The sequence below is a fragment of the Meriones unguiculatus genome, chromosome 3 (genome assembly GCF_030254825.1).
Source record: "Meriones unguiculatus strain TT.TT164.6M chromosome 3, Bangor_MerUng_6.1, whole genome shotgun sequence".
NCBI classification, from domain to species: domain Eukaryota; kingdom Metazoa; phylum Chordata; class Mammalia; order Rodentia; family Muridae; genus Meriones; species Meriones unguiculatus.
The window spans coordinates 21,524,878-21,585,825 of NC_083351.1; the positions used below are offsets into that span (position 1 = coordinate 21,524,878).

General features: G+C 43.9%; 1 protein-coding gene across 2 annotated transcripts; it reads right to left on the reverse strand.

Annotated features, from left to right (window-relative positions):
• Nucleotides 1–11,065: 11,065 nt before the first annotated feature.
• Ptp4a2 (protein tyrosine phosphatase 4A2) lies at nt 11,066–42,497 on the reverse strand. Of its 2 annotated transcripts, none has more exons than XM_021636735.2 (6): nt 42,350–42,497; nt 24,243–24,939; nt 21,742–21,834; nt 16,186–16,316; nt 14,393–14,467; nt 11,066–13,334 (listed from the first exon to the last, which is right to left on the reverse strand). In XM_021636735.2, exons 2-6 carry the CDS (start codon nt 24,336–24,338, stop codon nt 13,226–13,228), a joined length of 504 nt encoding a protein of 167 aa, XP_021492410.1. In that variant the 5' UTR covers nt 24,339–24,939; nt 42,350–42,497; the 3' UTR covers nt 11,066–13,225. The 2 variants fall into 2 exon arrangements, with proteins under 2 accessions (XP_021492410.1, XP_021492421.1); XM_021636746.2 differs by lacking the exon at nt 42,350–42,497 and adding an exon at nt 42,161–42,184.
• Nucleotides 42,498–60,948: the final 18,451 nt, after the last annotated feature.

Sequence of the window (60,948 nt, forward strand, 5' to 3'; positions counted from 1 at the left end):
TGCTGGGTTAGATTGTATTTCGGGTCATTTGAGCCACTATAACAAAATACCATAAACTAGGTTGCCTATAGCCCACAGAAGTTCATCAAACAGCTTTAGAGGCTTCAGAAGTCCATGATCAAGACATTGGCAGGTGCAGTGTCAGTCCAGGAAGGTGCAGTCAGAGCAGACAGGTGCAGTGTCAGTCCAGGCAGGTGCAGTCACACCTGGCAGGCGCAGTGTCAGACCAGGCTCTTTTCCTGTTTCCAGTGCCTTCGTCCTGTGTCCTCGCAGTGTCTGGGGGACTCCTTCATTAGGGAGACTAACCCCAATATCATAGCTCCAAAGACCCCACCTGCTACTGTCCCCTGGAAAGGGCACCGGGATTTCCACACAGGAATGGTGGAAGAGCAGAGACCTTTCAACTCCAGAAGGTGTGACCCCTCAGAATCCCTGCGTTGGAGTCCTAAGCCTCAGCGCACCCAAACACAGCCTTGCTTAGAAACAAGGTTGCTACAGATGTTTACTACAGAAGTCGCACTGCAGGAGTGCGGAGCTTAAGCCAATGTCATTGTTGTCCTTTTCCAACAGGCATGAGAGAACACTTGTTATGACAAACACTGAGACTGGGATTGTGCTCAAGTAGCCAAGAGTTTCACTAAACAACCAGAAGCTAGGTAGAGGTCAGGAGACTCTCTGGGGTTTTGGTGGGAGCACAGCCCTGCTGACAGCCTGATTTCTGGCTTCTAGCCTCCAGAACTGAAGAGATAAATTTTTTCCTCTGATACCACCTCGTTTACAGCCCTTTGCCGTGGCTGCCTTAGGAAAGCAATACACCGCCGTTCACAGAGGAAGCATAAATATCAGTGCAGCAAACACCAACAGCTCATGTTTGATTCTTACTCCGCAGCAGGCTGTTCCCAGTATTTTGACCCATCCCATAATCCTTGAGATTGCCTGAAAGGGAGATTCTGTAATTCCTACTTTCTATTTAGGAAAACTGAAACAGTTGTCGAACCAGTGCCCCACGCTTACAAAGCTGCTTAGATGACAGAGACAAAAAAAAAAAAAAAAATGTGTGGTTTGACTCCAAGCTCTACCGCTCCTACCCAACACGCTGTGCAGTGCAGCTGTTGTAACGGATATTCTGAAAAGTTCAATGGACACGTGGATGGGTGAGGCTGTCAATCTGCATTTGGTGCCAGAGTAGGAAGTGAGGGCAATGAAGCAGAGAGGAGGCGAGGATAACTGTTAGGTGTCTGGTCAGATGACTCAGGGAGAAGAGAAGCCATGAACACATTCTTGTGATGCCGTTTGAATGGACGAGGCAGTGAATTCCTGTACAGCCTGCTAAACAAATGGGTGTGGAACATGAGAGGGATGTGGCTCAGAACTTCAGGTTTGGGAGCCATCCAGACACTTAGCTCCAGGAGGTTAGATGTAATCATGGCGTGCACAGGAAAAGAAAAACAGACTTCTAAAAAGAGCCCCAGGGAACTCTGGGTTCCGGGGATAAGTGAAGGAAAGGGGGCCTTTGCCTTCTTGCACATTCTATCATGGAAAATACAAAAGTCAGGTCATGGTGTTTGAGGAGTGAACAGAAAACTAGCCAAAGGGTATGCATGTCACTTACAGTTGAGGGAAAACAAACAAACAGGGAGCTGAATGGGCTGTGGCCAGATAGTTGCAAAAATGACTCAGCACAGGGGATGATGGAACCAGCTCCCATAACTATTCAATCAATTCCAGAAAATTGTCAAGCTGGTTAGATACAGCCAATATGAAAATTTAACTTGTATGGTCAGGTGTGGTGGTATATAACCTTAATTCCAGCACTCAGAGACATGCAGGTCTCTGAGTTTGAGGCCAGCCTGATTTACAGAATGAGTTCCAGAGTGAGACCCTGCTTTAAAAAAAAAAAAAAAAAAAAAAAAAAAAAAAGGTTAAGTTGTAAAAACTATTAAACTTTACCAAAAAATGAATTTGTAAGTTCTTGAAATTCATGTTTCTAATTATTTTACTATTCTATGTTCTAAACATGTGTTTATTGGGGTGAGGTTGGTGGGCATACTAGGACACATACGCGACAGTCACGGAACAACCTGGGCCTGGGGATTCAGTTTTCTCCTGTGCCTATGTGGTTCCCAGGGATCAAAATCAGGAAGTCTGGTAGCCAGGCTTGGTGGAGAGCACCTCTGTTCACTGAGCCATCTCTCCAGCCCTCACCTATGTTCAGAGCATCAGGTTCCCTCTCCCCCTTTTTTTAAAGATTTTTTTGGTAAGTATATGAGTGCTCTATCTGCATGTACACCTTCATGCCAGAAGAGGACATCAGAACCTACTATAGATGGTTGTGAGCCACCATGTAGCTGCTAGGAATTGAACTCAGGACCTATGGAAGAGCAGACAGTGCTCTTAACCACTGAGCCATCTTTCCAGATGCATCAGATCCTATTATAGATGATTGTGAGCTACTATATGGTTGCTGGAAACTGAACTCAAGATCTGCAGAAGAGCAGGCAATGCTCTTAACCACCGAGCCATCTCTCCAGTCCCAACAAACAGCATTCTGATATTGTCTTCACTGTTTTACTTCTGGGTCTTCAAGAGAAACTCAAAATTTGTGTTGGCTTTGTCCGTTGTAGCCACATACCGGCTGAACATGAGGTTTCTGTGGAGTCAGGTGCTTACTTGGAATACTGTATGTTCTTTTTTTATAAAGTGCTCCATGAGATCAGTAAAACTTATACATCAGTATGTGAGTATGTATGTACACCTGTGGATGTGTGTAAAAATCCACACAACTGTTTCCCTTTTAGACACTGGTAAGCCTCCTGACTCCTCCCCTTTAGATGCTGGTAAGCCTCCTGACTCCATGAGAAGCAGAGCAGTCTCACTGCCATGGGACCCATCTCTGGAGTAAGGCTTTCAGTGCTGAGGGGGCTACAGTGACCCTGAATTCACAGGATAGAGCAAAGGCTTCAGGTGGGTATTTAAGGACCAAGGAACTCTACGTACTGAGTGATGGGGAGTGAAGCAGAAGCCAGAGACAGTGGGGTGGGAACAACAGAACTGTCTCAAACCAGGTTTATTCAAGATGAAAAAAAAAAAAAAAAAAGACTGAACATGGCGTTGGTGAGTTGACCCCCCAGTTCTCACTTCCCTTTTGTGCAGGGGGCATGGTTAAATGAGTAGCCTCCTTTTTTTTTTTTTTTTTTTTTTTTAGATTATAGACGAAGTGTCTTCAAGGGACAAACTGGTTTCCACTCATCATGGTCCCCACTCATTGAATGCAAGGAAAGTGGGTGCATCGGGTCACAGAGCCAGTGTTTCTGTTTTACCTTTTTTCTGTTTGGAAACCAAGTCAGAGTTTCACTACCAAGCCCAGGCTGGCCTGGGCCTCATCATCCTCCTGTCTCAGCTTCCTGGGGCTGAGATTACAGACTTGTGCCACCATGCCCTATCTGATGAGTGTTTTTGAGTCAGACGGGAGAATTATGGTTCTGCCACTTTCTAGACATGTGGCTGCAGGCAAGTCACCACTCAACCCGAGCTTTCACATCCAGATGTGTAACCTGGAAACTGTCACCTCCCACTCAAGAGATGCTGGATTTAAAACTCAGAGCACAGCACAACGCACATGGTTGCCTTACGATAACAGTGTGTACATTACTGTGACCACGTGAAAAACAAGACACGCAATTAAATTATTACAGTTATACATGAAGGGTAAAGGAACCCTTCCTTAGTAATGGCGGCCACTGGATGGCAGAACACTTTTTTGTTTTTAATTGTTTGCTTGTTTTTGAGAGAGGATCTCAGTACTCAGTCCTGGCTGGTCTAGAACTTGCTCTGTAGACCAGGCTGGCCCTTGATCTCATAAAGATCTGCCTGCTTCTGCCTCCCAAGAGCTGGGGCTAAAAGCTGGAGCCACCTACTCTGCTAAGGCAGAGGACTGCCGAGTACAGTGGCTCACACTTATCATCCCAGCATTCGAGAAGGTAAGGCAGGAGGACTGCTGTGAACTTTAAGATCCATCTGGATGGGCTACAGAGTAAGTTTTAGGCCTCTGAGACCTTGTCAGAAAATAAGGAAAAAGAAAAAAAGAAAAAAAAAACCTGAAACAAACAAACAAAAAGACTTTTTAAGATTTACAGGAAGGGAAAAAAAATAATTTAGAAGACATCAACAAAGCCAGGTATGGACTAGAGAGATGGCTCAGCTGTGAAGGGCACTGGCTGTTCCTGTAGAGGACCTGGGTTCAATTCCCAGCACAGGAGCTGGCTCACAATTGCCTGAACTGCAGCTCCAGGGTCTCCAACACCCACCTTTGGCCCCTAGGGCACTATTCATACATGCAGACATGCAGACACATACATAAATAAGAAATTTTTTTACTTTATATTTTAAAAACCCACATGTGATGGCACTTGGGAAGCAGAGGCAAGAGAACAGATTAAAGGTCAGAGAACAGAGGGCAGATGAGTGGCCAGCTGGTCTACACAATGATTTTGAGGGAAGCCAGGCATGAAAAGCTAAGACTCTGACTCAAAAAAAAAGGAAGACAAAAATCCCAACACTAATAATATAATAAAACAAGCGGAGTAATATAAAAAGGATCTAAAGGGTTTATATTCTTAGGACACGAAACAATCAAAAGTCTTGCTACACATGCATCTGATACCCCTAACTTATCTGCAAAGAATGGAGGCAGGAGCAGGTGGACCTCTGTAGTAGGTTCAGGCCATCCTTACCTACATAACAAGTTCTAGGCCAGCCAGGCCAGGGTGACACAGTAAAACCCTGTCTTCCAAGGGGCCGGAGGAGGAGATCCGAATGCTGGAAGCAAGGTCAGGAGCGCCTGCTCTCTCGCACAGCACCAGGGTGAGGTCCCTAGCACCCACACGGTGGCTCACAGCCTTCTGGGAGTCCCGTTCTGGCAGAGCTGGCACTCTCTTCTGGCTTCTCCAACATGGTGCACAGACATACCCCAGGCAAAACATACATCCACATAGAAATAACGCTACCTTAATAACAGCAAAAAGATACGACAAGCTCAAAGCTCGCTCTCTTTTACCTATTTCCTATCTTATCCCGTGAGTTTTAGATGTCAGGACGGCAGCAAGGGACAAAGAGGCTATAAATTAACCTAAACATGACTCAAATATTTAATTTATGCATTCATTAAAATTTTACCTGTTATCAATCTTAAAGTTCCAGGTGCTAATAGCAACTCTAAATGAAAGTCAAATATAAGCATTTGCATAAAAGCATTAGAAGACGATTAATAGGTATTTCCACAAAGCTGCAATCTATTCTATACTTCTAGTGATGAAAAAAAAAAAACTAAAAACATTTACCTATGCTAATCCTCATGAAATTGCAGAGAGAACACCCTCCAGTTTTCCAGGCACTCAACTGCATTAATAGCACTTTCATTACTAAGGTCATATTTCACATTTTCCTGATTTTGAAAAGGATCACAATTGGGCACCCTTGAAAATTAGGCTGATCTCCACATTATTTCTTGAATATTTATATATTGAATTTCGAGTTCCGAAAGGAAGAGAGTGATTAGATCAAGTGATGTTAGCAAATTCCCATTTATGTGTTTTAGTGTTATTTGGGAAATTTTTTCTAGTTGCATGAGATGCCCTAAGAAATAAGTCAGTGGACTTAGAGAGAAAAGGTTTTTTGTTTTTGTTTTTTTCTTTTCCAGAAAAGGGATTTATCTATGCTGACTGAAAGCTGGGCCACTCGCAGCTCACATCCAGTTATGATTCCTAAAACACACCCAGGCTGGTTTTTATCTGATGCCTCTGCAGGAATTGAGGCCACGCATTAATGCACTGGAGATAAAATCAATCTGAAAATTTCTTAAATCAAATACCAATCCTAGAGTAATACTATATGTGCAGGAAAGGCAGCCAACAGTAATAAGAAGCCAATTATAAACTATAAACCACTGGGCTCAGATGTCCTGGTTTGTTACTGGCAAGGCCCATTACACACAGTTTGCACAAGTTAAAGGCACTGACAAGTCCGAACTGCTATGCAGGCACACACACACGAGCAGGACAACCCTTCTCCTGCACCCCCCCCAGTATCAAAATACAACTCAATTAAAAACGACTCCTTTGCAATGTCCTATGCCTAAGAAATCACCAACAAAAATCTTTCCCAGTCTACAAAGCAGTCCAGCTGGGCAGTAAAGGACCAGCTTTGGAGTCAGTTGCAGGATTGCCATACTGACCATGCAGGGCCTGCTCACGGTTTCTTTACTTTGTAAAGGCCTATGAAGACTAAATCCAATCGGGCATGTAAAACCCGGAGCACAGGAGAACTAGACAGATCCTGGTAGTGCCAGCCCCTTGTTCCTCCATCTTTGATTCCCTACCTTCAAAACAACCGAGGAGGCACAGGTGACTTCACCAGTGCCACGGTGTGCTACCATGGCCTCTCGAAGGGCACTTGGCAGAGCTGCAAACGTTGAGTATTCGAATTGCTCTCAGTCTGTGTGCTCTGTAGAGAGGATGAGAGACAGGTGGGCGTGGGAGAGGCTTTGAGGCTTTAACCTTCCCTTTCCACAGTCAAACACCCCATCGGATTCCTTGAACTGAGAATCTACTGGTCACCTCTCATACAGATATGCACAATGGTGCAGAAGGGAAGTCTTCTACCTTAGTCCTCTCTGTCCTAGACCCGAGCAGCCCATCGCTAACCCTTAGAATTCCTCAGCTTCTACCCTCTCCAGCAGTACAAATCAGTCACACTTTACAAATACAGCCTCTAACTCAAGGAAAGTCTTACATAACCTTTTGCACAAAGACCTGACCTTGTAACTGCTGATCGCTGACCTTCGGCAGCTCTGCTCTGCAGAAGGCAGCAATCCGAACTTCTGACTCAGATTTGTGTGTGCTGGATGCAGTTCTGACCCTGTGATCCCAGCACTTTGAAGGCTGAGGCAGGAGGTTTGGGAATTCCAGGCTAACCTTAGTACAATTGTGTCTCAAAATCAAAACCAGTGGCACAGACTTGTCACACCAGCACTCAGGAGGTGGAGGCAGGAAGACCAGAAATTCAAGGTCATCCTCCACTATTCATAGCCAGTTCAAAGCCAGCCTGAACACTGTTCTCTATACTCTCCAAAATTTCTTGCCACTTTGTCATACTCCCCTCTGTCCTCAGTGCCTAGGAAAGTGGGTAAACACGAAGTAGGCACACTGTTCTCACTCTCACAGGGGGTTGGCACGGCACTCAACAAGCTGTTTAATCTCTTGGGTTTTGAGACAGGGACTCATTATGTAGCCTAGGCTAATCTTGAGCTCATGATCCTCCTGCCTCAGCCATCCAAATGCTGGGATTACAGGTGTGTGCCACCATAAGCCCCACAGCTGGTTATTAGCAGCTGGACCATTGGGAGTCCTGGGCCAACCTGGGTTACATGAAAAAAGAAAAAAGAAAAAAGAAAAAAAAAAAAGAGTTCAAGCTGGCAAGATGGCACAGCAGGCTAAGGTGTTTGACATCGGCCTACAACCCAAATTCAGTTTCTAGGACCCACACAATGGAAAGACTAGCTCCTGCAAGCTGTTCTCTAACCTCCACACAAATGCTATGGGGTACACACAAGCACACACACAAATTAGGTGTCATTTTAAAAATAAAGGTTTAAAGCCAGGTGTGGTGGCATGCACCTCTAGTGGACCTGAGAGTTCAAGGCCAGCCTTATCTACCAGTGAGTTCCTGGACAATCAGAGCTACCTGCATTGGACCCCACTGCAGGGGAATTTTTTTTATTAAGTACAGTGTGGCAACATACATCTGTAATCCCAATATTATCACCACATGAGCAGGCATTCCAGGCCAGACTGAGCTAAAGTGAAACCTTTTTACAAAACAGAGCGGAAGTTCCCATACTATATATAGTTCGTTAAATCCATGTGGAAATAGAGCTGAGGTGTTGTAGCACCTGCTTTTTTTTTTGAGGGGGGGCTTGGCGTCTGTGAGTGCTAGGTACTCCCAACAATGCTAGCTTGTGGCCCCTTCATCCACCCTAAGAGCCAGCAACATTAAATCCTGCTGATCATACCCAGGAAAGGCTCTCTGAAGAAGTAACATTTACATCAGGATCTACCAGGTCACTTAAAAGATTCCCATTTCAACACCCCTACGCACATATAAGTGTCCCTCACCACACTGGGCTCACATTCACAAGGCCCAGGTACTTAGGATGTGTACATCTTTGAGGAACCATTATTAAGTCACAACGAAGCTTTCTTCTTCTTCCAAGACAGGGTCTGTATGGCTGTGGCTCTCCTGGAACTCAGAATATCCATCTGCTTCTGCCTCCTGAGTGCTGGGATCAAAGGCATGGGCTACACTGCCCAGCTCAATAAAAATTTTCAAATTTCATCAGTTCCATCATGTAGACATGCCAGAAGCTAGAACCCACCAATGAACTAAGCACAGCAGAGCTTCTGGTGCTCAATCAGGGCAATCCCAGTGAAATAAAAATCCTCACTGGGAACCAGGGAGGTAGCGCAAGCCTGAACTCAGCACTTAAAAGGGGGAGGGGGACAAAACCCCAAGATGAGACCAGTCTGCTCTACTTAAGTTATAGGCAAGCCAGGTGCGGTGGCGCTCGCCTGTAATCCCCGTCTCCCCTCAGACCATAGTTCTGGATATGGCGTGGAGTGCAGTGACACACGCCTGTAAGCCCAGCACTCAGGGAGGCAACAGCAGGTGGTTCTCTGAGTTTCAGGCCGACCTGGTCTACAAAGCGAGTCCAACACAGCCAAGGCCACACAGGGAAACTTTGCTGAGGGGAAGAAGTTATAGACCAACCTAGAGACCCTGTCTCAAAAATAAAAAAACCGACAAAAGAATCTTTGCTGGAATAGGCTCGAAGAATATGTTTGGTTTTACTGTGAAGAGGAGGAAGCTTGGTGGTAGTGTTGTTTCCAGTATGGGGTATGGGAAGGAACTGAAGTAGAGGTGGAATCAAATAGGTTCTATCTTTTGTATGTGTGTGCACTCATGTGCCTGTAACTTGCCAGAGTCATCTTGCCAGCTCCTTAGTAAAATATTTTTCTAACAGGATCTCTACATACCCGTGGTTATACTGGAACTCACTTCACTCACAGACCAGGGTGGTCTTGAACTCAAGAATGCCATCTGCCTCTGCCACCCAAATAACTCTGGGATTAAAGGTATGTGCCACCAAGTCCAGCTCTCAGTCTTAGTATTAAAGGAACAGCCTGTTTATAGGTTGGTGGGAATGATCTAGAGTTAACGAAAAGGGCATTTTCATTACATCTGAACTCTTTAATGAAAATAAGTGATGAAATCAAATACATGGAAACACTTGCCTTAAAAAAAGTGAGGCAAGGTGGGGCGGCAGTGACCTGTAATCCCAGCAGAGGTGGACCTCTGAGGCCAGCCTGGTCTACACAGTGAGTCCAGGACAGCCAGGGCCACGCAGAGAAACACCCCTCAAAAAAAAAAAAAAAAAAAAAAAAAAAAAAAAAACAAAAAAAAAAAACAAATGTTGAGGGGCTCAAGAGACACTTGGTGGTTAAAGTGTTTTTTCAGGTTCTGCGGAAGACGTGGGCTCCTTCAGCACCAGTAAGTACAATTCTCTTTTGGCTTCCATGGACACCTGCACACATGTAGGAGACATGTACTCAAGCAGGCACACATACAGCCACTTTTTTTTTTTTTTTTTTTTACTCCTAGAAATAATGCTTATAGAATGGGACCCTTTAAATGGTTATGTTGGTAGTAACTAAGATAGTGCCACAGGGTGCCCAGCAGAGATGGGCGAGATGTCAGGAACCTGTGAATCTTCTTGAAACTGTCTGGCTCTATCACAAGCTAGCTAACCTGGGAGCTTCCAGACAGTTCTGCCTCTGCTTTCTATCTCTCCCCAGGAGTGCTGGGATTGCAATTATCCATGGCATCCAGCTCTCTCTATAGGCTCCAGGGATGAACTCAACCTTTATACTTGCCTTTTACCTGTTGGGCAGTCTTCCCGGCTCCTTGATTCTAGATTTAAAAACCAACCAGAACTAACGTGAGGGTGGAAAAGGCATTAAAGATGTAAGAACCTCCAAGGGAGAAACAGCGAATGACACTGATGTGACAGTGTTAGACAGCACTAGGGTCCACATAAGGCCATGAAACTTTAGACTCGTTGGCATGTCCAGCTGCACAGTATCAGAGAAAGTCGAGTACTGGCCTTAACCAAAAACAAGTTAGCCAGAAAGAAAAGACAGGGCATGGTAATTTCCTGTAGAGCTGAGTAATTACCTCAACCAACCATAGACTCTAAGAGGGCTGATACAGGGCACAAGGTAAACACTAAGCAGTGGGACCAACAGCTTTTCAGGAGCAGAGCACAATGCCATCCATTGTAACTGTGTGCCAAGACAGGATCTTGCCATAAAGCCTAGGGCAGCCCTCAACCCCCTGACCTTGTCTTCTTAGCCAGAGTGCTTAGATCACAGATACTTAGCATTACACACAGCTTCTGCCGACTGTACTGTTTCCTTTAGACTCGGGTCCTACCTGAGCACTTAAATGTTTACCCAGTGAATAGAGAGACACTCTGTGATACATCAAGCAGCTATTTCTTCACTTTTAAGAGCTTAAAGAGCCCGATGGTGGTTGTAGCCCACCCCTTAACCCCAAGCACTCCGGAGGCAGAGGTAGGCGGATCTCTTGAGTTCAAGCCAGCCTGGTCTACAGATCGAGTTCCAGGACACCCAGGGCCACCCAAGAGAAATCCAGCCTTAAAAGAGCCGAAAGGAAAAAAGTTTAAAGAAAAATTGTAATGCCTTATCCAAACCTATGACAAAAACAAATTCCTTGGAAGGAGATACCAAATGCCTATACCATTCAGCCCAAGAATTGAACCAGAAAATGTATTAGTTTATCTGAACTGCGGTCAGATACATCCTTACTCTTACCTCACATTTCAGTGCCCTGAAGAACACTATCAGGACACACATCAGGCCTTGAGAATACCAGGGAAAGGAGTGCAAACATAAAGCACTCAGTTTTGGTGTGGAGAATAAATGCACAAAGAGCATGTAAAATATGTTTTATTGTTCTTTAAAAGGGTTCAGGGTTTGGTTTTAAATCAAGCTGCACACCTTTCATCAGTCTGACATCTCTCTCACATGTCAAACTGGCTTCAGCTAGCAATACTTCATTAAATCCAAAAGAAAAAAAAGTTTTAATTTTGAGGGGAAAAGTCCAGTTCTGAGAACAATTAACATTAGTCTTGTTTAAGACAAATGAGGGCTGTTTTATGTTGCTTTATACACCCTTCTCCTCACAGAGAACCAGGAATGCAATTGTCTCAGGCAGGCACTGATACTGATGGACACCTGCATGCACATACCCTCACAGGAGATCTTGTGCTCACACGCTCACACGCACGCGCGCACACACGCACCCCCCCCCAAAAAAAATTCTTAGCATGTCAAGTGGAAAAGGTTTTGCTGGTATTGATCAAAACCCTTGGAGTCAACAGCCAATCTAAACTTAAAGGGTAAGATACCTATGTTAAAGCAATCTATTGTCATGTTCTGAAGATAACTTTGGACTGATTCACCATTTTTACTTTAAAATTCTAGACACAATGTCAAAAGCATTATTTTTCATTTTCTGGGAAAAGGCAGGAAGGACTCTACATATTTGCATTTAGTCAAAATCAGAGCAATTCCAGCGACAGTAAAGTGTCATCAGTGAGACATCACCTATCCTCCTGGCCTAGCTGACACTAACAAAATGGGAAGTCTGGCTCTGCACAGTGCATCTCCAGACTGCAGGCCCGCACTCAGGGCTTGGGGCACAGGGTGCTGTCAAGTATGGAACATTTAGGTGAAGAGGGGGTCCCAGAAGATGCCCCTCTACTTTGCTTTGTCATCACAGCCTATTCAACTGCCTTCTGCAAGTAAGGAAAGACAGCTTTTCTGTAGCAACACATTGAGCAGAGCCCACAAAACGCCACTGTATGCCAGGAGCACTGCAGCCCCCTTTGCTACTTGCTCACTGGGCTGCCTGCCATCGCTCTTCCACCCTGTTGCAGCCGGGGACACACACTCACTAGGCAAGGCTGGGTCTGACCATGATTTTTTCTTTCTTTTTTAATCTCAGAAGACTCTAGGAATAACAAGGTGCCAGGTGGTCACACTGGACTGTACAGAGTAATCTGAAAACCACCACCATACGCATTCCTCAAGACTGTGACACTGCGAGTGTTCTGTTGCTCCTCGGACTATTTCTGAAATCAGTCCTAAAATTTTAAGATACTGCTTTTCCATGACATCTTTGGATAGCAAACTCACAGCCTACATACAGTTCTACAGTTGTAGAAACATGCTAACTCTCCTGGACACATCTTTTCAATAGTTTCTGGGATGGCCACTGTTTCACTGTTGGGGGAAAAAAAAAAAAAGGATTCTCTCAGCTCAATTATAGCAAACAGCCTCTTTAGAATGTCATTTCCTCACCATTTACCCAAACGAAAGGCTCCTGGCTACTTCTGACACTCTAATATTAGATCAGGGCTGTGCGGAAAGAAACTAACATGAACACGCATCATCAATAGACTAAAAACCACCTGAATCATATATGTCCCACTGCTTTCTTTCTTTCTTTTTTTTTTTTTTTTCGGGGGCGGGGGTGTTTTCTGTTGTTGGTGCCCAGGTGGGCTTAAGGCTGCCAGACACACGCACATCTACAGCAACAAGGGCTTCTTCCTATTCCATCTACATGTATCAGGAGAAGGGAGGGGGCTGGAAGAGACATGAGGAAAATCTACCTCCCCCAAATCCCACAAGGAGACCTACGTGCCAAGCATAATGAAGAGTGTGCTCCCCAACAACTGGCTCCACACTGGTTAATATTCTGCTGGTTTTCCTCAGACATCTATTTTGAAAAAGCTTAAAAAACACAGGAGATTTTAAAATAATTCAATCCTGGCAGAAATCAAAACTCCAAAACTAGGAGCATAATCATCTTTCACTAAATTAATCCCTTTTCCTTTCTTTTTTTCTTTTCTTAAACATTTTATTCGTGTTATAGAGGGATTTCTTTATCGCTTGCTTTCTTCTCAATCATTAGGAGTTGAGGAGTACTGAATCCATCACTACTTTGATGACACAGTAAGATTCCAGGTTCACATTTCCAGGTACCAAGAGTTCCCTCTATGCCACGATCCAGTCAGCCTTCCTCTACTCTACTGAACACAGCAATGCCCATTGGTATCTCTGAAGCGTAATCGCATCTTAGGTCGGTATTTCTCCAAGTAGAGCAGCTGTTTGGAATTGAATGCTCCCCTTCTTTTTCTGAAAAGACAAAAACAGTACACAATCATGTAGCAAAGAGCTGTACAGCTTACTGAAATGTACTACTTATAAAATAATGCCTTCTTATCTAGCTCTCCCAGCTGAAAATCTGCATATTATCCACACAACATCATTTTTTTTTAATTTAATTTATTTGATATTATTTCATGTGCATTAGCGTGAAGGTGTCAGAGCACTTGGAATCAGCGTTATAGACAGTTGTGAGCTGCCATGTGGGTGGTGGGAATTGAACCCAGGCCTTTGGAAGAGCAGACAGTGACAGTGCTCTTAACCACTGAGCCATCTCTCCAGCCCCACACAACATCATTTTAAAAAGTTGGAACATAGCTGGGCACAGTGGTGCATGCCTGTAATCCCAGCACTCAGGGAAGCAGAAGCAGGTGGATTTCTGTAAGTTCAAGGCTAGCCTGGCCTGCAAAGTGAGTCCAGGACAGTCAGGGCTACACAGAGAAACACTGTTTGAAAAAAACAAAAAACAAAGTAAATAAGTAACAGTAAGATAAAATAAAATAAGGTTAAACCTCAGGACAGACATGAATGGCAGACAGTGTGACACTTCTGTCCCGGAGCCAAGAACCATACACTGCATGTCTCTACCACAGTATTTTCCCCCTCTTAATTTTGTTAAAGAAAGGAACAGCATGGTCTATTACTTCAGACTAATAACTAGGCTGTCAGGACACAACCATTATAATATTGTATGAAAACAGCACATTTAAGAGTCTCAAGTGATTAATCTACTCCTCCATGCATTCATTTTGCCTGCTAGTCATATATTAGATTGTGCTGGGTGTTCTATGTAATCCAACGAAAGCAGCACTGATCAATCTACTCAGTGTCAAGATTCTTAGACAGCCAATCACAAACCCATGGTATTCGGTCTTTGTCCCATGCCTTAATTTTTTTCTATCTATCTTCAAACAGTATTTAAAGCCCAAACTACCCAGTTCTTTCATATTCCAAATGATTCCTTTCCATAACCTCTTCCTCATGTATAGCCCCAACTGGAGTTTCTGAACATACAACTTCATACTCACTGTCTTATGAACTGAACAGCATCTTCATACTTCATTCCACATTCAATCAATGCAAGTGCAACCAGCACAGGAGCCCTGCAGAGAGAAGGCCATCCATCAATGGTTAAGTATCCACACGCCTTTAGAATCTTAAAGACACTTTTTAATTTTATTTGGGTTCTTATAGCTTCACTACCCTTTTTTTAAAAAAAAATAATTTATTTCATTTTAATTTATGTGCATTAGTGTGAAGGTGTCAGATCCTTGGAATTGGGAATTGGCATTACAGACAGTTGTGAGCTGCCATGTGGGTGCTAGGAATTAAACTCGGGTCCTTTGGAAGAGCAGACAGTGCTCTTAACCACTGAGCCATCTCTACAGCCCCTTTACCACCCTTCTATAAAGACATTTTTTAACTGAATGCTCATACATCACCAATTTGAGCTTGTCCTGGGTATGGTGGCACATGCCTTTAATCTCAGCATTTGGAAGACAGGTGAATCTTAGTGAGTTCAAGGCCAGCCTGGTCTACAGAGTGAGTTCTAGGAGAGCCAGGACTACAAATTATAGAGATTCTGTTTCCAAAACAAACTAACAAAGTAATGAATGGGGGGAGGGGAGAGAGAGAGAAAATGCACAGGCAAGCAAACACTCAAGATTTTTCCTCTCCAACTCGGTAGCCCAATGTATTCTTCTGGAACAAAGTCTCACTATATAGAGCAGGCTGACCTCACACTCATGGGTAGTCCTTGCCTCTGCCTCCCAGCACCACTATACTCGGCTTCTTTATTGTTTTTTTGTTTTGTTTTTCTCTGTGGAGTCCTGGCTATCCTCAAACTCACAGATCTGCCTGGCCCTGCTTCCCAAGAGCTAAGATTAAAGGCACAGGATTAAAGACATGTGACACCACCAGTTCCAGTCTCTATTCTTAAAAAACAAAAAAAAAAAAAAAAAAAAAAAAGGTGTTAAAACTCATTAATAGAAGTATTAATAATAATACCTCTGACTACTTAACTAAGACAGGCACAAAAAATAAAGTGACCCAGGGAGGCCTTATACCACAAAAGCCTTCAAGAGAAACTTCTAACCTCATAAAGAAGCCTGGGCACACTAAAGTGCTAAGCAGAGCTAATGGCTCAAGTCACCGATACCTTAAGGCAATGGCATCTCACAGTAATGGTCTGGGTCACAGTGCACACTATAAATTGGCATTTAACCTGATGTTGATCAAAGTATAACCACACTATTGAAAGCAATGCTCAGTGAAAAAGGTTTTTAATCACAGTCAAGTTTTACTGTCCATATACCTGTTCTTTTTTAAAAAAGTCATTTGTTTTTTATTTATTATGTAGACAATGTTCTGTCTGCATGTACACCTGCAAGCACCAGATCTCATTATAGATGGTTGTGACCTCCATATGGTTGCTAGGAATTGAACTCAGGACCTCTGAAAGAGCAGCCAGTGCTCTGAACCTCTGAGCCATCTCTCCACACCCTCATACACCTGGTTAACCTTCTGTTAACTTCCTTTTCAATTCACTCCAAACCCAACCATATACAGATAATTTAATCTCTAAAACAATGATAATTTTGTTGCCCACTTAATAACCTAAAACTCTTACATGCAGTATGGCGTTAGAATCAGATCCAGACCCAACACAAATGGCTCTTATGAGAGCCTATTATGCTGGCATTTCCTCGTTTCCTTTCCAGTGCTTTAGTATCATTGAATTGCCAAATGCAATTCTACCAAGGTGAAATTTTAGTTGACTTATTTAGTTATTACAATAAATTCAGAGAGAAAAAGTTTTTACCTTCCCAAACCTGCAACACAGTGCACTGCAACACAGCAGCCTGGCTCTTCCCGAAACTTGGTTTTTAACAGGGTTAGCCAATCATCCACTATCTGATTAGGGGGTGGAGCTCCATCATCAAACGGCCAATCCTGAAAGAAAGGACTTCTTACATTAAGCTGCCAAGTTCTCAAGGACTAACTCCCTAACACAAATGAGCTGAAAACAGTCGGCAGGGCAGGCAGATTTAACTGAGTTAACTATATCACTTAAACCTATTCCTTTTTTGTAACAACCACCCCCCAACGGCTAACTCCTGAGACAGAAAGACCCGCCTCAGCCTCCCAAGTGCTGGGATTAAAGGTGTGAGCCACCAACAACCAGCTACCTAGTCCTTTTTCGTTTTTTTGTTTTGTTTTTGTTTTTTAAGACAATTTTGTATAGCCCTGACCATTCTGGAACTCACTCTGTAGACTAGGCTGACCTGGAACTCAAGAGATTCTCCAGCCTCTAACCCCCAAAATATTTGAATTAAAGGCATGCACCACCACTGCCTGTCTCACACACCTATACTTAACACAATCCTGATCACTACTGAAAAATTAAACCTGAATTTGTCAAATAAGTCTTCTAAAATTATATTTCATTACATTTCATAACAAATATCACACATATCTAAAGACAGACAGACACAGATACACACATATATTTTGAACTGAACCTAGGGACTTATAAACACTAGGAGAGCATTTTACCACTGATCACACACTCCCAGCCCTATCTTAACTAAAAATCTTTGTGTCACAGATCTAGACACTGTATGGTCAGAGTAGCAACTAGACATAATAGAGAAAACCATTAACACTGAGACCAAGTAAGAGGACAATCATTGCTAACATGCTTTAAGCCTGCCTGGTAAAGTGTACCTGACAGTCTTACTGGTCTCTTCAAAAGCGTTTGAGGATTATTCCCTTGGTTATTGTGGTGGTTTGAATAGGAATGGCCCCAGAGATTCATGTTTGAATACTTGGTCACAGGGAGTGGCACTATTAGGCACTTGTTTGAATATGTATGCCCTTGGAAGCAGTATGTCACTGTGGAGGCAGGCTTCGAGGTCTTACAAACTGGCTAGTGTGACAGTCTGCTTCTGCTGCCTGAAGATCAAGATGTAGATAGAACTCTCAGCTCCCCCAGAAGCACCGTATCTGCCTGCATGCTGCCATGCTCCCAACATGACAATAATAGAGGCTCGAAAAGAAGAGTTATGGAGTTGAAAGAGCAAATCTGTCACAGCGGGCAGATCCAAATTGAATAGGATTCCAGCAGCCTGGGTGGTATAACCAAGTATGACCAAGTGGTGGGCCAGTCCCTCATGGCAGCTAGAAGAACCTACATCAGTCACGGCATCAAATGTTATGACAGACTTAAAATATAGCACATATGACAGATCTGGTAGGAAAGATATTTATTCGGGAAAGCAAAAGAAAATTAGGGCCTGAAAGAGCTATGAGGACAGAGTGAAAGAGACAGAGATGGGGGGAGAAAAGAGAAAAGAGACACCCCAAAGAGAAAGGGGAGAGAGCAGAGAGAAAAGAGGGAAAGTGGCAGGCCTGAAGTATCTGGCCCCGATGATGATAGGACGCAGGTACTGACACAGGATGTTGCCAGGAACCTAAAGGTCCCTAAGGGTAGGCCAGGTGAATTGCCTGTTGAACATAGCAGACTAAACCTCTGAACTGTAAGCCAGCCCCATCACATGCCTTCCTTTATAAAGAGTTGCCACGGCCTTGCTATCCCTTCACAGCAAGTCTTAGAAACCCTAAGACAGCAACGTATCTCCTCCTTTAAAAAATACTTTCTAGCTGGGCTTGGTGGCACATGCCTGAAATCTCAGCATTCAGGGAGGCAGAGGCAGGTGGATTTCTGTGAGTTTGAGGCCAGCCTAGTCTACAAAGGGAGCACAGGATAGCCAAGGCTACACAGAGAAACCCTGTCTCCAAAATCAAAACCAAACAGACAGACAAAACAAAATTTGCTTTCTGTAAGTCCAGGACAGCCAAGGTTACACATACAACATCTGTCTCGAAAAGCCAAACAAAAAAGAAATCCTTTTTAACAGGTTGTGGTAGAGCACCCCTTTAATCCCAGCACCTGGGAGGCAGAGGCAGGCGGACCTCTTTGAGTTCGAGGTCAGCCTGGTCTACAAGTTGGGTTCCGGCATAACCTGGCTATACAGACAAACCCTGTCTCAAAAAAAAAAACAAAAAGAAAGAGATAGAAAAAGAGAGAGCGTTCTGAAAAATAAATGTATCATTTTTGTGTGCATAAAATTAAAATGCGGGGATTAAAACTCTGCCCAAATTGCATGTATCTCATTTGGTAAGGACAGTGTCAATGACAAGGCTCCTGAGACTATTTTATCAAGTACCTCCCCCCCCCCTTTTTTTATGGTGTCATGCAGCCTAGTCTGGCCTTGAATTTGAAGATGATCTTAAATTTCTGATCCTCCTGCTTCCAACTCCCAAATTCTAGGATTACAGGCATGTGCCGAAATATCCCCTTCCCCCACCTGTTTTTTTCAAAGCCTTGAGACAGGCCTTCCATGGCCTTGAACTCAAGAGATCCCCATGGCACCCACTGCTGGGATTAAAAGTCACCATTTTCACCACATGCAGCCTCCCTTTCTCTTCCAGATCAGAGTTTTCTTTCAGCCCTACCTGCATTTACTATAAAGCACATTACTGTTTTTCTAATCTTCCCTGACACCTAGCCAAGAGTTCCTTATTAACTGACACAACCGGGAAGGATCCATCACATTCTATGCACTCTCTCCCACTCCTAAAGGACAAAAATGGAATGGAGAATTTTTCTGAAGCTTGAGACTATTGTACTGAGACTGGCTTGAACACTAGAAAAGCAAAAACTGATCCTGCAATCATTACTGGCACCAGTGGAACATTCTAAGTAGCCCATTGGCCACAACAGGCAATTATGTTTGAATTGTCAACTATGCCTCAAAATTAAAGGACTGCCAGTGTTCTAACAATTGTTACTATAGCTAAACTGTAACCAAGCACCTAATGGAGAGCTTAGCTTCCTTTAAAGTGACATGGATAAGAAACAATGTACATTACATGCTACCCTCGAAGACAAGCAGCTTCTTTCTGTGGTTTGTTGTTTGTCTGAGGTTTTGTTTTGTTGACAGGATCTCAGTGTACGTTGCCCTGGCTGGTTGGACAACCTCCATATATATATATATATATATATATATATATACACACACACACACACACACACACAAACATACATACATACACAACACACACACACACTAGCCTGGCTTTGATCCACCTGCCTCTGCCTCCAAAAGGCAACATCATACCCAGCTGTTGTTTTTGTAAATGTTAACTCAAGCTGGCTCCCCCTCCTCCTGCCTCAGTTTTCCAAGAGCTAAGACTGCAGCTAAGATGGAACAGTAGTTTTAAAAAGAAGCATTAAGTAATTTAGAAATATCAGAACCTACACTAATGCTGCTAACATCACCATCAGGTGGCCTATCCCAATGCACCTGTGACTTGCAAGACTATTTAAAGAATTGGAAGGGCTTTATCTGTTACTTTTCAGAGTAACACTTTCGAAACCTCTTTCCTGTGAAAATTTGAGTAAATCTGCGCGGAAAATGTCAACCACCTAATTTTCTTCAACTTTAGGTTAAGACAGTTAATTTTATCTGGACACCAGATAAAACTGTTTATTTAAAACAAAACAGAAAGCCAAATTTAAAGGACTGGAATAAATCCCAGACCTAACAGTACCTTCTACAAACTAATTCAGGTTCTGTGGTTCATTCTATTTTATGAAGGTGTTTGCCAACATTACTAATTCAAAGACCACAGTCAATCCAAAGTGATCTATCTTCTCATACTGCCCATTATCAAATAAGTTGATTTCTCATGTACCCACTAAAGAACACAAAAGAGGAGAAAACTAACTTGTATGAGCTTAATTTCAAATTTGAACCTTCTGGTTTTGAGACAAGAGTTTCATTACAAAGGTCAGGTTGGACCTGGCCTTCACAGTAACAATCTAGTCCTAACTTAAACATATTTTCTGCTTAGCCTCCCAAGTTCTGGGTCAGATATGGACCACAGTTCAGAATTTTAAAATCTGTCTGTAAAATACACAGGGCCAGACAGGTTAGACAGCTCCATCCCAAGCTTGATGAACTAAGTTGGATCCCTGGTATCCAAATAAATGCAGGAGAGAAGTGATTGCACAGAGTTCTCTTCTGACCTCTACATATGCACACAATAATAAAAGGCTGATTGCAGCCCATGGACCACAGTCTTTTAAAAACACACTATGTTGGCAGTAGTTGAGAAGACTACGGACCACAGACATGAAATGACAAGCTACCTTACCAACAAGGAAACTTACCATGTTATATAACTGCCTCCCCAGTCACTGACCAGGTAGGGACCAGAGATCACTGAATTGCCTACCTCTCCTTATTACTCTCTTCCCAGTTACTTACACAATCTCCAGTTCTCTTCCTACTACATTGCCCTCACAAAGGCACATAAGACCTTATGACGCAGAAGACTATAAGGTCATTCCATTCCTAACAGCTGATCTTATGAGCCAAATTATTTGGGAAGTGGAGGAAGGAGAAGGTAGAGTTTTAACTAACCGAGTCTCCTCTTTTCTGTAAAGAAAGAACAATTAGCATGTGCACTTTGTCTTCAACTGACTGGCTAGGTCTAACCCTACCAGAGCGCTTCAGAAATCTACCAAAGGGTTACAAACTACTCTGTACCATGATGCCTTCTCCCGGCCCTTAGCTTGTTCTCCTGCCTTTTTGTCCTCTACACATTATCCACAAAACATTAAGTCTCTAATAGATTAGCACTCAGAAAATGGCAGAGGAACCATATGAAGTGGTTCTGATGAAAATTACTTTATTATATTCAAATTAGTAACATAGAAACAAAAGCTAAATACTGAATTAATCTCCAAAATATAAAAATGACAATTTTCATTGTGTATGCAGGCATGTGGAGGTCTAAGACACCTCAGGTATTGGTCCTACTCAGCTACTGTCCACTTTATCTCTGAGGGGGTCTTGAAACAGGGTCTCCCTGTTGTAGCCTTAGCTGGCCTGGAACTCACTACGTAGACTGAGAGCCTCCTTCCTGCCTCTGCCTCGTGAGCACTGGAATTAAAAACAGGCGCTGCAATGCCTAACCCCTTTTTTCCTAAAATTTTTTGAGACAAGGTCTTTTCACTTGGAGATTCTAAGGGACAACCTCAGGTCCTCGTGCTTTGACAGCAAGCACTCCACTCTCTGAGACATTCCCCCTAGTCCCCAATTTCCATGTTTCAGAAATAAGTGTGCACTCAATTTTGCCCTTCATCATTTGTTGAAAATATTCTGCAATAACAGACTCCAAGTACAAAATAATAATGCTGCTCATGCATTAATCCAAAGTAACTTAATTTGGCACTTGGGTACCAAGCTTCATAAATATCAAAATGTCAGTGTGTCTGTAGAAAAAAACAAAGACACTATATACTCACTAAAACGTGGATTCCTTCTTTTTCAACTGGAGCTTTATCATATGTAGCATCACAAACTCGAACCAAAGTTGTCACTCCGTACTTCTTAAGTTCCTTTAAAGAAAACAATTATCAGGGAACTTGCTTTTGGAATCTGAGACGCAGGGTTGAGAAATGTGCTATTACAAACTACACAGTATCGTTCTTAGGCAAAGCTCAAAACTGATCTCACTGCAAAAACACAGACACACTCCTTGTGGGAATAAAGGACAATTTAGTAACACAGCATAAAAACTTTTTAAAAGTTTATATACACTGACCTAAAAACTCTATTCTTGGGACTTCACAGAAAGAGGTAATTAAAGATAGACAGGACAGCTTACACAGCACCTTCACCATAGACAGAAGAGTAAAAGGTAGAAATGTTGTTTACTAGTGTTCCACAAAGAGGGCTGGTACACCCATACAGTGAATACTATGAAAGCAACAGTGAAGTCAGTAAATATGCGGTATGATCTTACATGGTGTACTTATAAATATACACACACAGGGAAAAGTTCTAGAAGGTATTTAACAAATCAAGGTTTTTAATTTATGTGATTTTGCTTTTGTTGTTTATTTTTCGAGACAGGGCTTCTCTGTAAAACAGCCGTGGCTGTCCTGGAACTACTTCTGTAGACCAGGCTGGCCTCTAATTTACAGAGATCTGCCTGCCCCTTGCCTCCCAAATACTGGGATTAAAGGTATATGCCACCACAGGCTGCCACCACAGGCTGGCTGTTTTGAAATTAGGAAGAAAAAGTGATTTTAAAAGAGCTAGTACACAACTATAGCCAGATGCCTTTGCTCCTTTAAAGAAAAAAAAAAAAAAAATACAGGCCAGGAATGGCTCTCCAGAGGCAAAGGCAGGCAGATCTCTGGAATTCAAGACCAGATAGGGCCATATAACGAGATCCTGCCTAGAAAACAATTATTTACATTTATTCATTTTTGTGCCTGTGATTATGAACATACCACAGTGGACGTGTGGAGGTCAGAAAACAATATTCTAATTTCAGCTCTCTCCTTCCACCATATGTGTTTTGGAGGTTGTACTGAAGTTTCTCAGGTTTGGTAGTTAAGGGCCTTACCTACTAAACTATCTCACCAGCTCCAGCTATGAATTTTAAACAGGAACTTCAGGTGGGCCTAGTGGCAAAGACCTGTAATACCTGCTACTTAGATGGCTAAAAAGAAGGATCACAAGTTCAAGGCCCACCTAAACTACTGAATTAAGATTAAATTAAGGCCAGGCTGGGAAATTTAGTGAGTGCCTCAAAATAAAGTCAATGAAAAGTGTGGGGAACATAGCTCAGTGGCAGTTTCTTGGCATGCACTGAGGCCCTGGGCTCCATTTCCAGTGACACTGAAGTGGAAAAAAAAAGACTTCAAATTACATATGTTGGAGGCATAGGTAACTCAATGGTAAAGTCCACGGCAAGCCTGCATGAGGCCCTGAGTTCAATCCCCAGCACCACAAAAATAAAAAAAAAAATTTTAGAATCTTAAAACAAGTTTCAGTTATCACTCATCTCATCAGAACACTGAGTTATATTTTTTTAATGATAAAATCTATTTGGCCTCAGCTTTGCCGCCCATAAAATAAGAGTCCTTGGATGACCATCCAGCTGCTCTCTCTTCCATAACACATCAACAGAATTCACATTGAACAACACAACCAGTAAAAAATTTAAAACTTTATATTCAAGTATTTGTTAAAGAAAGAGTAAAGACTTTGTTCACTGTCTTCATTAACAAAAGGGGGGAACAAATGAGACTATATCTTCCCAAGCTTCTGGATTCCTGTATTTGTGATAACTACTATTACTAAGTAGTTTGGGGTTGAAGTATGTATAATTTTCTCTTTTTAATTATTACATTTTAGTCTAGTGCACATGGACACACATAGGTGTGTTATGGAGTATGTGAAAGTCAAGAGGACAACTTGGGGGAAAAAGTTCTCATATCCCCAGGATGGAACTCAGGTTGCACACCTGACAGAAAGCTCCTTTACCCATCTCACCCACCCCTTAGCACAAGCTTTACTATGACAGGCTTGCGGTGCTAGTGCTACCAAATACAATGAGCCTTTGCGCCAATGACTAAGTGGCTTTGAGGCTGACTGGCGTTACCTGTAGGAGGGAAGGAACAATAATATCTGTGTCTCACTGAATTTTTATACCTTAATACAAACAGTGCTTAGTGCTCACTACAGTTCTGAGCACACACTGTGGTCAATAATGTGATTTTATTACTGAAAACGACAAAAAGTATTGCTAATAATAAACCTACAACACAAGAAAAAAGTAGTAAACTAGAGTATCCCCAAATTCCATTAATTCTTTCAAAACTTCTATATTGTAATAATTCAACCCAATGTAAACTATGAAACAATAAACAGTCAGATTATTTTTAAAATATTAATTTTAAATACTATTTAAGCTATAAATCAATCCCAAAAATAGACTATGTGACAATCTTACCTCTGTGAACTTGTTGAGAGTAGCATTGGTGGGGTTGTGAGTTATCAGAAAACGCATGTTCTCATAAGAGATCTCCACAGGGGCTGGACGGTTCATTGTGGCAAATAAAAAGTGTGAGCGTGCGTGTGTGAGTGTGGTGGGGAAAATGGTAGGGAGGAGGAAATCAATAAATCTTGAAATGTTTCGCAGCAGAAAACATTAAAAAGACCACTAAAATGCCTATTATTGATCTCTATTTTCTCTATTCAACTTGTTTATTCCTTATGAAGCTTCTCTCTTCAACACAGGCAGAATATTAAGAATCCACTTGAATCCAAATTCAACTTGGGCCTCAATGTCTGCAGATGGATACCTTCAGCTTCCAAAAAAATCCAACTACATACAAAATTTAAGCAGCCTTTAAACTACATTTAGGCACTAGTGAGACAAGTTAAAAGTGTAGGTTATTTTCCACTTTTGTTTACTTGATGCTTAATTTTACTGGAGTCATTAAAAGAAATATGCTTGCAATTAAAAAAAAAAAGCCTACTACTTCTGAGGCCAGTTTCGGTGTCCAGAGTCTTCAAGGCAATGTTAATTATGGCACATATAACCCACAAGCTCACTTGTCAGCGAAAACGCTGTGCTGAGCCTGGCAGAAGTCTGCCCTCACACTCAGAATCGCCATAAATGTGCAACGTATATTCCAACGAAAAACCTGGGGAGGAAAGCATAGGTAAAATAAAGTAAGATTAAGAAAAGAACAAACAGAAGCCTTAAGTAAGAATACCTTCTCCAAGAGCCCAAGATAGGTCAAACATCATGAATGCTAAATGACTGACACCTTATAAAGATTAGGATAAAGGGGCATACATAACAAGATCCTAAACACCAGTCTTATAATTATGTCAAATTCATTCTCCAATGTCTTGAGATCTTAAAAATTCATTCAAGTCATAAATTAAGGGTACTGTCCAGTTCACAAAACTACTTTTTTTTTCTTCTGCTTTTGACAGTAAATAAAGTAGGCTATTTGTAAACAGGCTGAGGACAAGTAACAAAATTCTACTTTAAAGATTTGATTTTATTAAAATTTTATGAACTGGTCCCCAACTGTTTGTTTTAGTTTTTCAAGACAGGGTTTTTCTGTGTAGCCCTGGCTGTACTGGACTCACTAAACTAGGCTGGCCTCGAAATCACAGAGATCCGCCTGCCTCTGCCTCCCTGAATGCTGGAATTATAGGCCTATGCCACCATGCCCGGCTCTAATTGTAGTATTAATCTATTAAGCATGGTCAGATCTTTTATTTTAGAGCTGGAGCTATAGCTCAAGTTGGTATAGTGCTTGCCTAACATTTGCAAGCCTAGTTTGATTACCAGCACCTCAAATGGGTGTGTGACACATATTCAGTAATCCTAGCACCTAAAAGGTAAAAAGCAAGAAGATCAGAAACTTGAGGTCATTCTTGGCTACACAGCAAGTTCAAGGTAAGCCTGGTCTCTACACACACACACACACACACACTCCCTTCCCACACACACATACTCCCACGCTCACACAAACACTAGATTTTGCCTCCAGTCACATGAATTAATTGGGCTTCAGTCTGAAGTCCTCTTTGGCCCAGGTGGGTTTTGCTTTTTAATGTATCACAATTGTCTGTGCACTAAACTAATGTACAAACCCATCCTCTTATTTCTAAGTCCAGTTTATCCGTTTTGCTATTTTTCACATCACTGCCTCAAGAGTACAAAATCAGTCAGGCATGGCTGTAATCTCATCACTCAGGATGCTAAAGTAAGAGAGGAATTCCAATTTTTAGGACTACAGCTACACAGTGAGAGCCTCTATCAAAAATAATTTAAGGGAATTTTTTTTTCCCAAAAATTTGGACTTGGTCGTGGTACGGCTTTAATTCTAGCTCTTGGGAAGCAAAGGCAGGTGGATTTCTGTACATTTGAGAGCAGCTTAGTCTACAAAGTGAGTCCAGGCCAGCCAGGGCTACATAGTAAGACCCTGTCTAAGAAACAGAATCAAGTTTAGGGTTAGATAGATGGCTTTAAAAAAGGTTTCTAAGGGAAAAAGAAATAATTCTGGAGGCTGGAGAAATGGATCATTGGTAAAGAGCACTTGTTGCTTTTGCAGAGGATCTGGGTTTGGTTTCCAGCATCCACATGGCAGCTACCCAGTTGTCTATGGCTCCAGTTCCAGAGAAGCCAACACCCTCTCTGGCCTCCAAAGGCTCTTGCATGCATGCTGGGCACCACACTCAAAAAAGGCCAGGTAGTAATGGTGGTGGCACACACTTTTAATGCCAACACTCAGGAAGCAGAGGCAGATCTCGGTGAGTTTAAGACCAGCCTGGTCTACAGAGCCAGCTTCAGGAAAGCCAGGGAGGAAAAAAAAAAAAAAAGGTGAGCTACCTGAAGGTCAGTGGTGCCCAATGCATCATTCTCTCCAAATAGTACTACAACACAAAGTCAGAGAAGTAGCAGCAGCTATGATATTACTCTAGGCCTGGTGCTTTGAAACAACTGAAGATGTTTCTTTACAAACTGGCTCAATCACATAGTGTCAATACAACCCTAACTGCCTCTGGAAACATGGTCTAAAAGTTTTTTCTTTCCTTTTCTATTAAGTCACCAACAACTAAAAGTTTGGGGGCTTTTACTGCAGCCCTGAAGTTCAATGCTGAAAATATAGCCTACGCTTGCCTAACAGGCATAAAACCTTGGGTTTGATACCTCAGCACTGAAAAATTACAACAATAATTTAAAAGGTTGGGTACAGCAGCACACACTGGTAAATCCCAGCAGTTGGGAAACAGAGGCATAAAGACCCAAGTTCCAGGCCAGGTTGGGCTATATTATTAGACTTTGTCACAAATAACATATTAAATTGGTAACAATAAAAATATTTGGGAGGCAGGCGTGGTGGTACAGGTCTGTAATCTCAGTACTCTGGGAGACAGAGGCAGGTGAATCTGTATGAGTTCAAGGCCAGCCTGGTCTACAAAGTGAGTCCACGACAGCCAAGACTACACAGAGAAACCCTCCCAAAAAACAAACAAACAAAAAAATCATGCCGGATGTACTTCAGGGATAGAACCATTCCCCAGCACTGAAAGGAAAAATAAAAATACAGGCTGTATGTGACCAGAGAGAAAAGAATATGAAAGATACTGGTGTTAAGTCATTTAGAGAAGAAAATAAAATACAGAAAACCTGAGCCTACAAACTTTCAAACATCTTCTATTCTCACAGACTTTTTTCTTATAGATACTCTTATTTTCTATATGGCATATTTGATATTACCATGCACACAAAACTAAAATATTCCTAAAATATGGCCCAGATTTTGTGGTGCCCACCTTTAGAAGCAGCACCAAGGAGGCAGAGGCAACCAGATATGTAGGAGTTAAAAGCCAGTCTGCTCTACAATGCAAATTCCTGGTCAGCCAGGGCTACAGAGCAGAACCTAGTCTCAAAAAGGAGAGAGCGACCTGAATTGGTGGTGGCAACTCGCCTTGGGAGGCAAATGCAGGCAGATCTCTGTGAGGGCAGCCTAGTCTACAGAGAAAGTTCCAGGACAGCCAACTGGAAGAGGGGATAATCACAAATTCAAGGTCATCCTTGTAAGTTCAGCCAGGTCTACACTGCAAGTTCCAGGACAACCAGAGCTACACAGAGACCTGTCTCAAATTATGACTATTTTTATAATCCTTAATTTTAACTGTAACCTCAAGCACAGGCACCTAAGGTTACACAAAACATTTTACAGAAGACTTCTTGTGTGGTCAAGGAGCGTTAGAGCTAGGAGAAATGCAGAGAAAAACTATTCTGACCTTTTAAAAACTAAGATATTGTTCAAGTAGGTTAAAATGTTTTTAAGACCAACACTATTAAGAACAAATCACAGACAAGAGCCTAGATTTCCTGACTCCTTAGTTCTTTTTTTCCTTCAATTTTGGATACACCCACATTTTCTTCAAGTCCCAATCTCTCTGTAGGCAAGTCTAACTTTTCAAGTATCTGCAACCGATGACTTCTATGAGGAAAAGAGTATTAAAGAAACAACTCAAAACAATGGTTTGCATACAGTACACAGCAAAACACGAGGAAATTCTATCCTACATTTCAATCTTTTGGTTCAATGTTATCACAGCTAATGTGTATCAGATGAGCAGAGGCACTAAAAGGCTTGCATTGTAGTAGCAGCCAGACTTAAAAGCTTACAGTCCTAGCATTAAATTTTCTACCTAATCTCCAGTGTTTGTCTGCTGAGCAAACAAAACAAGCTTTATCCCTTCTTATCCCTCCCACTTCATTCTGGAAGAACCATTTTCAGGGATAATCATAACTTTTTATTAGATTTTCAATTCTTAATACCGAAGAGCTCCAACAGAATTTCTGCCAAAAGCAACAGTGCATTCTATCAAAATTAACAGACACATGATAAAACTAAGTTTCTGCCCCACCCCTTTTCCCCCACAGTCCAACGACACATCTACAGTACAAGTTTTGCATCTGTCATTACAGGTAAATTAATGTTAACTGCAGTTGACACTTAATACAAAGCAAACCAGTTTTAAAAACAAAATCAGAATCTCCACCATAACCTACCACAGCTAGAATGTTCAAAAGTTGCAGAGCCCTGTATTATAGCATAAATACTGAACTTATGTCCCATAAAAAGGGGAAAAATTTTTTTTTCTAAACTTCTCTGTCTAGTATGTATTCTGCTCTGTCTACTCTTAAAAAAAGAAAAATCATTACTGGTCTGGAAAAGTAGCTCAGTGGGAGAACACATCCTCAAGACACCCAAAACCTAGCACTTGATTTGTAAAAGTGGAACCATGAAGGCAAAGGCCTCACCCGCACAGGAGTTCAAGACCCTAGGTCAAAAACTTACCAGCAACATGATACATTATACGTGATATAGTCTACCCTTTATAGCACCTACTTTTTTTTTTGAGACCAGGCTCCTCTGTGTAGCCTTGGCTGTCCTAGAACTCACTGTGTAGACTAAGCTGGCCTCAAACTCAAGAGATCCACCTGCTTCTGCCTCCTGAGTACTCAACTCGGATCAGAGGTGTATACCACCACCACCCAACAACACAGAGCCTAATTTTTAAAAGGTTACATTTGTGGGTTAAAGACATGGCAGTTCAGTGTCCAAGCAGGTTCCACAGTTAATGGGAACAGGGACTGCCTCTGACATGAACTGATTGGCCTGCTCTTTGATCACCTCACCCTAATGGGGGAGCAGCCCTACCAGGCCACAGAGGAAGACAATGCAGCCACTCTGGATGTGATCTGATAGACTAGGATCAGAAGGAAGGAGAGTAGGACCTCTCCTATCAGTGGACTTGGGGAGGAGCATGCATAGAGAAGAGGGAGGGAAAGTGGGATTGGGAGGGGAGGGGAGGAGGGGAGGGCTTATGTGGAGATACAAAGTGAATAAAGTATAATTAATAAAAATTAAAATAAAAAAAGACATGGCTCAGTGGTTAAGAGCATTTGTTTCTCTTTCAGAATGCTATCACTCAGTTCCCAGCATGACAGGCAGCTCAACACAGCTGGTCCCCAAGAGCACCCTCTTATATGGCATATACCTCCACAGACAAATACAAATTTAAGGTACATTTCTGTTTTCTATGTAATGTTTTAATTTCAGAAAAAAAAAAAAAAAAACAACCAACTATATTTTCACAGAAGAGTTGGAAAGCATGGTCTATGACAGAAATCCCTTTAACCTAAGTGGAAGGCTAGATAGAAGCAATGGAGAGCAGAGGGAAAAGACAAAGTGGTTTGGAAGAAGAGGCAAGCAGTCAATGACATAGAGACCAAAAACTCTTGAGGCTAGGGGCCTGGAAAGATGGCACAGCAGTTAAGAGCACAGAATGCTTTTCCAGAGGTCCTAGACTCAATTCCCAGAACCCACATGGCAGCTCACAATGGTCTATAACTCCAGTTCCAGAGGATCTAACAGTCATACCTCAAAACTACCAATGCACATAAATTAATTAAAATAAAAACTCTGAGGGTATAACAGTTAAAATCCTGTTGTCAGTATTCTACTGTTTATATCTACTTAAATGAGAACCTAACGCCAACATGTATGAAACAATCCAGTACCCATCCTTTGATCAGGGTATATTCTTTGTTTGTGTTTTAAGATTTACTTATTTATTATACAGTGTTCTGCCTACATGTGTACCTGCGGGCCAGAAGAGGGTACCAGATCTCATTATAGATGGTTGTGGGCCACCATGTAGTTGAATTCAGGGCCTTTGTAACAGCCAGTGCTCCTAACCTCTGAGCCATCTCTCCAGTCTCCTTTTCTGTTGTTTTGTTTTGTCCTGGCTGTTCTGAACTCACTCTGTAGACCAGGCTAGCCTCAAACTCAGAAATCTGCCTGCCTCTGCCTCCCAAGTGCTGGGATTAAAGAGTGCACCTCCACTGCCCAGCAGCAGGGGACTATTTTTAAAATGGAGAACTAGGCAAAGGTTAAAAATAGAGCTATGTAATAGGTGAACATAGATGAAAGACTCTATTAGGCAAACAAACTTTAAAGATGCATGGCAGAATAAATGGTATGCTTTTAGAAACATATTTCCGAGAACTTTCATACCCATGGAGTATCTAAAAGGTTACAAAGATAAGAGAGTAAGGTTTCCTGGAGGCCGACAGAGGGAGGGGGGTGCTGAAGGACAGAAGCATAATTTGCTTATCTTAACATAACACCTTTTGAATGGTTTTAGCTATTCCATTTAATATTACATATAGTATCTTTTTAAAAAAAAAAAATTCTAGGGTGATAAAGAACCTCTAATGACTTAAACTTATGTTCCAATCAATTATTAGAAAAAGCCTCCAGAGGGCTAGTCCCTGTGTCCTGGGCAAGCCTGCCACACAGTTCCAGGAAAAGTTTTCATATTTGTTACTCAGCAAATTTCATGTTATGCCTCAGCAATTACAGTCCTGCTCAAACGTAAATACAGCAATTCAAGGCAGGAGAGATCAGTCCTATTTAATCTGATTCTGCCTTACCAACATCATCTACTCCCATCAAGTTCTACCTCTTTCAGCTCCGAAGAAGTCATACAAGCCCTCTAGTGTACTGATCTACACTAGTATTCAAATTAAAACAGCACATTAGAGCACAAATGCATAATAAAAGAATTCTAGACAGAAGGAAATAGAGCCTAAATCCCAATGCCTGAAAAACAAGTGTATTTACTATTATTTTCTTCACAGAAATTCTATAGGAAGCCATACAAATTTGAGTATGATCGGGCAGCATAAAGCCAAATATACACACACTGTACACACAGCCAAAACCTTGGAATATTTTCCCTAAAACAAATCTCTTTTACATGAACAAAAACATCTGCATTCTCCATTAAAATACAACTGACCTAATCTGAATTTACCCAAATGAGCTAATTTATTTGTGTATGTCTAATTATGAACATATTAATTTAAGTATCTATTGGATATATACTATATGTCATTCTTTGTTTTGGTTTGTTTTTTTTTTTTTTTTTGAGACAGGGTTCTTCTATGTAACCTTGGCTGTCCTGGACTTGCTTTGTAGACCAGGCTGGCCTTGAACTCACAGCTAGCCTCTGCCTCCGAGAGCTGGAATTAAGGGTGTGGACCACCATGCCTAGCTCATCACATACTCTTAAGGCAAAAGCAGTTTTTTAAAAATTCCTGTTGGGATGAATTTTACATTTTAGTGGGGGGGGGGAGATAAATACAGTGCCACTTCTTGGAGAAAAACGCAAAGTAAAACAATGTACAGTTTCAAAAGAGACCAGGATTCCAATTTTTTATAAAGCCCATCAGAAAGAACTTGCCAGAAAAGTGACATTTTAACCAGTTCCAGAGGGTGTGAACCAAACAGATACTCTGCATTTTAGACAAGCAGATAAGCTGTAATTACAATTATAAAGTAAGGACGTGCTGTGGGTGTTCGGGAAAAACAGGAGGGTCAGTGATACTGGGATAGAGGACAAAGAAATGCCAAGTCAGAAGTGAGAACCTTATAGGCTCCATAGGTTTTTGCTTTCATTTAGAGAACAATGTGCTTCAAATGAAGCCAATTAAGTTGTTTCATTCAAGAATTACAATTTTCGTTTTAAAGAGATCACTCCAGCTGCTTTATAAGCATTGACTAGAAAAAAAACCGATATGGGTGGAAGCAAAATAAATGGGTAAGGGGGCCTGTTGCTCTTATCTAGGAGATAATGTGGCTGAGACCAAGACAGTAACTTACAATACAGAAGATAAGAAAAAGTCAGTTTTCAGACACACTCTCAAGTAGAACCCAAAAGACTATGTCCACAGACTGGACATTGTAAGGGTAAGGTCAAGGTCCTGAGCAACTGTAAAATTCATAGGCAGCTACTCAAGACTATAGACTGAAATCATGACCACCAAAACAGGGAGACTACGAGCGAAGAGCTGTACTGTTCTTTGCACATTTGAGAAAGCTTCCTCATGAAGGCATGTACTCTGAAGAGAACCCGCATTTACCAATTAAATACATCTCATTTAGTTAACCAGTCTCAAGCTGAAGTCATGCATTTTCCTGACTTACTCTAGCCTATCTGAGCACTGCTGAGATAAACATTGCTTTATCCTCTAATGCCACATTTATCAAACAAAAACTGGGTACACTAGCTTCTTGAAACCTAGCAGATTCATATTAATTTCCCTCCTTCCACCCACTGTGATCCTAGATAAAGTATCCGCTGTGTTCTTGTAAACTAAGATCCAGAATATCTGTAAATAAAATAAACAGCTTCTTTAACTGACCAGAGAAAATAATTCTCAGGAGTTTCAGCATTACTCCTTGGTTATTCCCACTCCTGCACTTCCTCCTTTAAGAAGGGAACTTGAGGATGAAGTTCCAGTACAGAAATCAATAATCCGTTCTATAAAAAGAAGCTATGACCTTGATGGTAGGAAATGTCTTAACATTTCAGAATCCGCAAAGACACATGACCTGCCACTCAAAAAGAAGAGGAAAGCAATTAACCAACAGGCACACCTGCTTCTATGACAGTGGCAGCTGCTCACTCACATCCAGTGGGCCCTGTTTCCACCCCAAATCAAAGGGAATGGTTTTCACGCTGGTGATTAGGAATTTCCCTTTTTTAGTAATATCTTCCTCTACAAACAGCTGTAAGACAAGTACTGTAGGTATTTTTAAGCTACATTTGAAACACCCTTTTCAACTGCATCCTGGTTTTCCCCTGGAGATTAGCACTTTCTCCTGATGAATCTCTCATCCTAAAATGTCATTTTCCCTTTCATAAATAATAAAATTTATCTGGGACTGATGGCACATGCCCGTAATCCCAGCAGTCAAGAGGCAAAGGCAGTTAGTTAAGTGGGACCACCAAAACTGGAAAGCCAATCTGGGTTACACAGAGAGTTTCAGGCCAACCTGTAATACAAAACAAGACTCTCAAAACACAAAACGGGCTGGAAAGACAGTCCAGCTCAGTGGTTAAGAGCTTTTACTGCTCTTGCAGAAGACCCAAGCTCAGTTTCTAGTGCGCACAACCAGGTAGTTCACAACTACCTGTGATTCCAGCTTCAGGGAAACCAACATCTGTGGCCTTTGCAGCCACCTGCACTCATGAAGGTGTGTGCACACACAGAAAATTTAAAATACTCATCAGCATCTTTAAAAAAAAAAAAAGCAACAGAATTCACAGTATTATGGTCAATTTTCTTTTCTAAAAAAAAATTATTATTATTTTTGTATTTCTTAATATGAAAAGGCCTAATGGCATAATCCTAACATTGAATGCTGATCTAATTGTTGCCAGTTAATCTTAAAAATTAAACACCTGGACCAGGGAGTGGTGGGGGGCCAGGGGGTGGTGGCACACAAGGGAAGCAAAGGCAGGCGGATCTCTTGAGTTTGAGGCCAGCCTGATCTACCGAGTAAGTTCCAGGACAGCCACAGCTACACAGAGACACCCTGTCTCAAAAATAGATAGATAGATAGATAGATAGATAGATAGATAGATAGATAGATAGATAGAGCAGTTAGATTGATTCTATTCATGCATACTTTTCATTTCATTTGGACTTTGTGTTTAAAACTGTGGTACTCAAATTAGCTGTTTTGCCACAAAATTAAGTCATGACATGTTTTTCTTGTTTTATCTTTCTTTAATCTCACTAGACTAAGTAATTTTCTCGAAAAACAATTTAAATCTTAATCATTTTAACTCAGTTTTCAACTTCACACACACTTATTAATCCAAAATCTGCTTACTGAACTGACTGTTTCATTTACAGAACACTTGGGAGCTTAGGGTATTGATCTATGGGAGAGTCCTTTCCAGTGCGCTCAGAGCCTAGGGTTCAATCCCCAAAACTAAAAGTCTACACCAAACCAACCAACCAACCCTCCAAAACCCCAACTTTCAACTGCGGTAGTTTTAATAAAGCAAATTCAGAAGCAGAACCCCAAAGGACACCTGGCTTCTGCTTGTCAACACCACTTTGATGTTTCTTAGGCTGCATCAGGACAGTTGAAGTGACTGCAGCAGCTGCAAGTTCCCTGAGGTTGCAAACAGACATTTGGAAAAGGTTATTTGAATCACCTTTCAAAATAACCCACAGCACAGGAGCAGCATGCAAAGCAAAAACCCGAAGGCCCTTTTTAGTGCCTATAATACAGTGTTTCAGAACTTCCCAGCTATACACAGGACACCTGAACACTTTCCTTTCTCAGGCTGTCAAATACACTCACAAAACCACACTTTGTCCAGTGTCCACCCCTAAGAGGGGGAGAGAGGGATGTTCTCTATGTTCAGGATACCAAATAAGACGTTTGGTATCCAAACCCATCTTCTCAGCATGAAAGTCCTTTATTTGAGCCCCAGAAAACATTCTGCTGTTAGGGCATTTTTGTCTACATTTCAATGAAAACTGGCTAAGTTACACTTGACCTCCTCTATCTTGTTTTTATGAATCACATTTCATAGTCATAGTGTCTGTAGATCTCTTAAATATACTATCTTATCAGTAACTGTCCAATAATGGCATGAAGTTTATTTTCACTAAACACAAAAATATTCCCAATCAGAAAAAAAATCTCACAATGAAAATAAACGGTGTATATTATGTATGAATGTGAAGTAAACTGGTGAAGTCATTGATGTTATTTATGCCAAGAGTCTTCTGTTGCCACTAGCTTAGTCTGACATGGGCTCTAATTTAAGAACATAAATCGAATCTTTCTTGTCTTCTTCTTCCAAATGCTTCCTCCATTTGTAATACCCCACCACCTCTGCATGACACTAAAATGCAACACACCAATCTGTAACAAAGCATCTGTGCACACCATACACACCCTGTTTAGATCAAGCTCTTGAAAAAGTCAATGTGGGCAAAGATACTTGATGGGAATTAAGCTTTCATGTTAACACTACATATTTTAGAAAAAGTGTGAAAAGAAAGGAAGAGGATCAAGACTTCAAAAGAAAGCCAAGAAAAATGGCTCCGCAAGTAAAGGTGCCCACTGCCAAGCATAAAGACAGGGATCCACAGAATACAACTGAGAGGCAACTCCCATTAAACTGTTCTCTGACCGACACATACAAGTGTACATAGGTACACATACACACACGTATGTAATAAAAACTAAAAATTTCTAAGGAAAAATGTGAAACTGACAGGAACGAGAAGAACTTAACAGGAATAGTAAAGGACATGATAATGAGACTTTCGGAAGATTAGCCTTTGGCTAACCAGATTAACACTTGACCATATGGAAATTTTCAGTTCAAACTGCACTAAAGAGTCTCAGAAATTCCAAAGTGGAGTAGTGGTCTTATGAAGAGAGCAAATACTGTCAAACTGGGGTTGCCTCCTCCTCCTCTAAAACACACACACACAGAAAAAAAACCTCCACAATGAAAATATGCGCTATACTCATTAACCCCACTTGATCACTGAATTGGTTTTCCCCCAGACACAGAAAGTAGTTTAACTAAAGATCCCATCTCACTAGAAATGCAAAACAGAACAGAGCTTAGCCAGGCTCGGTGGAACATGAATTCCTGGTCTCAGAAACTGTCACAGTTTGGGTCCTGGGCCATATAGCAAGATCTTGCCAAAACACAGTCAGGGCTAAGGATACAGCTTACCTTCCATAACCAAGGCTCTGGGTCAGCTTCCCACGGACCTCAGAAGACACACACACACGTAAATGCACATAAATGTGACTCACACTTCAAGTGCTTGCTTCTCATTATCTACATAATTTAAACCAATCGCCAAACAAAACCTTGCTTGTTAACCACACATGTGAAGCAGAGAATCATGTCACTAAAATCTATTGTTCCTCTATCACATCCTTCTCAATCTGCTGACAAACCCTGCTGATGACTCACATCCTTCTGAACTAACCAGCCAGGACTGTTCCTGTATGATAGGCTTTTCACCATAATGGAAAGTAGAAAACTCAGCTCATCCTACTACTAACACTATATATCAAACATGTACATGAATTAAATACACAAATATAATGATAGTACAACCTAGTACAAGCTTTCTATAAAACAGCGAGGGAGGAAAAAAGATTTTCAAATCTTACCTAAAACTGTAAGACAACTAACCAGAAGCAGATCTCATTTTGAATTGTCAAACGATACATTACTTAGAGCCAACATTTTTTACCACTGCAGAAAAAAAAATATAATTTATCAGAACTGCTAAAATAAATATCAAGGGTGAATTTTACGCCAAAAGAATTAACATTCTCTGGGAAGAATGAAATTTCAATCCAAAAATACTATGAAAGAATTAAACACCTCTTTTCTAGAGGAGACAGCTCTGATGTTCAAGTGCATTGTTTCAGATCAGACTCAACTAGCAAAGAAAGGTGCACATTACAGCCTCATCCTTAAATTCTCTTAAATAAATTCCTTAAATAAACTTAGAAGAGACTAAAGAATGGTCTGAGACATGGCTTCACTGTAGCCCAGCGTAACCTCAAAGCTCAAAGTGACCTTGAATTTACATTCTCAGCCTCTACATTAAAAATTACATTTCTAAACCATGAGGTGGTGTTGCACGCCTTTAATCCCAACACTCAGGAGGCAGAGACAGGAGGAGTTCCAGGACAGCCAGGGCTGTCCTGTTAAGTTTCTAGACTGAACCTAATTGTAAAAAAAAAAAAAAAAAAAAGCACACAAACAAGAAACAAATCACAAAACTTTAGCTGTAACAGGTCTACATTTCAAAATGATTTTTCTCAGAAAGATTTTTCTTCATAAATCTACAATGATTGAAAATATAAGAGCCTAAGAGCTGGGCACAAGTGGCAAACACCTGTAATCCCAATACTCAGGGAGGCAAAGGCAGGCAGATCGATGAATTCGTGGCCAGCATGGTCCATAAAGCAAGTCCAGGATAGCCAACAAGGTACAGAGAAACTCTGTCTCAAAAAGAAAGAAAGAAAGAAAGAGGGGGGGAGGGAGGGAGGGGGGAGGGAGGGAGTGCAGGGGCCCAGGTGTGATGGTGAACACCTTCAACTCCAGGACTGGAAAGGCAGTGAGTGGCCAGTGGATCTCTAGAACAGCCAGTCAGAGTTAAAGACCCTGTCTCAGAAAGAAAAAGGAAGAAAGGAAGGATGGAGGAAGAAGAGGGGGCGAGGCTGGAAGGTGAGGGAACAGAGAGAATATGGTGCAGGTCACTCTATCCCGCAAGCCCTGCTAACTTCCTGAGGGTTCTCGGAAAGCACACAGAGCCTACAGTTCCAAGCAGCTTTTCTAAATGGAGGGGCAGGGAAAATGACAGCTATAACAATGGCCCAGACCGCCATAACTCCAAGGGGCACATTTAACACCCACTTCAGCTCTGCACCATCAAGACCTAAAAGACAGTACAAGAAGTCAAGTGAAGCAGAAAATGTGATTCATGTATAACCATGTAGTTCGTGAAGATACCAGACATCTGCGTATAATAGTTTTGAGGTTGAACATGGGGTGGAGAAGACTCTTCCTTTATTCAAAAGATAAAACTCAAACCACCATTTCCCAAATTATCAGGAGCATCCACTGCTTCAACAAGGATTTAATGCTTTAATTCCAAAAGGAAAACAATTTTTTTCCTCCCCATGTGCTTACTGTCATCTCAGCCTAGAGCCCAAAACTTGAAATTCAACATTTAATCTATAAACCAATTCTCTTACTTGTAAAGATGAAAGAATATCACTATGGGATTAAATTTATTATGTGATGAGTCAACAGTTTGTTTTTTACATTTATTTTGCCCGTGGGTGTATATGTGTATTTGTGTGGGCCACAAAGCACAGATGAGGAGTCAGAAAACAACCTACAGTTGGTTTTCTCCTTCTATCATGCAAGCTCCAAGGATGAAACTCAGGTTGTTAACTGGTAAGCACCTTTACCTGATGAACTATCACCTGGATGGATATAAAGGTGATGGTTTGTGATGAGACTCAAAAAGGCCTCTAAAGAAGGAAATGCTAGGTGGATATTATGGTGCACGCTGTAATCCCAGCATTCCAGGAGGCAGAGGCAGGCGGATCTCTGTGAGCTGGAGACCAGCCTGGTCTACAAGAGTCCAGGTCATCCATGGCTACAGAGAAACCCTCTCTGGGGGGAGGGAGGAATACTGTAACCAAGTTAGCTGAAGTTTAACATATTTTACAAGCACCCAAACCACATCCCTTCTACTACCCTCCTTACTGAAGTGACTCAACCTACCACATTAAACTCTGTCCAGATTTCTACTCCTTATTTAACAATTCCCAACTTCTACCTCTGCATAACTTAGGTTTTGCTCTAACAAGTTTTGATCTCCAGAGTGAATGTCGGAAAGCTGTGTGGTTCACCTGAAGCTTTCCGTATCAATGTTTTCTCCAGAGGCTTTACTGATCTCCAACCCCTAATCCCAATAAAAGGTTGAAGTGTATGTAAATCCCTACTGAATTTCAACATTGTGTCAAAACTGTAGTGAAAGGGCTCAGGGTTCAGCTCCTTAGTAGAGTGACAGAAGGCCCTGGATTCAATCTGGGGTGAGGTGAGGAAGGGATCCCGGGTGCACCTAACACACACAGAAACCAAATATTACAACTCAATTTGCTCACAGTTTCCAGCAAGTATATAGTTACATATATGGGACTTTGACTTTGAAAAACATGTGCAGAAGCATTCAGTTACTCTTCCTTCTCTAGTGCCACCAAAGTTCAGTGATGTTGTAAATGGTTTCTGCCTATAAACTTGGTTCAATCAAATTAAATATTACTTGACTGACTCATGGAGGGAGTGGTCTGACTTCTGTTCTGAGTCAAAAAATATCCAGTTCAGCAGTTCTGAACTATTTTCTACTGGTAAAGGTGTTCTGAAATGCCAGCTTTTTCTAGCTACTAAGTGTAACAAACTGCTGTCTTGGTAATACCTTTGCATCTGGAGTTCAACTTATAATTAACAGCACTTTCAAGTGAATTCTTACATGTGATTTGCAATTTCTTGACTTAATTATCTGCACACCCCAAGAGAAAAACTTTCACAAAGTGGCAACTTCAGTTCACTCCTCAGCTCCAATAAATGCTCCCTTATAACACACACAGAATACCCAAACATCAAAGTCTGCTACATTTCCTTCATCAGACTTCCCTCCCAGACATATCCCAGGTGCCTCATAAAAAAATGTCTCAAAGCACACACCCTGGGGCCCCAAGACAATTTCAAGGCAGGATCTTCTCCCACATAAAAGCCTAGCTTAGCGCACCCACAAAGCCTCAAGTCAGCATCTCCTACAACAATCCTCTTGCCTCAAAGACACTTGTCTTCTCCATTAGTTTCCACAGCTCTCGTGAGTGCAAACTGCTAGATCACTGTAAGAAGGAGGAATTTCAAAGTCAGACATGCTACTGAGAGAATGGTTTGGGAAAAATCAGGTGCTTTAGATTACCTTAATTTTTAATCCAATTCTTACTATTTGTGTGACCTGGAACAAGTTGGTGAATAAAGTACCTGCTGCTGTGTATCTTTTCATCTCACTATGAAGTCCAGGGAGCACATCACCAAATCCCTAAGTGCCTGGCAAACAGAAGTGTCTCAAACACATGCCAAAAAAAAAAAACCAAAAAAAGCCAAAAAGGATAGCCTCCACCTCTATTGTGGCTGTGAGAATTAAATGAGAATTAAAAAAACACCTGTAGCATAGTGGCACTTATTACCAATTACTCCCACCTCCCAGTGAATGACAATGCTACTCAAGCATAGTATGCTACTTGCTGAGAAAAAGGACACTAAGAATCTAAGCCACTAATTTCTACCTAAGCTTAGTTGGTCATGCCTGCCATCCCAGCACTTGGGATGCAAAAGTGCTACCCACAACGCCAGGCCAGCACGGGCTGCATAAGTTCCAGGAAGGCTGCAGAAAACTGTTCACGTTTAACAAAAATTTATCAGGTGTTACATATATGTAAAATTTCTAACTTCAAGTAACATGTTGATCTTTGTTTGTAATTCTACACCCACTAACAAAAAAACCTTTTAACCTTTCCTTATTCTGAACGTTTTTTTTAGTAGTAGTAGTAGCACTGCGGATTAAACCTAGGACTTCTCTTTACAAGTAAGTAAGTGCTCTACCACTATTTTCAAGACCCCCTTTTACTATTTTGAGATAAGGGCTCACAAAGTTTCAAAAACTGCCCTTAAAATCTTCCATCCTCTGGCCTGACCTCCAAGCAGCTCAGATTACAGACCTGTGCCACCAGGCTCAGTTTTGCTTATTTCCAATTACTTTCTATGACTACATCATTAAATAGAAAATATGAATCAATAACTCTTCATCTTGATTCAGCCTACTTCTACACGTATAATTTTAACACTTGAAAAACCGAGGCAGGAGAATCAGAGTTCAAAGCCAACCTGTTACAAAGAGTTTGGGACCATACCGAACTACAGTTCCTAACTGGAATTTCTAAAAATAGTAAAATAAAACAAAAGAAATACTTCTTCAACCTCAGAAAGAAAAAGCCATTAACAATTATTTCGGATCATTCAACCCGAAACTAAAAATGTCAGGCTCAGAAAACAAAGCCCTGATAATTTGAGTTCTCCTATAGTCTTAGTTTCCTTTTGCACATTAACAAGGCTTAACTTCTCTCACTTCCTGTCTGAAACTACCCAGTAACACAGAGCGCGGAAACAAGTAAATACCATATACCAATCCAGTAATAGCGACTCCAAACTGAAGCATTTCTGAATGCCTACAATAACGCTAGATTAGTCACTTTATAATCCGTGACAAATCCAAGGACAGAAACTCTACTATGGCACTTCCTTATCGATATTTATACTACGACTGTGTCTTGGGGGCTTTCCTGCAGAAGGACAAGAGAAGAGTCACAGCTAAAAGACACTGCGGTTTAGCTCATTAAATAACCTTGACCTGAACACTAAGCATTCACCTACCAAAAAAAAAAAAGTTTACGCTTCCGAATACTTTACCGGCAAAAACTCAGGATCCTGGGCAAGAATCGAGCTCTGGGGAATGGGGGGTGGGGAGGACGGCCAAGGCATCTCTGGAAATTCGTAAATTTACAGACGGTTTTCCGAAAGGGGAGAGAAGCGCCAGGGATCAGCTTCAGGTTGGGGGGGTGTGGGGTGGGGGACTCAGCCCCCTTTCCCTTACTTGACCGTAAACTCACGGATCCCACGCTCCCTCCCGAGTCAGGAGCCCCGGACGCGAAGGTTCACCATCCACACAAAGACCGAGGGGGCCTCCAGGATGCCTGCGCTCACGCGCCGGACAAACGCAGGCGCACCCCTGCACACCTCCCCGTCCGCCACGCTCCTCCGCCACCCCACTCGCCCTCGCCGCCCCTTCGCCCCCACAAGGACACACGCCGCCCGCACACGCACCCTCTCCCGCATTCTTCCACGCTCGCTCGTTCGCTCCCCCACCTCGAGCCCCGCTCCCCGCCCCTGGCCCGGCCCGGCCCTCCTTCCGGGGACGTGTCTCGGGCCTGCTCTAATGGCAGCGGCGCCTCCCGCCCTCCCCTAGCCGAGGCCCGGGCGCCGCGCGGGGCCGCCCGGGAGGGGCGCACTCACGCTGGCGAGCTGAGGACTGGGCATTGAAGGCCGGCGGAGGCGGGAGCGAGGAGGCGCCTCTCTCCTCAGTCACCTCGGCGGCGGCGGCGGCGGCGGGAGCGGCGGCGGCGGCGGCGACGACTCCCCCCCAGCCTCGGCGCGCGACACCCGGCCCGGCCCGGCGGCGGCGGCGGCGGCGGCGCGTGTCCACGAGTCCGTCTTGCTGCCGCTGCTGCTGCTGCTGCTGCTGCCGCCGCGGCCGCCGCTGCGTCCCCCCGCTGCCGCCGCTGCCCCCGCTACCGCCGGTGCCTGCTGGCGTCGCCTCGCGCCGTGCCCGGCCGCCGCTGCCGCTACAGCCGCTCCCGGACGGACGACGGTTACAGCCTGGCCGATCGCGCCGCCGCCACCACCGCTGCGCGCGCAGCCGGACCAGCTCCCGCCGCCGCCGCCCCTCAGGGGGCGCTGCGGGGCGCGGCGCGCGCGGCGCGGCCACGCCCCCGCAGCGGTGATTGGCTACCGGCGGCTCGCGGCGGTTGGCCCCGCCCACTCTGCCTACGGGGCGCTGACCCACTGCCCCGGGCGCCTCCCGCGCTCCGCCTCCGCGTGGTTTGCTCCGCTCGGCACCGGGGTCGACGGAAGGCGCGTACATGTGACCGGCGGCGCGGGGTGGGGGCAGCGGGGTGACAAACGCGGCCGAGGGAAGCGCCGGCCCACGCCGCGACCCGCCCATCCGCACCTGGGTCTAACTTAGCGCCTCGGGCCACCCAGTGACCCGCAAGGTCGCGGGCGGATTCCCGATCCTAGGAGGCGCGGCCTCGAGCCAGATCCTGCCGGGACCGGGACGGGGCGGCGATCGAGATCTGAGCTCGGGGAGGTCCAGCTCACAAGTGGGGAACCTTACTACTTGGCTGTCTTTCCTGGAGGCTTGACTGGCGAGTACATCTCCGCGAAGGGTCTTACTGCCCTGTTCCCCAGCCCCCTCCCCGACCAGCAATACACAGACCTCTCCCTTTACCGATGGGAATGCAGAATTAAGGAACAAGTTTTTTTCCTAAGTATTCTCAACTATTAAGCGGAAATAATGCCGTCTTCACAGATGCTCTTCGGCACCAAAGTATGAAGAATGAGCGTGATTAAAAAAAAAAAAAAAGCGAGGGCGGTGGCGTTATACGCCTTTAATCCCAGCACTTGGAAGAAGCAGAAGCAGGCGAATCTCGTCAAGGGGAGGGGGAAGCAACTCTGGAACTTTGTTTTGCATGTGAGGCCCTAATGTCAATTCTTGGCACCTCGAAAAAAAAAGAGGGGGGGTTGGATTGGATGTCAAGATTGCCAATCTAACGCCCCTCTTTTAAGGATGCTGAAGATTATTTTAGAGATTCTCCAATAGAAAGATTCTCGCCTTTTGCCTTTGGAACCTGGCCAGGAGTTCTTAACCATCATGCGTCTTGAGTTTTGGAAACTGTGGTTACCAGGGGTGAAGTGAGTTGGGAGACTGGTTTGGGCTCTTGCCAGATGGAGCAGGAAGAAGCCCTGGAGGCTGGCTGGAGAAGATAGGAGTGAGGAGAAGAGTGTGCAGTCACTATCCATCCTGGAAGTCTCACCTGGAGTTGCACCTATTTACAAGGAAATGAAAATGGCCCTCCAGCCGTCTCCCAGCACGTTCATCCTGCCCTTGCCCTGGGAGGAAATGCAGTGGTCAGTGGTCATTAGCTGTGCCCCACAAGGCAGACCGGGAGCATTGCTCCTGACCAGAAGCCTTCCATTAGAACTTAGTTTTAAAAAGGAGAGATCTAAGGACTCAGCCTCACGGAGCCACGGCACAGAGCTCAGGTTGTTTACCGCCAGCAGGTGGCCCAGGACGGGGTATTTTAGGGCAAGGCTGCCTAGCCTTACTGTGTGGGAGTTGAAAGGCCTTGAGGAGCAAGAGAGACTGCAGATTAGAATCAAGGCCCCTGGCTGAGGGTGTGCAAGCTCAAAGGCTGCCTGCGTTATTCTACCCGCCTCCACGAGGCAGTGTTTTCTCGAAGGGCACACTGGAAAGGAAGAACTAAGTGCTGGGCAGAACTTTTTCGCTGTTTCCTGGTTACTGAGGTTTCCTTATGCTCTTGTGCACACTCTGTCATAGCACTACACACACTGTACGGGTCTACTTAGGGCAAACTAGCAGATAGCTGACTGAATGTATCTTTCCTCCATCTCAGCCTGGCTCTAAAATATCAGTAAGTAACATAACAACATAAGGATAACAATAATGGCTACACTAACAGCCATTTTTTGTAAAGCTTCTACTCTATTCCAAGCCCCGGGCAAGGTGCTTTTAAATAAATTACCAAATTTCTGTTTCTAAATAACCCTAAGAAGGAGGTATTATGAACTCATTTTAAAAGAGAATAGGGGCTTGGAGAAATGAAATGAGAGAAGCCGACCTTAGCTCAGGTTTGTCTGCCTCTGGGGCCCAAATAATCATGTTAGTCTCCCACTTCCGTCAATAATTGGTTGTCCCTCAGAGTAAGCTGGAAAGCCTTTAGAGACCTTAGCACCCACCTCCTCCAGACTGCAGGGCCACCATCACTTTGTTCCAGCCTCTCAAATCTAGTTGTTTTTCCAGAGAAGGCTGTAAGGTGGCTTTACTTCCTCCTCACCATAAACAGATCGGGTACAGGGCTGCAGGTGCCTTATTAAACACAAACCACCGTTGGCAGTGAGTTCCACACGTAAGTACCCTGAGTTTATCCAGGGCCATTGCTGAAGCAGTCCAAGTGCCATTAGCTTATTAATCCTCCCAGCACCCCTGTGAGGCTGAGCTGGCAGTATTCCTGGCTCATTTTACAGAGCATGATCTCCTTGGAAGCAGAAGCTGTGTGGGCCTGCCGTACCCAGCAGTACCAAAGAAGTAACAGGGGATATGGCACAGAAACTGGGGTACTAAGGTTGGGACATGGCCCAAGTCCCTGGTTCCCATTCTGTCTCTATTCTTACTGAACAGCATTACATGGCTACAAAGTTGCTATGTAACCTTGTGTCCTGGTTAGATTTTTCTTTTTCTTTTCCTTCTTTTTTTCTTTCTTTTTTTTTTCCTCCCTCAACTTGGGACAATCCAGAGTCACTTAGGAAGGGAGAACTTCAGTTGAAAATGGCCCATAGACAAGTCTGTCGGGCATTTTCTTGATTAATGATTGATGTGGGAGAGCCTGGGCCACTATGGCTGGTGCCAACCCCTGGACAGATGGTCCTAGATGTGTAAGATAACAAGCTAAGCAAGCCATGAAGAGCAAAGAAAGGGATTGATTGATATCTGCTCAGGACACCCCAAGACCAAGTTCTCAGCACAAAGGAGATTTATTTGCCCCAGAGGGACAAAGGGCAGGGAATAAGGAATGAGGGAGGAGACAGAGGATGAGGGAGAAGAGGAAGGGTACAATGGAGAGGAGAAAGTGGTATTTATAGGGCTGGGGTGGGAGACAAGACAAAGGGCTTCTCTGGAGAGAGAGGAGACAGATGTGGCCCCTAGGCCAGTGGCGGTTTATAAAGGTAAAGGGAGAAACCCCATGTTAGGGTGAGGCATTTACTTTTAATTGGGCATCTTAACTAGGTGAGCCAAAGGGGGCTTTTGATGGCTGGACTTCCATACTTCGATAGCTGGACCTTGGTAGCCTCAGGAGGAGGAAGTGGCCAAAAAAGGGAATAGAGCGTGGTGGCGGGCTTTAGGAATGTCATCTGACGGTTTTTAGCAAGGGAGAGGGAATGGGGGAGAAGGGCAAGGCCGGCCAGAGCTGTGTTTGCCAGGCTCCAGATGGCTAGAGCCCCTTCAAGCAAGCCAGTCAGTGGCACTCCCCCATGCCCTCTGCTTCAGTTCCTGCCTCCAGGTTCTTGCCTCAAGTTCCTGCCCTGACTTTCCTTCAAGATGGGTTATGAATTTTAAGGTGGAATAAATCCTTTCCTCCCCAGGGCTCCTTTTGCTCACAGTATTTATCATAGCAATATGCAAACTAAGACCCTTTAGGATCTTATTTCAAGTTTCAGAGTCTCAGTTTCCCCTTCTATAAAATGAAAAGGTGGTGCTAAGGAGCTAGCCCATGAAGGAAAGCACTTGTCTCAAGCTGGAGGACATGAGTTCAAGCCCCAAAACTCATATGAAAACAACAAAAAACATGTGGTGATGAGTGCTTGAAATCCTAGCATGGGGAGGTAGGGACAGGTGTGTCCTTGGGGCTCCTGCCTAGCCTGCCTGGCCTACTATTCCAGGCAAGTGACAAACCTGACCTCAAAAAAGATAAAGTGGCCAGGCATAGCGGCTACACCTTAAACCCAGCATTTGGGAGACAGAAGTACACAGCTCTCTGTGAGCTCAAGGCCAGTCTGGTCTACCTAATGAGTTCCAGCACAGGCAAAGCTACATAGTGAGATCCTATCCTGAACACACACACTCCAAGACAAAGTGGGTGGCTCTTAAGAACGACCTCCAACATTGCCCTCCTGACCCTATGCTTACCAGCACACATACAAAATGAAAAGGCAGCTTTCCAAAGGCAGTGGTGATGCCCACACCTTTCATCACAGCGTATGGGCCAGAAACAAGCAGATCTCTGAGTTCAAGTCCAGCCTGGTCTACAGCCAGCCGGAGTTCCAGGACCAGGGCTACAGCCAGAGAAACCCTGTCTCAAAAAACAAAACAAAGAAATTATAAGTTCTCAAGGTAGCTATAGTGACACGTGCCTGTTGTTAGGGCTGAAGTGTCTATTAACATATCAAAGTGCACTTTGGCCTCCAGGCTCTCCCAGCATCCCTCAGTTAGAGAGCCCTTTTGGCTGGAATACCTCACCCTCTACCCTAAACTTCCCCAGCCCTAGGGCTGGGCTGCCCTTTTTGGCTTTTTGATTTACCCTTTTTGTGGGTATCCTCTTCTACCCTTGGCCCAGGCCGTCTCTCTTGGTCAGCTGTTTCTCTCCTCTCTTTTTTCTCCTTCTCACATAGCCTGGCTCAGGGTCATGTTTACTTGGACTCTCCCAGATGTCTCTGCCTCTGACTATAAACTGTCTCCTCCACCACACCTGAGTGCAATCACGTCCTTTCCTTTCCTTTCCTTTTTTTTTCTTTCTTTCATCTAGTGCTGAAACCTGGGACTAGTCATGTCTGTCCTTTTTTTTTTTTTTCTTTTCTTCATTCACTTGTAATCACAACACTCACAACACACAAAAGGATTATTAGGATAAAGCTGCAGGGGGGCCTTGGTGGGTTGGGGGCAAGGTGTACTACGAAGTGATCATGCCACACAGCAGATCTAATGAAAGAGGTTTACTGGGGGACAGGGGAAGAGCGAAAGGGGACATGAGAGAGAGAGAGAGAGAGAGAGAGAGAGAGAGAGGGAGACATCGAGAATGAACAAGACTGAATAACCTGGCATGCCCGGGGCCTTTTAAAAGTGTCAATACACAACTTGAAGGTGGAAATGCACCACACCTGGCGTCATGCGCCTGACTCACAACCAGGATTGCCACAAGTTCCAGGCCACCCAGGACTACGGGGAGTCTGTCTGAAACAAACATGGCTAAGGCACTGGCTCAGTTGGTAAAGTGCTTGCCACCAAGCTTAAGCGGGCTTAGGATCAGAAGTACTCTCATGGAGTGTGGCAGCTAATAGAAGTAACCCCAGCATTCTGTGGGCAGAGACAGGACACTCGCCTGGACTTGCTGGCCAGATCAGTGGGCTCCAGATTTGGTGAGAGATCCTGTCTCAAAAAATAAGATGGAGAGCAGTTGGGGAAGCCCCAACAGTGACTTCTGACCTACACACACAAATTACAGGCTCTACTGTGGGCCTGTACTTTTCAGCTACTTGGGTGACTGACTCCGGAAGATCCTTGAGACCAGAAGCTGCAGACCAGCCCGGTTAACACAGTGACACTTTCCTCACTCAAAAAGTCAACAGTAGAGCACTTGGCTAGCATGCAGAAGGCCCTGGGTTCCGTTTCCAGCAACATAGAAAAAAAGGCAAAAATTTTCCAAAAAACAAAAAATTATAATAATAATAATAAATTTTCCACAAGTTAGAAGCCAGCCTACGCTACGTAGTGAGTTCTTGGGCAGCCTGGGCTACAGTGTGAGACCTTGTCTTATCTCTGTTTTCAAAAAGAGCTGAGGCTTCACACTCTGACTCCACATACAGAGATTTTTGTAGCTCTTGAAACTTAAAATCCCTGACTGATGAAGCTTCCCCGTCTATCTGTACTGAAGGATCACCGTCCTCTTTACTCCATCCTAGTTGCGGAAAGCCTAGAAACTAAGGACACCATATTGAAAGTATCTGGCACGGTGGCGGCGGTCCATCCTTTTTTACTTCTTTTACAAACAAGCTTTGCCTTTCAGTGACCTCCAGGGAAGGAAGTCACAGGGTGTGGTGGGAAATATATGCAACCAGCAGAGCTGAGGTTTCTCCAGGTTCAGCCGCTGTGCGACCCGGCGGAAATTACCTATCCTTTCTGAGCCCAGATTTTCCTTCCTCTAATACCAAACATATGTTTATAGGAACCTAAGAGCAGCCGACACCGTGCTGGGGGCACGCACAGACTTACAGGAAGGGCCAAGTTGGAAGCCACAGCTAAAACTCTTCGGCCCGAAACCAAATAGGTCATGAGCTGCAAATTAAACCAACCAGGCTCCGCAAAGTTCAGACGAATCTGGGAAATTCCCGCCTAGCTTTGCTCAGTAAGCCTGGACCCTGCCAGGGAAACAGTTAAGAGACGGGGCTACGAGAAACGGCCCAACCCTCCCAAGAGTGATAACCCGAGAGGAGGAGGCAGGGGGAGGAAGGAATGTACTGATTCACCGCCCCACCCATCCCCGGCCTCTAATCTCTCTTCCGGAATTTTACAGCCCTCTTTCACTGGGGTGAAGTGGAGAGGGGAGGGCGCCGCTTCCAGTCCTCTGCGGAGCCGGCTCTCCCCCACCCACCACCCACCCCCCTGCAGATACGAGGTATAGGAAGCCTAGGGGGCAGGGTGTCAGATGCACACCATTGCACGCTCCTCCCCTGCGCGCTCGGATTTGGGGGACCCCGCAGGGGGAGGGAGAAGAGCTGTGGATTGTGGGAGACAAACTTCGTGATCCTGGTGCCAGTTGGAACCGGCTTAGCACCTGATGGGGCGGGCAGGCCGCGAACTCCGTTCCCTGAGCCCGTCTCCTCTGTCGGATACAACTGGATTGGAAGGGAAAAGGCTTTAAGACCTGACAGAAGAGGAGGAAGCTTGAAAAATGAGGCTCAGGCCCGGTGTTCTTACCGGTGGTGCACTTGAGGTCCAGAGGGGTCCTCATCTGCCCAAGAAGGCCCTGAGAACTAGCCCAAGACCCCACGCTGGTAACTGCCCCTTTGGGTTCAACTCGCAGCATTCTCTGCTGCTTCGTGACTCGCTTTCCCTGTTTGGCAACAGGAAAATGTCAACGATGTATTAATAACTGAAGCCAGAACTGTTGGGATCAGCAAGTCTCCCTACACCCACAACGGATCCGGAAGTTGTGGTTCTCAGCTAGCCCTTATTGAGTACTTACTGAGGGCCGATGCCCTGTTACTGTAAACATTTTATATGTGCATTAATTTGGTTCTTTTGTTTGTTGTTTTTGAGACAAGGTCTCACTGTGCAGCTCTGACTGTCTTGGAACTCACTGTGTAGACCAGGATGGACTTGAACTACAGAGGTCTATGCCTGCCTCTGCCACTTGAGTGCTGGGATTAAAGGTGTGAGCCACTATTTCGAAGTTGGGTTGGTTTTTTGTTGTTGTTGTTGTTGTCTGTTTGTTTGTTTTGTTTGAGATGGGGTTTCCATTACGTAGCCTTGACTGGACTATAGTTCACCAAGAACCACCTGCTTCTGCTCCCAAGTGCAGGGATTAAAGGCAGGCTGGCATCAAACTCACCAAGATCCACCTGCCTCTGTCTCCCTGAGTGATGGGATTAAAGGCATTCGCCACCATCGCTCCGCTTTTATTCCTATTCTTTTTAAAAGATTGTGTGTGTGTGTGTGTGTGTGTGTGTATGTATGTGTGTGCTGGTGCTCTAGAAAGCCCCAGGCTCAGATGCCCCTGAAGTTAGTTAAAGTTACAGGCTGTTGTGAGCCTCCTGATGGTGGGTGCTGGGAATTGAACTCAGGTCCTCTGGAAGAACAGTAAGTGCTCTTACCACCGAGCTATGTCTCCAGCCCTTTATCTTATTCTCAGTTTTCAAAAATTGAACATTTCTTTCTTCTGTTGGGAGAGATGGGATGGGTGCTATAGAATCCATGGAGAGATCAGAGGATAACCATGGGGAAGGATAACCAACAGGAAGGACGCCGGGATCAAACTCAGGTCACCAGGCTTAGATGCAAGTGCCATTACTGCTGAGCGATCTTGGGGTTCCCCTCGCCCCATTTCAACCTTTTAGTCAACTAATGAATGACAGGGACAGGAGGATTTGAACTCCACCGGTATTTTTCCAAGGGAAGTCAAGCACGGTGTTTATTTCCCCCCACACCTCGGCCACTGTAGTTAGAATCCAGCTGTGCTCTGGACCTCTGCTTCAAACGGGCGAACTGCCTTCACTGGAGTGGCCTCTTCCCGAGCGCTGGAGACTATGGGTGCTCGTGTAAATCTTTAATATGTGCTCCCTGTCCGGATCGTGTTCTTGCTCTTACGCCCTGAGATCTCAGAGCACCAGGTTAAGCAAGGCAATCAAGGTCAGACCTGGAAACCGAGAGGAGTCCTCCCCGCAGTGCCCAAGCTTTCATCTCCAGCACCCACTGCCAGCCACATCGGCCATCCTACTGAGCTCCTGTTGCTTTTCCAAAGATGCTGTCATAGAACTGTCAGTCCCTCCCTCCCCCCCGCCCCCAATGTGTTCCCTGTCCGTGCATGGAAACGGCTCAGTTGTAGGATTCTTTCTTGGCTGAAAGCCAAAACGGGCAAACCATCTTTTCTTCTAATGCAAACGCCGCAAGAGAGAAAAGCTCGTCTCCTCTACCGTTTTCGTTTAATGAGAAAGAAATTGCCAAATCTCTTCCCTCCCTAGACACACTTTGATAATGGAGACACTAGAACTATCATCAGCTCTCCAGAATTTGTATCTGAAAAACCCTTAGAAGTCATCGGGCTCCTTAAAACTGGGCTGCAGAGATAGTCCTGTGTTTATGAGCACTTGCTGCTCTCCATGTGCTCTGATTTCAGTTCCCAGCCCAACGTGAGCTTCATGGGGGTCTGATGTCTTTGACTGGCATCAGACACTCACATAAATAAAAATTATAAGTAAAAATAAGGATGCAGAGATGACTCAATTGTTAAAAGTCCTTGCTGCTCTTTCAGAGGACCTGGGTCCATTTCCCAGCACTGACATGGCAGCAAACAACTACAACAACAAAAATCGTTTTTTGTAGAGACCCAGAAAAAGAGGTCCCTAGATCACCAAGAGACATTGAGGGCCTGACACAAGGTTCATAGGAAAGGGACTCATCTTGGGGAGGGGGTTCCGTTAGTCTCCGTGTTGAAAAGCCTTTCTTTTACTAATGTTTTTGGGGGTTTGTTTGAGACAGGATCTCACTGTCATTCAGGCAAGCCTCCAATATTGATCCTCAGGCCTCAGCCTTTTATGTATCTGGGACTACAGATATGCCTCACTGTACCTGACAAGACATGCTTCGATTTTTTTTTTTTTTAATTACTATCATTACCAAGAGATGAATGTTTAGTAATGGAAAAGATCCCAGAAAAATCTGTTCTGTCATTGAGGAAGAGTCACTGTCAACAGTTTGGGCTATATTACCCTCCAGATTTTCTGCACATTTCTTCCTGCCACTTCCCTTGGATGTGTGTGTGTGTGCGTGTGTGTGTGTGTGTTTGTGTGTGTGTAACAGAAATAGAAACGTTTTCCTTCACAATGTGTCCCTAGCAGTTTTCCACATCAGTGTGACCAGGTTTACTTTGTTCTTTGTAGTCACTGTCCATGTAACATGGCTGAGCTGTAGTGAATGGGTTCCCTATTGATTGGTATTTGGGTTATTGCCAGTTTTTTGCTATCACAAGCAGTACTATAACACAGTTTCGTGCAAACGCCTTGGGACTACCCAGAGAAGCTTCCTTTTCAAACAAAAGATTTTTATCCATTATAATGTTCACCATACTCCAAATGCCTTGATATAAAAGCCAGTTTCTTATCAAAACCGCACAAAACCCATAACACACATCAGGGCTTCTTAAACATTTCCACTGGTGACTCTCTTTGGCCTGAGAATTTTCCACAGGGCCACAGCTACACAGGTGTATAAAACGGCAGCTGGCTGTCGCGCACGTGCCTTTAGTGCCAGCAGTTAGAAAGCAAGGCAGGCAGATCTCTGAGTGGGAGGCCAGCCTTGTTGTACACAGGGAAACCCTGTCTCAAAAAAACAAGAAACAGCTGGGCTTGGTGGCACATGCCTGTGATCCCAGCACTCGGGGAAGCAGAGGCAGGCGGATCTCTATGAGTTCGAGGCAGCCTGATCTACAAAGCGAGTCCAGGACAGCCTAGGCTACACAGAGAAGCCCTGTCTCGAAAAAAACAAAACAAAAAAAACCCAAGCAAACACAATATGTTTAAAATAGATATTCAAATCAAACACTTACTGAAAGTAAGTTTAAAAGGAAGTTTATTTTGCTGGGCGGTGGTGGCACATGCCTTTAATCCCAATACTCAGGAAGCTGAGACAGATTTCTGTGAGTTTGAGGCCGGCCTGGGCCACAGAGCAAGTTCTAGAACATCCAAGACTACATAAAAGAGAGACCCTGTCTCAAAACAAACACACACACACATTCACACACACACACACACACACACACACACACACACAGAGACATATTGGTTTTTTGGGACAGGGTTTCTCTGTATAATAACCCTGGCTGTCCTAGAATCTACTTTGTAGACCAGGCTGGCCTCAAACTCTCAGTTTCTGCCTCTGCCTCCCAAGTGACGGTTAAATTTTTTGATATATGTATAATTTTACCATTTATTCAAAATTAGAGCAAACTCGTTTAGCAGGGCCACTTCATGGGCTCTTACTCCTACCCTTCTCTTACAACACCAGATAAGAGCAAGAAAAGAGCAGAGAGAAAAGGAAAGAGACCCCTGAATAAAGTCGGGGGTTGGACAGGGGGTGATGTTAGTGATGTTATCATGAGACTACTTCCTGAAGATTAGGGGGGTTGAGTTCTTTGGGGTAAGTTTGATCTTCGCCATCAGGGTATCTACTTTCTTGTTTCTTCTTTGACTACTTAACAAACTGCAACCAACCAACCAACCAACCAACCAACCTTCATTCCCCTACCCCTAGCTGCTGCCTTTAGGGACCCTAGCATTTGTAGATCCTCTGAAAAGTCCCAGAATTCCAAGCATCACACAATCACAGGAACTAACTGCAGTTGGCAGAATCGCGCCTCTGCTAAATCAGAGCCAGCTGCTACAAAGCAGCCCCACCTCCCATCCCCTCACAACTCACACCCCCATCCCCCACACCCCCTGAGATTAAAATGAAGACATTCTTATAATATTTGTGGGTGTTTTAAAATCTATTTTTATGTACATTTGACATACGCATGTATCTATGTGAGGGAATCAGATCCACTGGAATTTGAATTACAGACCAGACAGTTGTGAGCTGCCATGTGGGTGCTGGGAGTTGAACCAGGGTCCTCTGGAAGAACAGCCAATGCTCTTAACTGCTGAGCCATTTCTCCAGCCCCATATTTGTGGGTTTTTTATTTATTTACCTTTAAAAAAAAAGATTTCTTTATTATGGGTACAATGTTCTGTCTGCATGTATGCCTGCACACCAGAAAAGAACACCAGATCTCACTATAAATAGTTGTGAGCCACCATGTGGTTGCTGGGAATTGAACTCAGGACCTCTGGAAAAGCAATGGCTGTTCTTAACCTCTGAGCCATCTCTTTAGCCCCCTATTTTGGTTTTTTTTTTTTAAGAAACCAAAATTCCAGAATTCTCAGTATACCAATGATATATATTGGGCTTGTTTATTTTTACATAAAGAATTAAATCTTAGCTGAATATTTGATACTTCAGAACACAGACTGACATTCTGAATCATAATCATCAATGCTGAGAATGCCATTTTGATAAATATGTAGTGTAAAATGGCAAAAGCATGTTTAGAGCCATTTCAGAAATTGTTAGAATTCCTATCCTAGTACCAACCCAAAAGTTCACGTAGGGCTGGCAAGATGGCTCAGTCGATAAAGGTGCTTAGCACTAAGCCTGACGACCTGAGCTTAATCCTCCAGAACCACATAGTGAAAAGAGAGCACAGACTCCCACAAGCTGTCCTTTGACCTCCATGAGCTAGAGCATGCACGAACAGTAGAAAGAAGGGATCCATGCTCACTAAAATAAAAATAATTTTTTTTAAAAATTTAAAACTTATTCTTTTAGGAGAAGGGATATATTAAGGGTCTCACAGAGCACAGGGTGGTCTTCAACTTACTATGCAGCTAAATCTGACCTTGAACTCCTGATCCTGCCTATGCCTCTGTGAGAGCCAAAGTTATGTTTTAAGTTTTAATTTCTGTGCCTAAAAGATCTACGAAACAAACATGTCTCTAACCTGTAAGCCCCTTGCCCAAGGACGGATACTTCCTGAAATGCTGGGGACTAGTGTTTGTGGGAGATAAGAAGACACCTGTTTTTCACTCCCCCAAACAAGTTTGTTCAACCAGTCTGCACCGACCGGATATGCTTGATCACGTGTGAGTGAGAGGTCCATGGGCAGGAAATGCATCAGGATATATCCTTGCCCCTGGTTGGATCCGATGGGGAATGGCAAGAATGATGGGTTTTGCCTTTTTAAGCTCCTACAAAATGTGGCCATTTTTGAGGAATCCAGAAATGGGCCTGACCAGGGTCCACCCTAGTCAGTTTTTAAGTAATGCTTCCTTTAAATTTGGTTTTCAGTTATGCTAGTGGTCTTGTTCTCAACTGGCAAGATTAACCCATTCTGTGTGCCACCATGCCAGGCCTCATTTTATAATTTTTTTTTAAATGAAACTCAAGTCAGCAATTTCTCATGTCAAACATTCTAGCACAATACAATACTAAGTCTCTGTTTTCTGTAATGAAACCATTATGTTTTTGAAAGAGCAGAAAGCTTTGTATGTACAGTAAAACACTGCAGTTCATAATATTCATCTCAAATCTGAGCCAAGATGTTTCAGGCAAGAGTTAGAGTCATGTAGCTTGACCACACACGCATTGCAAAACGTGCTATATGTTCAGAACCAAGGTCATGAGGAAGGTGTACAATGCAACACAGATGAATACAGTCAAAAATACCTTTGGATTCATTTGATGGTGAATTAATTTTTTGTCAGTGGACCTTCAGGAATATTTTACTGTTGCCAAACTTTTCATGGCTTTCCACATTCAGTTATGAGCTTCCCCCCCCCCCATATAGGCTCAGCACCCACAGATTAAAAGCCTGGGACTGGGACTCAAGAAATGGCTCAGCAGCTAAGAGCACTGACCCATTCTTCCAGAGAACCCAGTTCCATTTCCAGCACCCCAATGGCGGCTCACAACCGTCTGTAACTCCAATTCAAGGGCATCTGATGCCCTCTTCTGTTCTCCACAGGCAAGGCATGCAGGCAAGTACAAACCTATGTGTAGTCAAAACACCTGTAACATACAAATAAGTAAAATCAAAATAAAAGGAAGAAGCAAGGGGCTGGGGAGATGGCTCAGAGTTCACACTGTGAAGCAAGTTCAGTTCCCAGCATCACGTCAGATGGCTACCTGTATCTCTAGCTCCAGGGGCGTTAGACACTGGCCTTTTCCCATGCATACACCACCTCCCCCACAAGCATAGGCAATAAAAAATAAATATTTTTTTAGAAGCTGGGGAATATAGTATATATTTAACAAATATTCATTCTTTTCTTTCTCTCTCTCTCTCTTTTTTTTTTTTTTTTTTTTTGAGACAGGGTTTCTCCATGTAGCCATGGCTATCCTGGAATTCACTCCACAGATCAGGCTGTCCTCCAACTTAAGAGATCCACCTGCTTCTGCTTTCTGAGTGCTGAGAGTAAAGGCATGTATCACCCCAGCTTGCCTTTTGTTGTTGTTGTTGTTGTTGTCTTTTGTTTGAGACAGAACTTCATATAACCACACTGACCTGAACTCGCTCCCCATCTCCCCAAGGCACAGTTTCTCTGTGTAGCTTTGGCTGTCCTGGAACTCACTCTGTAGACCAGGCTGGCCTTGAACTCAGAGATCCACCTGCCTTTACCTCCCAAGTCCTGGGGTTAAAGGTGTGAGCCACCAGTGCCTGGCTCTTATATTATTCATTTACTAATATATTTTTGTGTGCATGAGTGTTTTACTTACATGTATGTTCGTGAACCAGGTACATGCCTGGTCGCCTCAGTGGTCAGAAGGCATCGGATGCCCTGGAACTAGAGTTACAGGCAGTTGTGAGCTGTCATGTGGGCGCTGAGACTCAAATCCAGATCCTCTGCAAGAGCAGACAGTGCTCTAAGCTGCTGAGCTTCCTTTTGGGCTAGCTCTAGCCCAAACTTTTGATTTCCCTTGCCTCAGTCTTCCAAGTGCCAAGATTATAGACAAATAAGCACCATCATGCACAGAATGTTCATTATTTTCAGGACCATTAGTCCCACACTATCATTAATTTAGTGGATGAAGTTCAACCCTCAGTCAACATTAGTTGATGAGCTACCTCATGATGGGTCTGAACATCTAGGAAAGAGATGTACATTTTGTCTTCAAGAAGCAGACATTGGGCCTATGATTCTGTTCAGCCTGACAATCTGAGTTCAATCTCCAGGACCACATGGCGGAGAGAACCAATTCCTGTAAACTGTCCTCTGATCTCCACACGCATGCCATGACACAGTGTGTACATACACACACACACAAATAAATTAATTAGAAATGTTTAAAAAGAAATTGACATTAATGTAACAGGTGACTACAACACCCTGAGATGAAAAAACAAAAATTGGTAATGGCAGCCGGCTGTGGTGGTACACACCTTTAATCCTAGCACTTAGGAAGCAAATGCAGGCAAATCTCAAGTTCCGGGCCATCCTGGTCTACAGAGTAAGTTCCGGAACAGCTAGGATTCCAGAGAGAAACCCTGTCTGCAAAAACAAAAACAAATGCAGGAGCCCACCAGCAAAGTCAAACAGTACCTGAGTGGGGAGTGAGAATTGAAAGAAATAAAGCAAGACACACAGGATCAGCTCGAGAAGACTGTCAGTAAAAACTGCAGCAGCCCCGAGTTTATTCCACAGCTTCTTTTCATAGGCAAAGCAAAACAAGGCACATCAGGACAAGGAAGGGGTTCATGGAGCAGACAAACTTGTTCTCTTAGACCACCTCTCTGTATAGCAGAAATGGTCCACGGTCACACAAACAAGTTAAAGGAGCTTGGCAAAACATCCTGCTTATCTCTGTCTCAAGGTAAAGGCCAGGGTAAAAACATGTTTTTCGTTGCATACTCAATAACAAAACAGCTTGCCAAACAAGCGGCTCTCCACAAACAAAGTAATAAGGAAACAAACAGAAGAAAAAGGAAGGGACATCCAACCATCCAACCTGCCTGGAGGAGAGACAGGCACAAGAGAAAGGTAAGGAGTGTTAACAGCTTGACTCACCAAAGGCTCCACCCCATGTGACCTGGAGCCCTGACTTGGGCAGCAAGGGAATGAAGAAAGGACAGACACACATACAGTAAAGCTGGGGCCAGGTGGGATTCTCTAACCACTACTGGGGACCTCAGTGAGTTTGTTATGTACAGCACCGAGGGGGGGGGGGGTTAACTAGACTTAAGAGCACGTCTCAGGATGAGCAGTCTCACGCTCATCTGGGAGCGGGGAGCCGCCTTTACTCACGCTGGCCAATGGTTCACAGTCATACTTGGACTCCCAAGGGAAGCCTTGCCACTCCCCTTGAGCCTGGCCCATATGGGGAAGGGCTTTGCCAAATTGTTCCATAGGTCTGAGCCTTGGGGTTCTCGCCATGACCATTCACATGTCAAAACACACCGTTGCTCCGGACTTCGCTCACCCGGAGGCCTCTAGTGATCCCTACACAAAGGAAAGGAAGTGAGCGCACCAGCTGCCAGAGGTAACCAAACAGATAGAAACACTATTGCCAAGAGATACTGGTAAGAAAAGGAAACGAGGGGCTAGGGAGATAGCACAAGGTACTTCTCTTTGAGAGAATCCAAATTTGGTCGCCCCACCCATGTCAGCCGGGGATCTAATCCCTCTTCTGGCCTTCAAGGGCATCTGCACAACATGAATGAATCCATGCAGACATGCACACATACACACAAGTAAAAATATTTTTTTTAAGAGCAGCAAACCAGATCAGTAGTTTCCAAATGTCTGCCCTCTGCCCGGAGACAATGCATGGAGGAAGGAGAAAGATACGAATAAAGTAGTGAATTTTTTCTCACCATTTCGGAGCCCAGCTGGCCTTAATTTTGCTGTGTCACTGAGGACGACTCAGAACGCCCGCTTCGGGTCCTCCACCTTCTGAGTGCTGGGATTACGGGCATATGCCACCACATGCCTGTTTACCGTGTTGTGTGCTAAATTTCTCCTATTTAAGGACACCTCCCTAAGAGAATGGAACCTCCCCTCCCCCCCCCCCCCCCCGTATAGGAATGCAAAGCGATGGTTTGGCACACAAGATAATCGTATTTGTTTGATGTTTGTGTTTGTCCAGACTAAAATCCCTTCGGACATCTCTACCATTCATTTTTCAATTTCGATAAAGTCTAAACACTGGAGAATCTCTGGGCCAGAGGACTTGTAAGAGTCTTCCCGTCTTTGTGATTATAAAACTCTCCGCTCTGAAGTGACTGAGGCCTGGAGCTAAATAGAGTTTAGAATCTTCCAGCCAAATCCTTTCCAGCAGATCCTGGGTAGAAATAAATACAAAAAGTGATCAGTAAGGCGAGAGGGAACAGGGACTCACTTGGTAGCCTCTAAAAACCTCTTCATTTTTTTGGTTCCCCAAACCACAGAATACCTCAAGTATCCATCTACCCTTGCTTTCCTGCCCGGCGAAAATGCAGCTCTGAAGAAGAGAGACCACAGAGATCACAGACAGAAGAGATGGGGGGAGAAAATCAATTTGGTGCAGTTTTCACAAACCTTTAAAATAGAGCGATTTAAGTGACGATGGGGTTTCATGATCAGCGGCAGCTCTGAAGGGGATGCTCTGGTCTCTCGGCATTTCTCCGAGTGGGTGGGAAAGGAAGGAAAACCGTTTTGGGTTTTATTTATTTTTTTCTCGCCCCTTCCACTTAGAAGGAAATGGAGGCAATGAAAAGCCAGAGTCTTCTGTAATGCCCCATTATGGAGGACAAATGAAATGCCGCTCCGTGTGGCTCCTCAGCCGGGCACTGGGCAGGCCCTCCCCTCCACGCTGCAGAAACTAAGAATTCAGCAACACACCTGGCACCGCCGTTACCATGGTGACTCCTCACCTTTCGCATTCCTTAACTTGGGGGCGGAGGAGGCTGTTGCAGGGCACAGTTGAATTTTCATATTTCGCCCCGGCTTCTGGGAAATGGAAAGAGAGAAGGGGGGAAAGGACTCTGACCTCCCCTGCCTGCGTCCATCCCTGGCTCCTTATTTTTCAGTTCCTTTCTGGACCTCATTGGCCTGGGCCCTGGGATAGAGGCAGAGGATGGAAACAGCTCTGTGGGAAGCCAATAGACCTAGGTTCAAATTATCACCTCTTCCTGGAATCCATGTTTCCTCATTCAAACCTGCGCTGGGCCAGGTCCTGACAGATCCACAGAGCTGAGGGTCAAGGACAGAAAGCTGGCAGTCCCTCGGGAAAGCCAAGTGAGCGAAAGGCAGCATGAAAAGCACCAAAGCAGGTACTGGTTTTCTCTGTCTCTCTTTCTCCTTCTCCCTCTCTCTCTCCCCCCTCTCTCTCTCTACCTGGGATTGAATTTAAGGCCCAAAGCTTGGTAGCAAGCCCCAGTTTATTTTTTTGTTTTTGTTTGTTTGTGTTTTGGTTTTTCAAAACAGGGTTTCTCTGTGTGGCCTTGGCTGTCCTGGACTTGCTTTGTACACCAGGCTGGCCTCAAACTCAGAGATCTGCTTATTTCTGCCTCCCTGCGTGCTGGGATTACAGGCGTGCACCAGCTCGCTGGCTACACCCTGTATTACTAACCTGAGCTATCTCCCGTCTTCTCCCTATTTTTTTCATTTTGGAGATGGTATCTCACTGCATAAGTCAAGCCTTGAACCAGAAATCCTACCTCAGCCAGTGGCCAGGCCTCTCTAAGTTGGCTCTGTTACTTCCAGGGGAGACAGAAAGACGTGAAACTGACAGGGACTCAGGAAAGGCACTTAGGAGTTAAGCCTGTGAGCTCAACAAAGCTGAGGGTGAGGAGAAGAACCTGGCATAATGGTGCCTGCCTGTAATCCTGAAACAGGGAAGACCGAGGCAGGAAGGCCATGAGTTTACAGCCTGCCTGGAGTTCTCAGCGAGGACCTGCCTTAGAAACAACGGGGGTGGGGTGGGTGGGGAGTGGGGGGGGGGCTGGAGAGACGGCTCAGCAGTTAAGAGCACT

Bases quoted from the DNA above. Each gene is read 5' to 3' on its own strand.
- Ptp4a2 (XM_021636735.2), bottom strand. From the start codon at position 24,338: ATGAACCGTCCAGCCCCTGTGGAGATCTCTTATGAGAACATGCGTTTT. The intron at 21,835-24,242 runs GTAAGATTGTCA...TTTTCTTTAAAG, and splicing joins CTCTCAACAAGTTCACAGAG to GAACTTAAGAAGTACGGAGT. The intron at 16,317-21,741 runs GTGAGTATATAG...CCTTTCTTTCAG, and splicing joins AAGAAGGAATCCACGTTTTA to GATTGGCCGTTTGATGATGG.